Source organism: Solanum verrucosum, unplaced genomic scaffold (genome assembly GCF_900185275.1).
Source record: "Solanum verrucosum unplaced genomic scaffold, falcon-dt-bn FXZP01000008.1, whole genome shotgun sequence".
NCBI classification, from domain to species: Eukaryota; Viridiplantae; Streptophyta; class Magnoliopsida; order Solanales; family Solanaceae; genus Solanum; species Solanum verrucosum.
The window spans coordinates 398,099-470,187 of NW_026020195.1; the positions used below are offsets into that span (position 1 = coordinate 398,099).

A 72,089-nucleotide genomic window follows, 5' to 3' on the forward strand; every position below is an offset into this window, starting at 1 on the left:
AAAATAATTAAAGAATCCAAACACACACCAAATAATATATTTGAAGAAATCGAACAACATAGAGGATAATGTAGTTACAATACTTGTAAATCATAAAGAAAATGTCAGAAACATATTACAACATTCAAGTTATGTCTACCTAATAATAGTGAACTACCAACAACAAAAAGAGAGGAAAAGTTCTTTTTCAAGCAGCATATGCTATAAGAGCCAATGACTTAACACTTTTGTTTCTTTAAGTTCATATAAAATTCTTTAATTAATTGGAGGTCAAGATTCTTGAACCCCCTTTAATTTGTGTTAATATCACTTTTGGTTCATAATTGATTACTCCTAATTTTAATCTTTCTGATATCTGTTAAGTACATTATATGCCTTTGAAACATGCATATATTCTCGATCCATTTGCTTATGAATATTTTATTAATCTATATAGATATCAATTGTCTTATCACTTAATTATTGTTACTTCATAGTTCTAAAAACAATTTTAAAATTTTAATATAACATAGTTTCTACAAAAGAGATCAAAACACATATTTTGGAAGGATTAAAATCAAAATCTATCAATAATAATTAAGAGACCAAAAATACTATTATCCCTTCTTTTTTTTGTGGGAACAAAAACTATAAGCTCCAAATATGGTCATTTTCATGTAAAGACTTGAAAGTAAAGAATTTCAATATTTCATGACTTGACTAATGATAGTAAAAAAAAAGTTTTTTAGTTGGTAGGTGATTTGTACTTATCTTGGCATCATTATAATGGTTAACTTTATAGAGAAGCAATTTTGTACCACCACATAATCTATTAAAAAGATTGAAGATGTATGTTCATTAAAGGGTATTGCATTTTTTGTGAAGTGTCCCATTTACTAGGGATTCTACAAAATCAATCATGACATAAAATCAAATAGCATTGGGGGGATTAATTTGAGTATAAATTATTAGGGTATGTAAAGTATATATTCAACCACAAACCCCACACTAGCAAAAAGAAGGAAAAAAGCAAAGAATTTGCACTATTAGAGGCTAGGGAAAAAATTAATATATAAAACTCCCACCATATATATCAATATCCTTAGACAAAATTAGAATAGAATAAAACAGATGCACAAAACATAAAATAGAAAGAAATTAGTCTCACTCACTTTATATGATGTAGTTTTATCATTTAGACAAAAAGAGGTTTTACATAAAAAAAAATTTAAATATTTTAAGTTGTGAATTATTGTAACTATAATATTTTTTTATATATAATTTCTAAATATGTAAATATTTTAAAATTCGAATTCACACAATTTTTTTTTAGATAATTTGACTCCTATACTTCTAATCAGCTCACATAAAATGAGACGGAGGGAGTAATATATAAACTTCCCACCAAATCAATATCCTTAGACAAAACTAGGAGGGAATAAAATAGATATACATAAAAGTAAAAACAAGGAATAAAGACAGAGATTCTCAAAACTATAGAATATAAACAATTGATTGACAGTAGTTTATCATGAAAAAGAACCATTGGTTACAAAATTTAAAAAGTCATTATAACTCACAAAGTAAGAACCACAAAAGATTTTTTTAAAAAAAAATCAAATAAAGAAAACACAGCTCGCATGCAAAAAAGAAACAAAAGGGAGAACAAAAACAACCAATTAAGATATGACGTAACTATGTGATTTAGCGGTTAATAAAGTGAATAAAATTTACAAGATGTTACCAATCAACTCTCATTAGGAATAGAAATATTAGGCAATTTGTTCTAATTTGACTAAGTCAGATTGGAGATGTCCATTTGATCAAACTTTAATATTTGTACGTATTTAATAGATATCTTTATACAGAATTATTACTAAACCAAACCTAGCTTATATTGTTCATCCTCTCTCGGTGCCCGATATCTATGTTAGTGGGTAGTGAGGAGGCGTAATTTTTACTAAAGGAATACAAAATACAGAAAAGTAAACATACAAAGAAGTTAAAAAGATTCAACATGTTATTATATGTACATTAAAAAAAAAAAACTTATACATACAATACAACTTTTAGTAAAAACATTTCGAATGAATCTCATTGTGTCCCTTTAGCTCCGCCCCTACTTGTAAGACATACTATATAGCTAATACTGTCAAAATAATCGAAGTATGCAAAAATTTACTTACCTATCACTCTAAAATAAAAAAACTAAGAAAAAAATAAATAAGACATGGATATAAAGTAGTAATTAACAACCTTTGACAATGTCAGATAGTTTTCTTGAGCAGTTGAGTCCATTGCAATAAAGAACACAGTGAGTAAATATGTTCAATTGAATTTTTCTTCAGCTTTTTTGAGGACCTTTTTCTCTCTTTATATTTTCTTAGTCATAACTCATAACTCACAAATTTATTATGATGCACTTGTTCCAATGAAGTGTCAAATTCCAGTGTATTGAAAGTTGGTGTATTAAACTCACATACATTAATATTTAATGACAATGTTCGATAACAGAGTCAGAAATTTGACGCAGAATATGCTAGTTTTGTTATAATTTTTCAACAAAGAGTGTTGCATAGGATCATTCTTTGCCTAAGGTGGCTCCGCCCATGACAATGTCATCTACATCTTCTATCCATCTTTACTTGTTCATGTTTAACTTCAACACTCTTTATAAAGTAAAATGATAATTTTATTATATCACCTTTCGAATGAAATTAATAAAAATATTCTTTTTATTTATAATTTTTCAAAAGGCTTGTAAAGAAAAAATTGGGAATAAATTCTACTACCTACACTCTTTACCAAAAAGTATTTTAAAGAAATTAGACACTTTTTAACTTTCAAAAAGCTTAATCAACCATACTATAGTCTATACTAGTAAAATGCAATAATGTTTATTTTGGGAACTTGTGCCTAGAGAAATTAAATTGACCATAAAAGCTGCACTAGATGGACACTTAATTTAGTTGATCATTTTTTATTGTTTTGGGGTATAAGAATCCAACATGTGAGAGGAGTTGTGTTTGTGATTTGTCTTAAGAAGAAAGGTGGGGCATTTACATTCATCATATTCAAAGTTTCCACAAAATAAAGAGAAAACATCTTTTTTCTTGTATTGATTTTGTTCGAAAGGGCCCTCTTATTTTAATGGCCTTATTTAATCAGTACTTTTTTGTCCCAACAAATTTGAATTTGAAGATTTCAAATGGGATAATTATGTGTCTAAAGGCTATTCGATAGATACATCAATCAAAGATCTTACTTATCAGATAATTTTCCTAGTGAAGAAGCAAGTTTGACAAGCTAAGAAAGTCTCGTTGAACGTAGGAATCTAAGCTATCTAATTTACAAAATATGTACATATAATATACATACATGTATTTGTTGTGTATATTTATAAATTAGTTAGCCGAACGATACATTTGTGTAAGAAGCCCAATTAATTCCGTGGAATACCCACCCCTCCCACTAGGTAACTTTGTTCACCAAAGCTAGAACAAATAAGAAGATGCACCAAGTATTTTTTGTCTTTCTTCTTGTTAGGTTGGGGGCACCTTGGATGTCTAGGAAAAATTATGTTTTTTATCTTAAGAATTAAACCTGAGATTTCATGGTGCTCAACCAACGTCATTGACCACTGGATCACACCAGTAGATCCTATGTTATCTAGAGAGAAATCTATGATCTCGAAAAAAGTTGAAAGATAAAAAGGTAAATATAACAAAAATGAAACTTTTGTTTCTTCAACCTGTAAATCCAATAGTTTCAACAGGAATAACTAACAAGCATTCCACAATGTGAGGTTTGGGTTTGGGGATGAAGAACAATAGTCATATTGGGCAAGCCAATTTCTCCAACAGTGCATGAAAAAACAGTTCAAAATTCAATAGCTAAGTAGTAGAAATTTCTGCTGCTTTAGCTTGATGAAAATTTCTGCAATGGCTGGTAGTCAAATTCATTGTTACATTTAATCATCAAAACTCAAAAATTCTAGCCAGTCCTGGTTATCCTAGTCCGCCTCAGTATTGGTTGTGCTGCAGCTGCTGCACTCCGGGAGGTGGTTGTGCTTGCAACTGCTGGTTGGGTATCGTTGGCCTAAACCTCATGTTCTGAAAAAAATCAAACATCCATGAATTTGAGATATCACAAAAAATATAGCTCCATTTAAATGGTCATGTAATCAAAAGATTCAAAGTATGTCAAGGTTTCTTACCTCATTAGATAAGAGCAATCCAATTAAGCGGAAACTTATATCAGTAACATAGACGAACAATGTCTGTGATGGTAGATTAATTACTGCAGACTAAACAAATATAAAGAGAAAAATGTCAGTTGAGATTTCAGACTAAAAAAACTGCATAAGAGCTCCTTATAAAGTATTGCATATACGTAAAAGAGAGAGAGGTTTGTGGATCGCCCACCCTCTCCGCAAAGGAAATAAAAAAGAAATATGGTAAAGGGCAGAGGAGCACAATTTTTTCAGTAGATAGTTCAGAGAACAGTCATTAGACCTAGCAACTTTCAATAGTGACTGAATTCAATTTGTATACATTGTAAATTAGAATTGCCACATGGGAAAAGAAGATCATTTCATCAGATAAATACTACCAGTCAGAATAAAAAAGAGGGAATCGCTAAATCTCAGCGACGCGGTGAAAGATCTAAAAGAGGTGGATGATCCTCAGTCGCCACTCCTTTTGTAGTCAACCTGGCCCGAGAAGGTTTCTCAAGTTCCAGATCAAGTATGGGCTTCGGTGCCGTTGTGCAAGGCCTAACGACTGTATGGAGGATATCGACTGCCACAAATACTACTGGAACCAGATTAAGTTGACAATTTCTGTAGCTTTCTCAAGGAATGAGAAATTGACGACGCAGATGAATGTCTTAATGATCTGACTCACAATTGCCAGTATGCTGATACTAAAACTGCTCTACTTTGTAAGGTGTTAAGCAAGTAAAAATTCAACCACTAATGTGACTTCATTTTATAAACATCTCGAGTTGTCTGCAGATTCTGTATATATAGTGGCAAATATCCATGTGTTTTTTTCTTCTGATACTCGCTGATGCTGTGAAATTTGACCAGTTTCTGCATCAACATGCTCTTAGTACCCCTAAACCCTTATTTTAGAAAGAAAAAGAAAATGAACCTTGTATTCAACTCAACCCGACAGCTAACAATGTGGTGAGAACCTTGTAAAGGGGTGTATCAACTCCAGGTGAATTGGTAGTGTATAAGGTATTATATTCCACTACAGGAGAACAGTATCTACTTTTAAAAGCCTCTTTAAATGGATTATACGTCTACGTTTATGCACATAATTATATTAATTACATGGAAATGCAATACACATCTTCATGATAAATCAATAATGCTTCTGGAAGTTATAATATACACTACTTAGAGTAAGACTACCAACTTCAGATGATACATCATAAACAATAATATCACACCTTGCCATTCTCGGCCTGTATGGGTGCAAATCATATGACCGTGTAACGGAGATGCCATAATTCATAGTAGGATTCTTAAACTTTGTTAAGAATCAAAAACTTATCACTATGGCAAGAGCCTATTCCTTGTAAATCTATGAAATGTGTAAAATCCCTTTAATTGTGTAAATAAGAACAGATTTACTCTTCTTTCCTTTTTGGGATACTTGTAAAAATTATACAAACCCCAACATGCTTGAGGGAATAAGCAAGCAATTCATTCTCAAATCTTTTCTTACTTTGCCTGGTATGAAAGCCTCTAAGATCTTGGTAGAGACTCAAATAGCTTCTGCTATTGGCAGCCGTGCCAGCCAAAGTGTTCGTCCCTATATTATCTTCTTCCTTTTTGCATCTATCATAGTTCTATCTCTCAGGCGATGGTTATAGCACACTATTTCGACAACCGACCATGCTACTTCCTATGCGACTGGTGTCCTCCCATGATCTTGAATTTATATCATAGCCAAGGATTTAGATCCCTACTCTGAAAATTCGTCTATAAGAGCCGAGGGCTTGAGTCCCTACTCTAAAAGTTCTTTCCCCATTTCGCTGAAAGCTCTACTCTAGAAATTTTTTCTCCCTACCCTAAAAATTTCCCTCTCGGCCTCTCCCTCTTCCAATACCTCTTCCTCTAATTCTTTTTCTTCTTAAAAGAAGCTTCTCTCTCGTCCAAAAGTTCCATAATAAAGGACTATTTCCTTTCCCGGGAAAAAAAGGAAATCTTTTTCTTCTTCTTATTCACCAATAAACCAAAATAATTTCTTCTATTTATTCACCAAAAAAGGCGGTTCAGACCAATGGAACTGGAATCCTACCTTCACCGGATGCAAGGGTAGAACACATATTCCATTACCCATTGCTTCGAATCTAGTGTTTCTTGAAAGAACAAAGCATGTCATAGATTGCCATCTTATTTTATTTTGGTGACAAGGGAACCCGCGACCGCTATAGCTCACAAACCACACAGAGGTAAATCGCACTAGGCAAACCCTGTGCAATGAGCTTGACTCAGAAGGTCAACTCCTTGTTGTCGCAAGCAAGGGGTTTCAAACTTGAGACCTCCATTATGGATGTCCCAAGTCAAACCATCTGAGCCACTGATTGAACCGGATTGCAACGTGGCATGTTTCGTCAACTCAAATGATCAACTAGTAAATATTCTTACAAATTACTTTGTGGCTCCAAAATTGAGAATATTTATGGCAACTTAAGAACATACTTGAGGGAATAAGCAAGCAATTCATTCTCGAATCTCTTTTTTTCTTTTTACAACTCTAATATTCTAGCATAATGAATTATAACTGAACTCTGCTCTACTCGCAAAATCTTTAAGACTTGAGAAAACTTACTAAGTTCCTTTCTTGCAGATTGTTAAGAACTCCATGCCTGTCAATTGCCCAAAAAGCTAGAATATCTGCCTTTCCAGTGGTGCACTGTCTAACTCTAGCATAAATGTCACAAAATATCAGGAGCTGTAACTTGTACTTTGCATGACTGAACAGGAATCAATATCTGATAAATGAAGAAGATCCAACAAGATAAGAAGTTTTGTCTCAGAAAATTACTGTTGAAACATATGATCTTTGAGCATAAAGCGGTGAATTTGCAATGTTTGGGGCAAATTTGCAGTAGGCCTGAGAAAAATAAAAAACAGTTCAAAGTATTAACGTAGTCCAACACTTTGAAACTTTTATGGTTGATCAAAGAAGACATCAAGATAAACAAAGAGGAGGAAAGAGGCATCAAGTGATTGTAAAATTAAAGAGCAATGCAGAGGAATGGGACTTTATAGGACTTCTGTAAGTACTTTCAGCAAATGTAATTTTTTGTGAAATACCAAGTTACCAGTTATAGATCTTAATCATTTAGATCCATTAAGAGATTGTAAAATTAAAGAACAAACACTGTTAAAGTTTAATATCTGAATAGATTTAGACCTAAAAAACAAAAGACTTGATGACTAAGATTTGAAATCTAAATAAGAATAAAACCTTCATTGACTGCAAACAAATGAGGTCTTACACTATCTCCTTTTCATTACTAAAAGAGGAAATTGGATGAGCTCTAGTAAAAGAATATTGTTAAGGATCATCAGACTAAAATCACCCATCTCTCCCAAAGTAACAAGTTTTGAAACTTAACAATGAGGTCTTTCGTCTCTTCACCAATTTTTAGTTCGCTGCTGTTGGAAGAACTTGAGGTTAAGTTCACGAGAAATGAAATCTATCTTATTTTTGAGTTGAGTCCTCAACATCAGTTCTTTAGTTTTATGTGATAAATGTTGCCATCTCTGTACCATCTTAACCTTGAAACATAATGATACACTCTCCTACACACGAGGAGAAAGAATTCTGTAGCTTCATTCAACAGAGGGTTACTACCATTGCAATCAACTTGAATTGTAAATGTTGGACAGTTGAAACAAGCATTAATGAAAATGTACTTACGATTCAGAAGCTGAAGATTTCTTGTACCCCTGTCACGAGAGAAAATAAACCACAAGATCTTACTCAATCATCAAAGAATTAAATAGACATTTTAAAACAAGAAAAAGGAATTACACAATAGTTTTTTCAATAATAAAAAAAAACGAGAAATCCCCGAGGGTCACTGGCTCATGATTCGAAACTCGGTAGATAAGGAGTCAGACCCTCTGTCCTTCTCCACTTAAATAACAGGACTTTTTCTAGAGAAAAGATTCGACCCGTGATGTGTGCTTAACCTACACATCATGGATTGTGCTCTTACCATTAGACCAAAGCTCTGGGATCAGAACTACATAATACCTCAACATGCTACTTTATCTATCAAATGAAAATTGGAGCGCCATCCTGTGGGTTTTAGCACCTAACAATGAAAACTATTGAAAGGAACAAAATTCTAAATAAAACTTCCCACACAAGACAAATTTAAACACACCTGTAGTTTCGAAATATGTTCAGGTTGACCCCCCCTCACCATACATAAATTTCCCTGAAACATTTTCATCAAAATGTTAGCAATGCTTCATCAACATCATGTCAAAATGCAGGAGCCTGCACTTAAATCTCTAAGGACGAATATTGGAAAAAAGAATAAAGCATGTGGATGACTAAAAAGTTCACCAAATCTCCATTATAGAAACATACACCGAAAAATACATCTGAAGATATCAGCAATACCAATCCCATTTGCCAACATAGCCAATAACTTGAATTCATGCAATTCATAAGGAAATACCTACACTAAACACATTTTGCTTTTGATAGTAGTGTTATGAGTACTCCAAAGTTCTACTTTGTTGGTCCTTTACCAGGCCTTGTCACAATTTCTTGGCAAAGTCAGTGCACACAAAGGTTTATTTATCTATTGCATCACAAATAACTTTTTTCTCGAGGAATTAAGATCTCTTGGAGACTTAAAAAGAATAGAAGAAAATGGCCTTTCAGATCTCTTATGTGTAAAAGTGAAGATCACTTGTAACTTGTAAGAAAAACATAAAACTAAAAAAAATTGCAAGTGACCTAAAAAGCCAATTCTCCCCTTTTTCTCCATAACAAAGAGGTCACAAGTTAGGTAATTCACAAAAGTTTGGTTATGGTTCAAGTAAATAAAACTGAAGTAACATCATACAAAATAGTACTAGTCGTTTTTTCACAATACATATGAAGCAACTTAGCACTTCTCCGAATTGTCAAGGAAGATTAGGTCACTAGAATAAGCGTAGACGAGTAAACAAAGCACCATATTTTTAATAGAAAAAGTAAGATACCTAGCTGACTTCTTACTATTGCCCTTCTCAGCTAAAAGCATTGTCTATGGCTCAACAACGAAAAAAATATATGGCCCTTTCTGACTGTCAACTTTCTTGATGTGCCAAAAAGGCTGTTAATCATGTTCTGCTCATAGTACTTCCACTTTGACATCTTAAGATGCCATGTTAACTACTTTGGTTTGAGTGTTTTCTTACAAACTAATTAATTCGATACTCATCTTTTATCAGAAAAATTCAGTACTCATCCAGTCGTATCAAGCTTAAGCATCATCTTGCAACTATATGCTAAATGCTCATCTAGTCAGTTCATGTTTTAAGTATTGTTCAATAATTGTTCAGTTAGGATTTTGCATGGCGAACCCCCTCCCTCCCTCTCAATGAGCCATCCTCTGATTTCACAGTTTTATTTTCTGCTATCTTATACTGTTCATAATCCTAACTTAAAACTCTCTGAGACTATGTCACTAAAGAAAGCAACAAAATGACTAAGAACTGGAACACATCACTGAATTTTGTTGAACTAGGACACAATTCACATTAGTTTAATTTCTTTACTGCCTTTTACAAATTTCCGACATCACTGGTCAACATTCTCTTTTGTTAATTACTGGTCAAATAATTATCAATGGAGCAACTTCATTTCAGGGTTGAGTAACTAGAAACTGGATATTAGGGTCAGAGTAAAGCATCAATTCAGACTTTACAAGAACAAATCTCCCAGATATTGATGGATGACACTTGGATGTGATATTTGCACAGTTGGTGTCTAGGAAACGAAGCAAGATATTAGCAGTCAATTGAAACCTTCAAAGTGACTTCAGAAAAAGCCCATTAAAAGAATTCAGAAGTGGTCATCACAGACATGTGCAGTAAACAACAAAACTCTACCACCATACAAATCTTTCAGCTTATAGAACTTAGGCGTTACACTACAATGATCATGAGGTTACACCAAATAACAGATAATTTGTAAAACTTTTGTTCTTTTTCAAAAGTTAAGACATCTTAACCTAATCCATAAGCCTGCCAGATCATAGTGAGAAGAAAAAATAACCACTACATAGCGGTTTGGGAGCATCCAATGTAGAATTGACATCAGAGATAGTAGGGCTAGTCAATTAATGAATCGCAAACTTCTTGACTTTTAAATCAAGGTATCAACTAGCAGCATAAAAACATCAACAAAAACTAAATATACGGCACTCTTTAAAATAGTTCACATTTAAATCATAACTGTCATTTAGACAGTAAAAACTTTATTGGAGGATTTTCTTATGGAGCATAGAGTCTGTCGTCCATCTTCAGCTCTTTCTACTTATTAGTTGGCCTTACCTCCCAGAATTCGACATAACCTGATGGAGCTGATGGTACTGTAGCCAATGTTTGCTGTTGAGATAGAGACATGTTAGCCTCTGCACTGTTATTCCTGCCAAGAGGAATATTTCCAGCTGAAATTGGTTGTTGATTCATAACTGAAAGGTAACAGAAAAGAGTCAGAGCTCCTTCAACAAAACTCAGTGAATCACTAATATAACATAGGATGCTCTACAGGAGATTTATGAACCAACAACTATCGACATTGAAGCAGTTTACATATGTTACAGACGAGATTCATTAATTTTGACTTGCATTAATTTGAAGTTAAAAGTAAGACAGTATTCATGCAGAGATACAACTCAACCCAACATCAGAAAAGGACAATGATAGATGAGGTTAAGAAGAAGAAAGGAAAAGTTCCGACTACTTTTATGCATCAAACAATTGAGACAGGGTGATGGATATATATATTAGACATGTATTAGACTATTAGCAATAGAGGAACTGTATCCATTAAGCAATCAGTCATCTATCTAACAGGTCTAGCCAACACCAGCAGTTGCAGCAAATTAATCAGCAACAGCATAAGGAAGAACAAAAAGGAAAAAATAGAGTGAAAGCATTCACATTAATCCTGAATTGTGTTGGTTCACTATCATCATCGTTCATGATCATCTATTGTTATGCTGCTACTATTGATACTACTGTTATTACTATAACTATTGGTATTATTATTTGGCTTTTTCTTCTGTCTGGATTCGATCAAGAGTAATGAAAAGTTTATGTTAAACCCAAATTATATCCAGCTAATACACTTCTTCCAGCTATGGAAGATGTGCTGTGGTATGTCTAACTTCACTGTGCTGCAGTTGTTGTCAATCGCTCCCTTTCATTCATCATTTAATCATGGACTTCTCCTCTAGAGGGTACTTCTCATTTTATATTCATAAAATAATCTTCTTTCAACAGAAAAAGGACATCTAAAATGAATCAGGCATATCTGTAACACTATCCAGAGAAAACATTCATACCAGGCATGTATGCAAGAGAGAGTTCCAGAATTTGCCTGACCTGATGGATTAGAAGTTGCTGCTGGACCGGAAACTGGAGGTACAGAAGACATATCCATTTCAACCAGGGTCTGGTTTGGCGCCAAACTTTCCATTTCAGTGTGACTGAAAGCAGCACAGGCCTCACTGAAATTTTCCGAAATTAATACAAGAAAATTTGGATTCTTAGACGTATCAACGGGCGGGGCAGCTGCTTGTCGATCACATTTTCCCTAGATCAAGACAAGTTTGCACTTAGTATAGGTAACTAAAATGAAGGGGCAGTATGTTTCCTACTTCAAATCAGCAGCAATAAAATATAACCAGGTTAGCATTTGCATGCCAAGTCAGCAGGATTTAAATTTATTCTTCTGAATGATGAAAGGATTTAAAGACAGAAATCATGACTTTAAGCAAGAACATTAGCATGGGGGATTTCAAGATATCAAAAGAGAAACCAATAACTTATCCAAAATTCCCTAAATGGTGACAACTTTAAATTGGCAACAAAGTTTGCAAGAACCTACTTTTTTGGAGCACTTGGTAAATCTTTACTTATGATAAACAAGCACCATGAGTTCGAAATAATTGTGACTATAAACTTTACCATAGATCACCTTTCTCTATTGAAGACAAAACAATAACAAATGATAACGGCGTGTAGACTAATAAATAATGGTGGAGCAAGTGAGTAATTGAATCCACTCCATTGAAAAAATGTACTATGCGACATTTTATTGTTTAATTGAAACCCCCTAGTATAAATTCCTGGCTTCACCACTGCTATCAAATTTGGATTTACTATCCTAAATCCATAGTTTTGAAAAATTGGGATGCTCCTGATGGCATAACCACCCAAGAAAAAAACTTAAAAGAAGAGTTCCTCTAACAACATTCCATGCAACTTAAGACTATGGAGAAAATGGTCAAAAGCCCCCCCAGCCTATAGCCGGATTTCCAACTACACACTCATACTTTACGGGGGTCCTATTACCCCTGAACATTTTAAAAGTAGAATATATAACCCCTTAATAACTCACCCCCAGATTCGTATTAAGTAGTGCTGGACACGCGCCCGCCACATAATATATATTTTTTTAATGTATAAAAATCAATTATTTTGTTTTCTTTCATCTCCAGGCATGGCATCAGCCACTGGCCAGAGATTTTTCATCCATTTTCATCCAAATTTCTCTCGATTCAACCTTCAAAAATTCCCACTTTTTTTCAATAATCGCCTAATTACCCTTCAAAATCTCAGTTTCTACACCATTTCCTGTTTTTTCTCTCGATATTGATGAAATTTCACTCAAAATCATTAACAATTTAATGCTCCAAAAAGTCGGTCAATTTTGGGGATTAAATTTTTAGATGCAATTAGTTTAGTTTAGTTGGGTAGAAATCTTTAAAATGAAGATATTGTAAGATTTTTGTACTATTCGATATTTATTGTAGATTTGATAGTCAAAGCTTTATCAGATCTGAAATAGGAAGGTAAATGCAATACCTAACTATTTAAATTTTGTGTTTATGCTTGAATCTGCATCTCCTACTTTAAAAATCTTGAAGCTACAAAGGAAGTGGCAATGGTGGTTCACAACGAAATTGATGGTTGATGGGTTTGTTCTCACATAGTGGAAGGCCGATGAAGACGAAGAATTGGTGGTGGATGAGTGAAGTTCACATGGTGCCGCCGCCGATGCAGCCCATGTTGCTGTTGCTGGTATTTCTTGTTAAAGAGAAAGAAGAAAAGGTTGCTGGTGTTTCTTGTTAAAGAGAAAGAAGAAAAAGAACGTTAAAAGTAAAATAAATAAAATAAAAGGAAACATAAAAAAAAATTAATAATGAAATAAAAGAAACACTTATAAAGTTAAAGTTTTATTATTTGTTTTTCCTCTTACTCTCTCAAAGAGAGTGAACTACACATTCCTTGCCACCTCAGCACATAGGGAGCAAATAACTCCATTTTAAAATAGTCTAAGGGGTAATAGGACCACCCTAAAGTATGAGTGTGTAGTTGGGAATCCGACTATAGGTTGGGGGGGCTTTTGATCATTTTCTCTAAGACTATGTGCACTCATTGAAAGGAGAAAAAAAACTATATGGTACCATCACTTTACAGTCCGAATCTTCAACATTGAACTATTATAGATGAGTCCCAAATTTAGCAACTCTTTAATTGAAAGAGGGTGACGCAATTAATCCTACAGGAGTTTGAATGGACATGCAAACAGTAATTACCGTGTATCACTTCAACATATTATCAACAGGTTTTGACCCTAAAAACAAGGGGAAAAGCTCAATGAAAAATTGTCCATAATTACCGCATTATATATTGCTCTTAATTTCGGAAGCTTCCTTGGGCATATAACAGAGAGGGAAACAGAGCACTGCAAGAAAAGAAAACATTCAGCGGAGGAATATGAGGGAAGCACCATGGTTTTGAAGAGAAAAGGGTTATCAACCAGTACCTGAGGAAATGCACTTGCAACTGTCTCAGCATCAGCTAGTCGAAGACTGGTATGTGCTTCATTATCACTCTGCTCCAGATTCAGCATAGCTGGATAATAAACTCGTCTAGGCAATGGATAAGGATTACTTGCAGCAACAAGAATGCAATGTCTTTGCCCATCAGCATTTTTGAGTGAAGAAAACATCTGAACGAAAAATCAGTCAAATGAATATATACATGCAGTATGAGGAAGAAACAAATTTGTTTTGCAGAGAAAGGCTATGTGAGCAAAGTAGGAGCAGTTCAGGTTACATTGTGCTCCAACACAGAAAGAAATTCCATCCACTATATAATCAATTCCTCCTACAGTACGATATAGGTCGATAACAAACTTGGGGCTTTAAGTATTGGCAACCATTTGTCTGGTTTTTATACCAAACAATCACAGTGACTAACTCCAAAAAGAAAACAGCACATTGGCATTTCTGTTTCAATCAGAAGCTTTTGTGACTTGTTGTGCTATACCCCAAACCCACCCCCTCTTCATTCTCCCTTAAACCCATTTCTGTAAACTTCTTTTCTTGGATCTTTCTGGTATTTCTTTAAAAAAAACTTTTGCTTTCCCCAATTCATATCTACTAGTTTATACACAAGAACCTTTAAATAGGAGGTCAAGAGGCTTAGTCACTATTCTGAACAGCAGTAGCATAGCAAAGAGCAACAACTACTACGCCTCAATCCCAAGTTAGCTAGACTGGTGAGTAATGGTACAGAATATACAAAAAATATAATTGATAATCATATGGACCTCACAGAACTCCCAAGAAAGCAAAAGAAAGCACAAAGAGGAAAGCGTGTGATAGAAAATAAAATAGTAAGAGATGCGTATACCAAGCAAAACAAAACTACTGCTCATAATATCAGAAATGCTCATTTTCAAAACATTATAAACAGTAAAACGCACCATCAATGCTTCAGCAAGGCCTTCTGCAGCGGCAACATCATTGAAACCACCGCCTGAGAAAGGTAGAGCGGATAGCCACTGGAAAAACAAATCTATGTCTCTTGTCCAGCCACTTTTTTGTAACATGCAAGCTGTGTAAGAGATGGTGAAACAGAAGATGGAGAAAAATGAAACGTCAACCAGAAAGAAAAAAGAAAAAGCTGTTTGTTCTTACGCAAGGAGAGGTGAAAGAAGCCTCAACATATTAAATTAGGACGCATTACTCCCGTCAAAGTTTTATAAGCCATAAGCTATAAGCCCATTCAACTAGGCTCTTTGTCTACTTTCATGGCTCATGCAAATAACACAAATTTAACAAATTATTCTGGTGCAACAAATATTTGACATACGGAAATCACATACTGAAATATTTCTCTAAACATGGAGCACACGAGGATCAAACAAGAAGATCGTTCTAATAATGGTGGAGTGGCCTACTGTACAAAACAGTCCATAAAATGCCTATTAAGATGATTCACCGACTAAATTTCAGTCATAGAGAGATCCTGTCTATTTAAAAATTGCTCCACATGTTTGTTCCTTTTTCTAGTTGAGATTGAGACAGGGTCTGAAGAAGGCTTTTCTATGTGAATGACACAACTACTGTTCATACTCAAGTTGCAATGGCGTCAGCCAAAATAAAAGGTAATTAAGAACAAAACGGATACAAACCACTGTAGGAATCATGCACATTAAAGACCACCAACGACAGCTCTACATCGCCAGCAGATGGGTTCTGGAATTTCAACAGAAGAAAAGTAAAATTAGCTTTAAAAAAAATAAGAAATTGATTATCGCCTTCAACTCATGCTGTAATGGAATATCATCTCCTCCTATTCAAGTATATAGTATTTGGACATTACAATCACCGTCATGGAATACTAAAAACGAAAAAAAAAGGTTTACAAGATGAACAATATGAATTTACAAACCTGTTCTACTGAATCAGCTTCAGCGAAGGACCTGAAAATTTTACAAAAGCCTATAAGTCAAACGCAACATATATTGACATTTCAAATCAAGATATAGTTTCACGGCATCAAATTAAGATTTAAAGAAAACAGAAAAGGCTATTCCAACAGTATAAAACTCTCAGCTTTCTCTCTTAAGCTATAGAAGCAAGCAATTAAGGATCTAAAACAACCATACTATCGGGGGAAAACGATTTCAAAATGAAAAAGATCTAGGAGAAGCAAATCTTTGAATAGCCAAGAAGCACCACAGTCAATTTAGTGTACAATCATCACAAGGGTATTTTTGAAAAATCTCATTCTCTCAATGGGATAAGCCTATGAAAATGTCTACAACACCTATACTCCCGCAATAACAATGTTCTAGAAGATGGTTTGATTGAAAAACCAAACAGTGGCTTTGAAGAACCCCCAAACCAGCAACATATTCAGTAATCATTCAAGTGAAAGCTAATTAGTTCACTCCTCTAGCTAAAATCACTAAAGTGAAACAGAAAAAACTCCCAGACAGAATGGACGGCAATTATATGCACTGTAGCTGACGAGAGAAAAACTTATGTGAGTTTTAATAACCTAAGATCACCCCTTACAATAACAATTGCATAAAAACAAAGAGAGAAACAAAACAAAATAGGACATAAAACATTTCAAAACAAGGAAAGAAAGTTATAAAGTTATTGGATACTATATGTCATCTAATAATCACCCTTGAAAAGGAGAGAAATAAAAACTAATTTCACTAAAATTAATAGTTGACACGACTCGATTCCAATAGAACAACCACACCAAAAAGGAAATAAGCTTCAGTACATTGATAACAGTAAAATAAATGACAAATCAATTCATTTCATCTTATCTATGTTTGCTTGGATCGTTTCCTCTTGACTGATTAATGAATTTTTCAGTTTCAAAAACTGAAAAATTCATTAACCAGTAAAGAGAAAACAATCATAGCAAACATAGATCAAATGAAATGAGGGGTGTATGTGGATGAGACTGTACCGAATCATTTTCTCGAGGTAATCGGAAATGATTGTTTTCCAAAAAGGTCCCATGGCACAAGTGCCTTCAACGACAACGATTAGTTGTTTTTTCATCATTTCTGCTTTGCTAATGATTCTACAGATTGATTGTTGTTCGCCGCCTATGATTCTATTTATTAGATGGTATACAAGTTCAGGGATAGGGTTTAAACTGAAAATGTATGTATAGACATCGAAATTTTGTTGGATTTAAGATGGGACTCTATAAGACTTAGCCCAATCCATGTTCTCGTTAGAGGTTGTTGGAGATTTGGATGGGCCTCTACAAAAATCATAAATACGTTTTTGTAGGGGTCAAATGAAACCTGTTTATAATTCTTATAGAGGCCCATCCAAATCTACAAGAATCATAAACACCTGTTTGTAGAGATCCTCAACGTATATAATTTGGGTTTGAAGAACATGGATTGGGCTAAATCTTGAAAAGGCCCATCTTAAAGCCAACAAAATTTCGATGTCTACACATACATTTTCAGTTTAAACCCTATCCCTGAACATGTATACCATCTAATAAATAGAATTTTTAGGCAGCGAACAACAATCAATCTGCAGAATCATTAGCAAAGCACACATGATGAGAAAAAAGCTAATCGTTGTCGTTGAAGGCACTTGTGCCATGGGACCTTTCTGGAAAACAATCATTTCCGATTACCTTGAGAAAATGATTCGGTACAATCTCATCCACATACACCCATTCATTTCATTTGATCTATGTTTGCTATGATTGTTTTCTCTTTACTGGTTAATGAATTTTTCTGAAATTGAAAAATCCATTAACCAGTCAAGAGAAAAACGATCCAAGCAAACATAAATAAGATGAAATAATTGATTTGTCATTTATTTTATTGTTATCAATGTAGTGAAGCTTATTTCCTTTTTGGTTTGGTTGTTCTATTGGAATTGAGTCGCGTTGACGATTAATTTTAGTGAAATTATTTTTTATTGCTCTCCTTTTCAAGGGTGGTTATTAGATGACATACAATATCCAATAGCTTTATAACTTTCTTTCCTTGTTTTGAAATGTTTTATGTCCTATTCTGTTTTTTAATTCTTTTTTTTTTTTTGCAATTGTTCTTGTAAGGGGTGATCTAAGGTTCTTAAAACTCACATCAATTTTTCTCTCCTCCGCTACAAAGCAAACAATTACTGTCCATCTGGCTCCAGGGTTCTTTTTGTTTCACTTTAGTGATTTTAGCTAGAAGAGTCAACTGAGTAGCTTTCGCTTGAATCGCTATTGAATGTGTTGTTGGTTTGGGTTTTTCAAAGCCATTGTTTGCTTTTATTTTTCAATCAAACCAATTTCTAGAACATTCTTATTGCTGAAGTATAGGTGTTGTAGACATTTTCATAGGCTTATCCTATTGAGAGAATGGGATTTTTCCAAAATACTCTTATGATTTCCCCAAACCTCTTTAAGAGGCCCTCTTGTACTAAATGATGGACAAAGCGGTTTAAGGAGTATATAAAGTCGTTCAAAGTTGCAATTAGTGAAGTCGGGTACCATGGTGGTTTCTCCTCTCTTGTTTGGAGATGATGCTTTGGTGTTCTCTGATGCAAATGAGATCCAGCTAGACTTCCTTGGGCAAGTCTTGAATTGGTTCTAGGCGGTGTTAGGGCTTAAAATTAACCTCAGAAAATGTAAGATCATACCCATTGGTGCAATGAGTAATATTCACATGCTTGCCGGAGTTTTACAAGGTAGGGCAGGGTTCTCACTACTACCTACCTTGGTTTACCTTAGGTGATTCGAACAAGGATCTTGGTGTTTGGAATCTGATTATTTGGAGGGTAAAGAAGAGGTTAGCAAGTTGGCAGAAAAGATACTTGTCCAAATAAGGCACATAAGTGCTTATTAAAAGCACATTATCGAGTATCCCTACTTATTGTATGTCACTGTTCAAGGCACCTGTCACGGTGATTGGTAAACTAGAAATATTGCAAAGAAATTTCCTTTCAGATGCAGTGGATTGGACAAAGGTGAGACCATGACATCTCCTAAGCAGTAGGGAGGGCTTGGGGCCAAGACTTGAAGGTTTTTAACAAAGTACTTTGGGTAAATAATTGTGGAGATTTCTGGTGGAGGAAGAATCTTTATGGAGGGAGTTGATTATGGCTAAATATGGTGTAACCGAAGGATGATGGAGAACAAATGGGATCACAATGTCTTTCGGGTGTGGTGTATTGGAGGAATATAATGAAAGGGCGGGTTGCATTCTTTGATAACATTGTTTTTAAGGCTGGAGATGGGAGTAGAGTTAGATTCCGCGGGAAAATATGGTGTGGAGGAGTGGTGCTTAAGGATGAATTTTTGGTGTTGTATAGAGTCTCTTGCCAGAGGGAATGTTCTATTTAGCAATTAGGGAACACAAGGAGATGGTAGTTTTTGGGATATGAAGTTTAGGAGGAATTTCAAGGATTGAGAGGTGACTGAGTTTCGAAGATTCCAAATTTACTCCAAAAGCAAGGTGAGCCAATTGACAAGTGTGACCCTTGAGTTGGGATCTCAGGAATAACAACTCATTCTTAGACCTTAGTTTAGTTCTTTTATGAGAACTAGAAGCTCCTAGTTAGGACAGAGGTTAGTTTTCCACGTACTTCGGTCTGGATTCCTAAGGTGTCGAGGAAGGTGTGTTGCTTCACGTGGCTAGGCTACTAGAAGGGTGATTTTGACGGCGGAGAATCTTAGAACACGAAAGGTGGTTTGCATGAGTTGGTGTTGGGTAATGCAACATACTGCCTGTTGCGAGGCCCAAGTGATGAGTGGGGCCTGTGTCACTCATGGACAGACATAGAGAATACATGATGAGTTTGGTTAAGAAATCAAATTGTGCCCTTTTTATCTTTTGACATACAATAAGCACTTGATGTTCTCTTGACAGAACAACAGCGAAAAATATTGTGGATTAAGTACCAAAATTTGTCAAAAAGCTACCTTTTTCAAAAGTCCTATGTTTGCAGCAAACTCCTTCAAATATCCCAAGTCCAAACCTAGAAAACCCCCACTTAACCCTCTTCAAGAAGCTCCAGTCAAGGTCTCTGTTGAGCCAGAAAAAAGCTCAAGGTCAACATCCAACTTTGTTCTTGTTTCTTAATGTATTTCTGTATTCGATGAGCTCATACGAGCATAGTACGATATAGCTTTGTCAAATATAAACTAATTAAATCAAATCACACAAAATGCAATACATATAATCCTATACATTGCAAGCATAATTAAGAAATTAAACATTATCCTTGGATCTCCCCTCGCTACCATCTTAAGCTTTTGGATGAGATCGTCATACAAATTAGCACTATAGCATATGAATATTACTAAAATTGACTGTCAACCCGAACTCAATTCCAATTAAAAAAAAAACACACAGAACCAAAATAGTATAGTAACATGTTGCTGATATGAGTGAAATTGCATCGCCTAAATGAGTACCGTATGGTTTTAAGCCGGCGTAATTCGAATCGACTCTTCGCCGGAAAGTTCCGATAATTGCACCGCCGCACAAATGAACAACGATGAACTGTTTGTCCGCCATGTTTGCTTTGTAGAAGATTCTAGAAACTGAATACAAATTCCTTCGCTGGTTGGTTCTATCAAACTCCATAGCAATATCCATGAGCGATTAGCGAAGATTTAGAGCTTTTTCAGGTTTTTATACCTTTTCTGATGAAGAAGTATAGCAAACACCAAATGAAAAACTAAGGAAATAAAACTATTCAATCATAAGGTTAACAGCATTTTTTGCCACTCAATTATGGTTTTTTTTTTTAATTTTATTTTAATCTTGATAATATCATATTAAGTTTTTAATTGTTTACTTTTAATCATGTTTATTTGTATGCTTGTACGTAAATATTCATAAGTTTACATAGTTCTTAATCGTTTTATCCCTTAATTACTTATGTAACATGTTAAATTTGTATTAGGGAAAGGGGGAGGGAGAAGTAAAGCTCGAAAAACGAATCAATTTGTATAAGGACATTGTGATATATCGAGTAAGCAGCTAAGGCAAAGTTCACCTTTTAAGATCGATTATAACAAACTCGCGATTACATGAACAGACTGGCATTATATATTTTAAATATATTAAGTTATTATTTTGAAAATAAAATGCATGATTTACTTGTAAACAATTTAGGGACCAAAATGTTATTTCAATGTGTATGCTCCATAAACAAAAGACAAATTAGTGTCAAAAAAAAAAATATGAACCCACAAAAAAACTTACTTTTTTTCTGAGAAATTAACCAAATACTTTAACTTTTTAAAATAAACATTTTTCAAGAAAAGAAAAGGAAGACACCTTTAGCTTCCTATAAATTTGGCCCAATATGCTAGCATTGAACATTAGGGCCCATTCAATTTGCCTCAAATCTTTAATTTTTTGTAAAAATTAGGTAAATGACATAGTATAAGAAAGAAATTATTTTCTTTCCCTACTCTTTCATTAATTACCAAAAATCTCTTTTTTTAGTGTTTTTCAGATACATAATATAGTAGTGCTGATACTTAAATTATTAAGTTGTTGTTATCAGTTTAATGCGTTAAATAAGGGATTAAAAAATGAAATTATAATTAAAACATAAATTATAATGGACTCCCACAAATCACACTTATGTTTCTTCCTTCAACCAATCAATCGTTCATAATCCTCTAACTAAATTATATTTTTTTTATTTCAAATTATGAAACGTTCTCCCTATTCTTCGAAAAAACAGTAAAAGTTTTATTCAAACAATCAAAATATACTTTGTATCTGATAATAAAATATTGTTGTTTTTTATGATTTAAATCAATGTTACGATATTCAACATGTTAAAGAATACTACATATATAGAACCTTAATTGTTTTGTACCAATTGTAACATATACACAAATTTGTTATTTGATACTAAAATGTGTATCATATAAATAATAATTAGTTGGATATTTTGTATCTGATACACAATAAGATATTACCATTAGGTGTGATTTTAACTTTATATAAAAATTTGTTGATTTTTTTTTATTTAAAGCAATGTTACAAGATTCAACATGTTAAATGATACTAACTATATTGAAACTTACTTGTTTTGTACCAATTGTAACATATTATTTGATAGTAAATGTGTAACATATACATAATAATTGAATGGATATTGTGTATCTGAAAAAAATATGTTATCATAATTTGTGATTTTCATCAAGGTTACCACATGTTTTAATAGATACTAAATAAATTGAAAATTAGTTGTGGACTCAATTATGGAATATATAGTATCAGATAAGAATATCTGATAGTTATATTGTAGTGGCAGTATTGGTGTATAAGATACATAAATTGGAAAAATAATTAAAATAGGAATACAATTATTGAAAAAAACAGTCTTCAAATTAATAATTACTTAGAAAAACAATGTTGGAAAGGGAAGGAATATTACAAAATACTAATTAATCATATCTTCAACGCAATACTAAAACATAACTATATATTCTATATATATTAATCAGTCCACCTTCTGCTGGTATAGTGTAGAAACTCTTCGGCCTTGTAGGATCATCGTTATCGCTAACATATCCCGCCTTGAACTTGTCCATACCATACTTCCATAACAGTGTTGCATATCTATTGCGAAGATAGTCACTCCGAAAACTTATAGATGGAATGTTGATTTCGTCGCTCAAATATTCAGCAAAAGCATCTACATACATTCCACAATCACTGCAAACAAAAAGTAGATACATTTTTAAAAGTATATGATACTAAATAACAAGAAGACATAATATGTACACAAAATCAATTATATTGTATAATTCAATGTGATACAAATATAGGTTCTTTTAGGTATCATTTGGAGAGGTATCATTAACTATGATTCACAGTACAAAAACCAAACTAGATGCACATTTGTTGAATTAAGCAATTTTCTTATATACAATAATATTTTTCATTTGATACTAAATAACAACTACTTCATAAGAAAACATAAATGTACACAAATTGAATTGTTCCTTATATACAGTGACCAAAATCTAACCTACAAAATAAATGTGATTTAAGTACTTAACTTAGATACAGTTCTCTTAACTTTTTATACAATAACAGTTAACAAACAAAATCACGAAAAAATATTGTATCTGAGAAACAACTACATATTTCACAGATGATACTTAATAAAAAAATAAAAAAATTATTTATCATCAGATTTAAAAAAAAAAACAATAGGGGTAAGATATATGATAAAAAATGGGAAAAATTGATGCTTACATTTGGTAATGTTGGTCGAACAATGGGAGGGGCAACCTTTCTACCCCTTTTTTTTGGAGGGTTTTCGGATCTTTTGAAGTAGTTGCATGTACTTTCTTCTTCGATTCTTTCTTGCTAGAACTTGAATTTGTCATGGTTATCGGAATAGACAAACTTTTAGAACTGAAATATTTGCTGTTCGGATCTTCTGAATAAAAAATTAGAGATTAGTTAGATGTTAGATGCATAATGCAAGATAAAACGATTGATACAAAATAAAAGAAAAAGAATGGCGAAAATTACAATGAAGACGATGAGAAACCCTATTTGAACTCTGAATCCGATTTAAAAGTGATAGGATTCATTTCAAATTCAAAATTATTTGAGTTTAATAACTAAAATTGTAATGGGAGAGATTGGGGGCGAAATTTAGGGAATGGGAAAGATCTGATTTTGCTTCAAACTAATAATGTATCCGGTTAAGTTGAATTGGGGGAAAATAAGGGATTTTTGTATTTTAGTAAAAGAGTAGGAAAATATTGAGAATAGGTAAAGAAGCGTTGTGTATTTAAGTAATTTGTCCTAATTTTTATCCATCTTTGAGTCTTGTGGCCTTTATTTCAAAAAGATGGTGAAAAAACATTTGCTGGTTAGTTTTTGAAACAAATGCAGCCTAGATTTTCACTCAATAATAACATAATATATACATATATATATATATATTATTTTATTTTTTTTAAAAATATTATTATTATTATTATTATTATTTTAATGATAAAGAAAATACCATGAGTTGGGTTAGCTCAACAGTATGTATTTCGTAGTTTTGTCATATTTCTACTAGGTACTAGCTTATATGTTGGGGACGGAACTTGGGAACGTAAAGGGTTCATCAGAATCCTCTTTTATATACCTATCACCTCGTATAATATTAATATCTGATGACTAGAACTAGTTGGTAAATGTTGTGACTATCTCATCGGATATTTATTATCTCGTGAAGTTTTTACTATATAGGTATCTTTTTTTGTGAAAATTGTATAGCAAACGGCCATCTTTTAATTTCTTTGTCAACTTATATATAGAACTTTAGAATCAACTACACATCATTTTTAAGTAAGCTAGAAATTTTGTGAGAAAATGTTAAACCACAGTGCAATTTTGTAAATTATTGTCAACGTTAGACGATAGTTAAATGTTTTATTTATAAGATTAAGCAATATAGAGCAAAACATTAAGTCATAGTCTAACATTGTCTGAAATAATTAATATTTTTTCAAAGATTATTTTTGCACAACATATAAAATCGAGACACGTCTAAATAATGGCTTATAAAAAGGAACATTTACATTAGACGACCCATCACCTCAACAACACTTATATATCAATCACCCAACACGATTACTGAATAATTTTATCCATCAAAATTAAATAAACAAAAAGGAAACCACCTATTTTATTTTATTTTATTTTTATTTATATTAACTTCAAATTTTGATTATTAATAACTTCTACTCATTTTATTAATCGCTAGGTGCATGAATAACTCACATACTTTTTTAAAGATAAACCCTAAAAATTCATCATGAGATAAGGAATTAAGGATGCCAACTACTCACAAGTTTTAAGATCCAACCCCATATTCATATGAAAGGCCATTCATCATATTGATCTTTTTTTTGGGGTGGAGGTGATGGGTTTGTGGGTTGCAATGTGACTTTTGCACTATAGTATATATTATAAAAAATATTACTTAATAAAATATTTTGTGCATGCAAGAAACAAATTAAAGTGCCTTCTTATGAAATGTCTTTCCATAATTGTGTTTCTTTTTGGCTCTTAAAGGACCTAAGGTCATTTCCTAAAATGGTGTCCCTATTTATTTTATTAAAAAATTCCATTTTATTACTTCTGGAGAAAATAAATCAGACAGATCAAAGATTCATTATTGGATATGATGCCACTATTTTAATATAGCACACCTTTTTGTGTGCTAGCTTCATTAGTACTTAGCAAAAATTCTTTTGTATTTTATTTTAATTTTTTTTGTTTAGGGATAATATTGTTTTTTTTGTATCTTGTTATTTAAAAGAAATATGGTTCTATCTAGGGTATTAGATCGGGTGTAGATTTTCAAGAACTCGGTAATTTCGCGTAGATCGTGAATTTATATTCAGAAAGTTAATAAATATAAAAAAATAATTGTTATAAATTCCATAGCAAAGTAAGCTTTTCGTCCAATGATAGAAACTAAACTACTTAAAGCTTTGTTACACTCTTCATCCCTGCGCACTTATAATAAAAAAAATTGAGATCATTAAAAATCTACAAAATTTGAATTTTGAATTTATCTCTGTACGAAATCCTATGATCTTGTGTGTTCGTGACAAAAATAATAGAGAATTAAGTAGAAAGAAAAAACAGATAGAATTAATAGTCTAATAGAGGTCCATTAACTATAAGCTAGATAAACTTATATTTAGATTAAATATTTTTAAAGAATTATAGTTCTATGGAAACCCCATTGCTGTCCACATAACAAGAAGGCATTTTGAAAGAATATGCCATTTCATATATCATTAATACCTTGACAAAGGCCGGCGGAGCAACAACCGGTGAAGGTTGGTTAAGTGATTAAACACGCTTTATCGAAAAATTAATTAAATTGTATCGATAAATTATAATTGTTGTATGCATATATTATATATATAATAGTCATTGGATATATTTCGTTCCCTTTTTTTGAGTTTAACTAGTATTATTTTTTCTTCCTTTATATTTAGATTCATATTACTACATGTTGTTTTCAGTGGCGAAGCCAGAAATTTCACAAAGGATGTTCAATTGCTAAAATGAACCTTCTCTTCTTAAAAAGTGAAAAAAAAAATTGCTACAACACACGATCACTTTAAGTTTGTGTGTCTTTACTCTTTCAAGGCTCCCGAAACCACTAGGCTACATCATATTATTGTGTCAAGGGTGTCCAAAACATGTTATTTATTAGCCACTTTATTTATCATTTTACTTGTATATACGGTATAATTTTCCGAAGAAGGACACCCTGACATAAGGGTGGCTACGCCACTGGTTGTTTCGCTTTGATATATATTATCTTATTATTGTTTCAGACAATGGTCATTCAAAATCCACTTTTGTTCTTTCTTAGAAGATAAAGTTTGTCTACATTCTGCTCCCTCTTCAAACCTCAACTATGGAATTACATTAAATTTTTTGTTATTATTGTTCTTAACGAAATTTCTAATTTTAGTACTCGCTGAGCATTTTCACTCTCTTATTATATCTCCTGTTTACTTATTGATCATGAAGGATACTATATGTTTCTATAGAACTATATCAATATATCAATGGTCTAACATACATAACAGGGAATACGATTATTTTATCTTGTTTTCAACCATTTGTATCAATCTTTTTTTTTTTTATAATAGCCATCGTTGAATTAGCAAAAAATTAGCTATGGATTATCAGGAAAATTGCTAGTTGCAAGCTATTTAGTGGTAAATTGTAACTAGTTCCATTTTTTTTTTCTCTTGGTAGTGTATATATTTAGGGGTACTACGGAGTATATAAGACTTTCAACAATTAACTAATTTCACCTTTAGAATATATAAGGGGTGGGGGTGGGGGTGGGGGTGGGGGGGGGGGTTGCTTTGCCGGTTTATTAGTCTGTTCTCTATTTTTCTTTCTGTTGTATTCTATCTCATCGTATCACATGTTATTCTGTAAAATTAAAAAAATCATTATCAATACCTCGATCTAGGTTCCGAATAATCTTTTGTTTCATAACCATTATTGGTCTTGTAAGTGCATGCAAAGTTAGCTAATGCCTAATGGTCTAGATATCTTCATCGACTAAGATGTTAATTAAGTTACGTTGCTAATAAAAGACTTCTTGCTAGTCAATAACAATGATATTTTGGTGAGAGGTAGCTGTCAAAATGCCATTAATTCGTACATTTATTTACTATATAGTAAAGTAAATTAGAAAACTAATTAAATATAAAATATTATCCCAATCTTATTGGTAACTTGTTATCTAATCATGTATCTTTCAACTAACTATCAATTAGAAATATTAAATTAATAAAAATATTTCCCTTACCTAGCGTTAGCGTTAGAAATGTGTAGATTTAGCCCAGATTTTAATCTTATTTTACGTTTGATAGATTTCACTAAACGAGGGGGGAGGGGGGTGAATTTTATGAAATGAAACCATTATTTTAATCTGAAATACTAGCTCTTATAACTAATTTTTCAACTTTAAATTAGGTTGAAGTACAATTAAATAATCATATAAGATAACCATGATAGAGAGATTGCACTATTAAAAAACAATGAATGAATTAGCAATAGGCAAAATTTCATATTAATCCTACTTAACGATAAATAAAAAATGGGAAAAATTCATTTACCTAGGAGTTATTGCTTAGCTATGGATCGTTTAGAATTATTGACATATTATTATGGAGTTAATTTCATATTTTCTAGTAATGTCGATATTTTAAGGAGGAGCTTAACCCTAATATAATGCAGTAAATTAAGTTGTTTCTCTTTTAATTAGAGTCTCTGATTATAATTTTGAAAATGAAGAAATTCTTAGCAGAGAGTGCTTGCTTTCGAATGTAGCCTTACATGACATGAATTCAAAATAATCGCATTCCAATGTAAGTATCGAATACCCAAATTCCGAATTGAAAATATTTTTTTTTAAAAAAGTAGTCCATATATAGTAAAAAGAATATTCCGACACAACCTACTACGGTCCCCAATGTAATGGGACCCAATCAACGACAACTGTGTCAGATCAACAATAGTGCGTTCTCATCACGCATTATGCCATGCGTCTTGGACACACAACACACGATTCTGTTTTGCCCCTTTGAGACACCAAAAGCCAACATTATTTAAACGAAATTTTAATAGCTCGATTAGTTAGTTATTGAAATTTTAATTTATTAATGAGTATTTGGTTCTTCATCTCGTAATTCCGTCTTATTTCTCTTTTCCTATTCTCAATTTTTTTTTAAAAAAAAATAGTAGTCGAGGTGGATGGCGCGTGTAGGCACGCGCGTTGGAAAGATTCGTTGGAAGTTTTTGTTGTCGTGATTATTCTGAGCCAAAGAAACGGAGTATATTCCAAGCAAAAAAGAAAGTTCTAGAGTGGCTTTTGGTAAATTACATTTTGACCCTTCATATTTGTACATTTGAATTTTTGACTTATAGTTTTTTTTTTTTTTAGTTTGTTAGTGTTAGTGAAGCCCCTCAATTTTTGTTTCATCTCTACATTTACCCAATTTGTATATTTTGTTATTGAATCAATGTAGCAAACTTAGTTTGTTCATCAATAGAAATGAACTTGAGAGTCCACGAGGTTAAGGTATTGTTAGTTGTACAAATGTGTAGTGTATATTGTTATTAAGATGTTCAAATGGTGACGAGTTATCAAATTGTATCCTAATATTACCTTGTTATGTGTGTCTTGAAACTCTATTAATATTTTCTTAAGTAAATTTACTATCGCATGTGATAGCTGTAAAAAAACACACGTTCCTCATATAATTGACTCCATAATTACCTGGTGTGTTATAATTTGTGCTAGTTAACATTAGAAAAGAAGTGATAAAATAATACGTCCTCCGTTCATTTTTACTTGTCATATTTTGACTTGGCACAATCATTAAGAAAATAATTACTGATGTAGGTATTTTACCAAAATGTTTAGCATTAAGTCTTGAAAAACGATATGAAGAAAGGATATCTAATGTTGAAGGTAAACATGGAAAAATATAATTATTTTTTCTTAATATGTCAAAAATAAAAATTTATTTTAGAAAAAAGTAACAAGCAAAAGTGAATAAAGAGAGTACAATAATACCAATTCTAAAAATCTAAGTAGTTCTTTAATTTATTAATTATCTGAATTTCTACCTTGTTGATGAAAGTTCGATTCTACGTGTTGTAATTCAATTCCCCAACACTAATTCTAGTGGGGAAAATGAGAAATAGTAGTAGGTATGTTAAATGTGACTTTCATAATTTAGAAGGACAAAAGAGTAAAAAAGGTTTGATCTTATCTTGATAATGTAATATGTAACGTCAATGCCAGCACACGCTATTTTTTTTTATTTTATCGTATAATATAATAAAAATATAAGAATCACTCTTTCGAATATTCACAACTCTCTAAAAAGCATGAAACCTAACCCATCAAAGATTCGTTTCGTACGCGACGCCCCGACCTCGACCCTTCTCCCCCACGCACCGCCTTTCCAAAAACATTAAAATATCATATATTTCTTCCGTCCCATTTTATATGTCATTCCTTTTTATAAATAGCTGAACCACAATACTTGTCATTTTATAAAATTTATGCATAAATTACCATATTTTGCCTATCATACTCTTGATAGAATAGTTAATTAATTTTGTCATTTATTAATAAAGTTGACTTAAGAAAACATTAAATAATGGTAGAAGGGGAAAGTTACATCATTTCTTAATGCAAGTGCAAAGTAAAGCATGACATATAAAATGAGACAGAGGGAGTATATTTTTTTGAGTTGTTCAGTATTTGAAATTTATTATCTCGACTAATTGGAATTATGTTTAATAAGTCCATTATCAAGGCAAACATTTTATATTCAGAAGTTTTTTTTTTTTGAGATATGAATTTGAAATTTTTGGTTAAGGACAAAGGAATGAATAACCTGATCCATATCACTTGATATTACATTACTATTAAAAAAAATACGAATTAATGATGAATAAATTATGCAGCTAAACAATAAAATTCATTAATAATCTTATTTAGAGATGAAATAGTGATTTAGTAACGAATTAGTGATGAAGCTCTTGGATAATTAATTTTAGACTTTTGTAGTGCATATTTTTGTTTCGATTAATTCAATTCAAGAAAAAAAAAACGCTCCTTATCAAAAGTTTATTTCTTTTGAAGGTTCAAACTTGAAACTGTGAATAAACTTTATTCATCAACCCCACTTCTTATAGTTTATGATATTGATTAGAGTAATCCATATTCATATTGCCCATGACTCATAATAGGAAAAATGCTATCCTTCCTACTAAATATTTCTCTATCTTCATATTTAAATTTGAAATCTCATTCATACTATCACACTTTTTCCTTATAATATAATTTAGTGATACAAGTTATATTAATTCAGATTCGTAAGATTGAATTCTTATCGAAAAAACATTGCATATTCAAAATATTTTTTATTTTCAGAACTCAAACTCGGACTTGAAATGTTAAGACTGAGTAAAGGGCTTGATGGTCTAGGTAGATTTTTCTACATGTACCAAAGATTAAAATCTTTTTTTATTTCTTATATACCAAGTTTATTCCCTTTTATGATTCTTCTTAGATCCCTTTATTCTTTAAATTTCCCATTCCGGATCTCTCTATGTTTATAACAAAACAAATCAACTCTCTCATTTAAAATCCTCCTTCTTGGTCCCCTCATTTCTCTCATTGTAGCATTTGCATAATAATATTAAATAATTAACAATTATTTTTCTTTCATACTTTCCTTCTTAGGTCAATTAAATCATCTCACAAAAGCTGGAAAATTTCAAAGAAAAAACCCTTTTTCTTTACAAAGAAGATGATGAACAACAACAATTTTTCAGAGAAAATGGAGAGATGTCAACAATATATTGATGCTCTTGAACAAGAAAGAACAAAAATTCAAGTTTTCTCTAGAGAACTTCCACTTTGTCTTGAACTTGTTACTCAAGGTAATTTTATTTTTTTTCAATACCTCACTTTTTTTTAGATTTTTATCCTAATCCATACAATATAACAAAACCCCATTTCTTCATTTTTGTAAATTTTTTTTGTTTCATGATTTGTATTATTCAAAAAAAAAAAATGAAACCCCATTTCTTCATTTTTTGTGAATTTTTTTCTTCAAGATTCTATGCTATTCAAACAAAATAATAAAACCCCATTTGTTTGATTTCTTCATTTTTTGTGATTTTTCTTTTTGTTTAATGTGGTAAAGATAAAATTTAGTGTTCCAAAGGATTTATTCATCAAGATTCTATACTATTTATCAAAATAACAAAACCCCATTTCTTAATTTTCTTCATTTTTTGTGATTTTATTGAAAATTTTATTCTACTCATCCTCTAGCATGACTCGAATACTCAATTACTAATTAACAATAAAGGTGTTCAACCACTCGAGCAAGCGTTACTAGTGATTCAAACAAAAATAATGAAACCCTATTTATTAATTTTCCTTTTTTATGCCTTTCAAACAAATAACAAAACAACATTTCTAAAATTTGTTAATTTTTTTTTATCTTATATTAATTTTATTTTTTGTTTGTTTTTAATGTGCAGCTATTGAATCTCACAAGCAACAATTATCTGGTACAACAACAGAATACAACCTTAATGCACAATCTACTGAATGTTCTGATGATGAACATACATCTAGTGATGTTCCTGTTTTGGAAGAATTTATTCCATTAAAAAGCACATTTTCTCATGAAGATGAAGATGAAGATGATGAAGAAAATCAATCTCATAAATCAAAATCTTTTATTATTAATAATAATAATAATACTAGTAATTCTACTAGTTCTAAGGATACAAAAAATAAAAAATCTGATTGGCTTAGATCTGTTCAGCTTTGGAATCAAACTTCAGATCCCACCCCAAAAGAGGTAACTAATTTTAGAATTTTTTTTTTTAAACACTTCTGTTAATTATTTTTTTTGTTGTCTAATTTTTATTTTTGTGGGGGTATTTTAGGAATTAATACCTAAAAAGGTGTCGGTTGTAGAAGTGAAGAAAAATGGAAGTGGAGGAGCATTTCATCCTTTCAAGAAAGAGAAAAAAGCCGTCGCCGTCGTAGAAACAACGCCAACTAGTGGCGTTGTTTTGACGGCGACAGATAGTTCCACCGTCGAGAATGGCGGTGGAAGTAAAAAAGAAGATAAAGATGGTCAAAGAAAACAAAGAAGGTGTTGGTCTCCAGAGTTACATAGAAGATTCTTACATGCCTTACAACAACTAGGTGGCTCTCATGGTAATAATTTTAAAGAAAAATAAGTAATATTTTTTAATTTGAAACGAATTTTACTGTTTAGCTATATAATAATTATCAGTCGTAATCCTTTGTATTTAATTTTGTTTTGCAGTGGCTACACCAAAACAAATTAGGGAGTTAATGAAGGTGGATGGACTCACTAATGATGAAGTTAAAAGTCATTTGCAGGTTTGTTTAAATGATTAATGAATATTCCAGATTTTGTCTTTATATTTATTTATTTATTTTTGTGCTCCTTTCTTTTTCAAAAAAGTATTTATTTATCTTTGGCAAATGTGAAACATGATAAACTTTGATGTATATCAAAATTTGGAAAATGGATATTTTATATTTTTTGTTTGGTAGTGCAAAATTGATTAGGGGTCCATCAACAAATTCTAGTACAAACTTGGATTATTTTGTATAGATAGACTCAAGAATTTTGGATAACTACACCTTTACTTCCTATATACATTATATTTTTCTTTTAAATTCATATGAATTCAAATCGTTTTTCTATATTCTTAGAATTGAAGTAAGATTATAAATTATACTGTTGTTGTTATTATTGCCGTTACGCAACTAAATAACAATATATTTTTTTTGTTATAGAAAATCTACTACTTTTGAGATTTGGTTTAGCTAAATTTGGTAAATGTAGCTGTATATATATCTTTATATGAGCTAAAAATCAAAAGGTCTTTGAATTTAGACTATAGTAAGCTTTCTAAAATTCTTTGTACAAATCTACTTTTATATGGATACCAAATCAAGCAACATATATGATGTACAACTTTCCAAGTTATTTACCACTAATTACAAATTAAAATGTACAATTTTTATTTTTTTTACGTGACTTGATATTGTAAAATTTCTTTTTTACATGAATATATATATATATACATGCATGACCTAAATATCGTTTGTTGTCTTTTCATATAGAAATATCGATTACACACGAGAAGACCTAGTCCTTCATCAATTCACAATAACAACCAACAACCACCACAATTCGTGGTCGTCGGAGGAATATGGGTCCCACCACCAGAATATGCCGCGATGGCCGCTGCAGCACCAGCGGCCTCGGGCGAAGCATCGGGAGTTGCCAACTCAAATGGAATTTATGCACCTATTGCCACTCATCCAAAGGGTCCACTCCATGATCATGCATCGGGTGGAACCCTAAGACAACATAACAACAAGTCGTCGCGCTCAGAGGAGCGCGACGGGAGCCACAGCCACTCTGACTGTGGCGGTGTGCATTCGAATTCTCCGGCGACGTCCTCTTCTACTCATACAACTACTGCTTCACCAGCTTACTAAAAAAATGTGTAGAAATTTTTTTTGTAATATATTTTTGTTTTTCCTATTTTCTACTATAAATGTAGAAAGTAATATAGAGTTGATTTTTCGGTCTTTTTAGAAAAAAAAAAACTTATCGTATTTATTTGTTTCTTTTTTAGTTTATATTTTAAGAAAATATTATATATCTTTTGTGATATCTTTTGAGGATCTTTTAGACGCATTTTGACAATGACAGTAATTAAGATTGAATAATATGGTGGGTTCCCATTGTTTTGGTTTACTGAAATGACACGTAGATTTTAAAAAATAAAATAATCTTGCATAGCGTTTAATTTAAGCAGAATTATTCTTTACTTTATAGCAAAATTATTTTCACTAGCTACATGAACCCTAGGTTATTTTTAGCCCTTTTTTATTGAAGCATAGGAAATTTTAATGTACGCGGTAGGGTCTAGTCAAGCCCCTAAGCCATTCCAAGGCAACGATGATGATAACAATAATAAATTCAACGTAATTTTACAAGTCAATTTGAGAGGATGAAATATACATAGTTTTGTCTTTATGGGTAGAAGGAACTTAAAATCGACGTCTTTATGGGTAGAAGGAACTTAAAATCGACGAGGTGAACAAGATCATACAGGCGGAATATAATTTTTGAAAATGAGAAATTTTAATGTAATTACAATGTTAATTTTATATGTTGAATCCTTGAAGGAAAAAAACTACTATTAAGAAAACATGAATTACCGATAAACAAAAATTATTTTTGAGAGTGAAATAATGTGAATTTTGATTAATATTTTAAGATGTTTTTTTAAAAAAATATTATTTTGATATGAGAAAATATACAATTTATAGTATTTTTCGTATAATTTTTAATATTCAAAATTTAATTTTAAAATATTGCATAATTTAATCTAATTTAACTCTAAAAATCAATCAAATTAATTTTTGAAAAATAAAACGTGATAAATATATTGAGACGGATGGAATATTTCTTAATAAACTTGGTGTGAAGTTCAATCTTTGATGTATCACAACTGTAAAAAGGAGAGTGAATCCAGCATAATTTTTGAAAAAGCAATTAATGGAGATAATGTTTGGTAAGTTATCAAAAGTCAATACATATCTTAAAAAATTATTCCATAGTTTTGGAATAATCCACTGTTTTTTTCCCCACAATAATTAGTTTCTTATTAATTACTCTAGCTGTGGTGCAACTGTACCAACTTAATTGACTCAAAATAAATAAATTATTGAAATTAATACTCTCTATCCAATAATAATTGTTCATTAGTATTACTTTGATACAGAAATTAAGAAGCAGTAAATAGTAGAGATAATTTTATCAAATTACCCTTATTAAATATAAGTGATTTAAATATTGAAAAAGAAATAGGATTTAATAGTAAAGATAAAATTGATACAATATGATAAATTATTTATTAATTTTATAAGCTGAACATATTATTACACCTTTTAAAATAATATAATGGACAAATAAAATTGAAAAGAGTTTGTAACACCTTTTTTTTTTGGTGTTTAGATTTAAACCCCACAAACTAAAGAATACAAATATAAAAATAATTTAATAGACTTGACTTTTGAGCAATATTTTACATCATAGTATATAATCAATTAAATTGAAAGATAATTAGATGTGATGGAAATTTAATTGCGTAGAAGTTACTCGTCCTCTTTGTATGACTCATCACTTATCATATACTTTTCTCAATGTCGAAAAGCTGCATTTTTTCAACAGGAAATATTTGCACTAATGTCCAATTAAAGGGAGATTGCGATACCAATCAAAAAGACAATCGTTGTTATTAAATAACAAAATAAATTTTGAAATTTATTAAATTTTTTTTAGAAAAGGCATTTTTTACATTTTATTAAGATGATTATAATCATCACACAATGACAAAATTAAGAATTTTTGGTTGTTTTTATATCATTTTAAATATTTTTTACCTCATGAATTATCTTTTGCAGTTAAGTTATATGCGAAATTTATATTTTACGACGGTGTCAGAGTCGGGCCTATCATAATTTATCATTTACTCAATGTTCAATCTTCCTTATATAATTCTTACCTTACAAGCTTGTAGCATTGCTCGATATTCAAGCCAAATAAATCAAATCTTGATGACTCGATAGAAAAATTTAGGCAAAAATGTTAAAAAGCTCATGATAAATTCATTAGAATTTCCTGTCAAAATCCTAACCAACGTCATAACTTATTTGTTAAGATAATCTCTTGACTAAAATCCTAACAATTCATCATAACTTATTATTAAGACAATTCTCGCGACTAAAATCCTAACAATTCACATTATCTGTGGTCAAAATTTTGATATTAATCACCATAGCTTGTTGTTAAGACAAATTTTATTCAATATTAAATAAAGAAATCTTGATGACCGACTAGAATTTTGCTTTAGATTTTAGAGAAACGTTTATTTTGGTATCTTTTTTTTTTCTTCTTAATTAGGTTTTTTTTTAAGTAGCTAGTAACATAAAAAATAAATATCTTATTCATACAAATCATCAATTAATTCAGAGTCACATTATATATGACTATAACCTATTAAGAAAGATACGTCACCCATTATAATTTTTCATATACAATACTCGAACCTGATTAAATAGTGAAACCCATCAATTGGCTAATTAAAAAGAAAAAAAAGTTTTATTTTGAGTGTAAAGGTTCGATAAGGATGGTTCCAATCGGAATATTCCTAGGAATAAGAAGGATATGCAACTTTGGATACTAATATTCTATTTAGTGCTAAGTTGGATTTATATTAAAATATATATAACAGGTCAAGAAAAATTATATTGTATTTTTTTAATAAAAAGTGTATTGCCCCTCATGCATGTTAGGTATTATTTCTATTTCGTTGGTCAAGTATATTCTCTTGTTTTTTTTTTTAACTTATCTTATTTTGTCAATGGAAATTTTTTTAAAGATATTCTGATTCTTGAGAATCTTAAATTGTCCAAGATTCTATTGCCTTTTTTTTTCTTCCCTCCACTAACAAAGATTATATATTCTGTTATATTTCTCTTTCACATGTCCTTTAAAAATATAAAAAAAATTATTTATAAATTTAATTTAATTTTGTAAAAATATTATTAATATTATTACTTCAGAAAACAACTAATTTCAAGAGTAAAATTAAGAAAAAACATTAATTTTAATTTTATTTGTAATTTGATAAAAGTTTTGGAATGATTTTGTTTTAATCAGTAATATTAACGACTAATATCGATGTAGTATTTTGGCTATTCACATTTCATACAGTTCAAATATGAGTTTTATTGGCACCCAATCACAAGTGATTTTGACTTTTGGAAAAATCAAATTTAATAGGGCTGTTTGAATAATTTTAAAAGTATATCCTTTTGTTCAACTTTATTTTTTAAACTAGGTAATTTGGCTGCGCTACGCGCGGTGATAAAATATTATATCAAAGGTATAAATTAATCGTTTCATATTTTTTGAATATAAAAGAATTTTTAGTTCAAATTCTTCTTTTTAGTTCAAATTCAATTAAATAGATCAAAATTCATATTTGAATTCATCTTATTATTCACACTGAACTAATTTCTAACAAATAAAATATACTATTACATGAAGGAAAGAAAAGTACTTTAAAAATAATGAAAAACAAAGTTGATCATTTTGTGTAATTTACACACAATACATATGTGGAACATCGTAGATTGAAGATAGAGAACTATTTTTAAAATTTTATATTTTAAATTTGTTTTTCTTCAATTATACTTAAAAAGATACTTAATAACATAACGTTTATAATGTGAAACTAATAATACTAAAAAAGAACGAAATTCAACCGATAATAACATGAATAGCTCAAATAGATCGTAAGAAGTGTAAAAATTATTTGATAAATATGGAAATTATAATGTCTAAAACGTAAAAATGAGCATATGTAAGTTATGCTAAATTTAAATTGATAAAAATTTTAATTGAAGTAAAAATATGTTGTAGTGTAGATTTAGTACTTAATACTCTTTGTCAATGTCCGTTATTTAACTTGAAATAAGAAACGTTTAGGTGCCTCATTGGCTCTCTTTAACTTATGTCTTAGCAGTTATGTGAGAAAGACTTTAAGAAGAATTAAGAAAAACACTATTTCAAATATGAAATAAAAAGAATAATCTCGAGCAAGAGTTTTATGAAATAAAAAAATTATGGATTTATATAGACAAAAATGAAGGAATCTTTAAAGAAAATATAAATATTTCTTTGTGCAATAGTATTTTTAAACTTTTGTTAGTAGTTTGTATTATTACACACAAAGTAACAATAACTAATTGCATCTAAACAAAAATACAGACTTGCAATAATAAAATATTATAAAGATTCAAACTAAGGAAGTTACATAGAGAAAACACAAACAAACACATCTTCATTGGGACCTTATCATAAGAAAATAGATAAAAATAAGAATACAGAATCAGTGCCCACTTTTTTGAGCTCTTGTTCGGCACCCTCTTTGACAAACTAATCAACATTCAAGAGTCATCTTCACCATGTAAAGTTAAAACATGAATTTTATAATATTATAATAATATTACAAAGAACAATGAAATATAAAAAATAACTTTGAGTTGGGATTTCATGAAACAAAAAACTTGTGAATTTATATTGATAAAAATGGAGAGAAATCATAAAGTATCTTTAATTTTATAATTTAATAGTTGGAGGTTATAAATATGAAAACTTAAAAGTCATGAAATTAATGATATTATTAAGAATAGATGTTTAATAGATTAAAGTTATGGAGGTGAAACTTAAAAATTAAATAAAGAAGATTAAGAAATCTATATTATATAAAGATATAAAATTCTTGAATTGAATAAATAATAAAAAGAAGTAAAATAAAGAACAAAAAAAAAGGAAAAGACTATAAAATAAATAGATAAAACCCATAAAATTTAACTTTCGTGAATAATTTGTTGGAATTCTTTTTAAATCAAATGAAAAGGGTTGTAATAATTGATGAGAAATTAATAAATATTATAGGAAAAGAGAATAATAACATTCATGACAAAATAAATTAAATATGGCCATTGATGAAGATATAATTAAATATGATTATCTTTAATGTTAATTAAATTTGTAGGTGTATTTTTTTGTATTTTAAAATTAAAAAAAGGCCAAAAAACCCCCAAAAAAGATAAATAGGATTGACGCTCTTAGAGAGCATCACCTCACCGTTTTCATATTCAGCTTTATTATTATACTAGTGAAAGTATCCACGCTTCGCGCGATTATATGAAATATTTATAAGATAATAATATGTAATATTTATATTTAGGTTAATATCGAATATATAAATAATATTAATATTTCTCTTCATCTGCAATATCATACGTTTTTTTCATTTTTTTTAAACATATAAAATATAATGTATTTTTTTGTATATGTATATAGTAGAACAAAATATTCATCGTGGTGAAGTAAATGAAAAAGAGGTAATATGTTGAAATAACAATATATTGTATTACGTTGTAAATATTTTATATGTTTTAATTTCCTCTATCTTTTATAAGAGTACTAATTTTCTATACAAACTCTGATTTCGTAAAAACAAAATTGAAATTTTTATTATGTCTTTATTATTACATTTATTTATTATAATATTTTAAACATTAATTAAATATTATTAAGAATTATGAAAAATGAAACATACAATAGTTATGAATAATATTTAATATTAGAAGTTACAAGTAAGATGAAGAGACATGAGTTATAAATAATTTAAATGTATAATTTTATTAGACATTAAATGTATTACTAATTACGCATTGATTTTATTTGTAAAATAAATAAATAAAAATAAGGGGTGAAAATACAAAAAATGAACAAAGAAAATATAATAAGCGGTGACTGCATAAAAATTATAATTACATTTCAAACCAAAAAGGATGATGACAAAAACAGATTGTTACATACGCAAAAATAAAATAAAATGGCATCATGAAACTAATATTTTATTTTTCAATTACTTTTTTTGCAAGTATAATAAAATTGAAACTCCTAATCATCCTAGTTTTTTGTTGCTGAAATATGATAATTATATTAATTTTGCTTCATAACAAAGAAAAAGTAGAATAGTAAAGAATCAAATGATTAGCGTTGACAATACATTTAGCTAAATGATTTATACAAACCAAAATTTAAAAAATTCTATCAAAAGTAACTAAGTTACTAATACAAGTCAAAGTGAAAAAAAAAAATCTAGCAAAATAATCTCTAATTATGCTTCATTTTTTTTCCTTCTACCATCTTCCTTTGCAAGTAGATTCGCCACCATATTTTACTCCATATGTCAAACTCTTCATTATGCGACCAACTGAGTGAAAAAATATCATATGCCAATTAAAAATAATTATATCAAAAGAAAGAAAGAAATTTAAACTATATGTAATATATTTATATTTTTTAAAAATAGTACTAACAATACTAAATAATAATCGTTTCTTGAAATCAAACAAATATTATAATCAAACTATATTATATCCGAAAAATTAACTATTAGAAAGAGCAATTGCACAGACAACACATTGTTAAGAATTACAGAGGCATTTTTTTTAATCATACTTGCTTAATGAATGATAATACAAACATAAATAAAATATTAAGAAAGCATGTCTAACTACATAAAAATAAAGAGAAAGACTTGAGAATAAAATATATCTTACCTTCATGTACTTCTTTTTTGTTACTTGTTAGTTAATTCACAAACAAATGTGATGAAGAAGAGAAATTATAATTTTGTATGTGAATCTTCATGAAAATAAATATGAATTTATATATACAAAATAGAGGAAATGAAAAAAAATAAAGATTTGCAATGAAATATTTCTTACCTTCATGTACTTATATTTCGTTACAAACCAAACAAATATGATAAAGAAGAGAAAAGATAATTTTGAATGTGAATCTTCATGAAACTAATATGAATTTATAGGCACAATAGAGGAATACCATAAGACATCATAAACTTACAAATTTAAGTTTGGAGGTTATGGACATAAAAATTATGGGAGTTATGAATATTATTAAGAGTAAAAATTAAAGAAGGGCAAGTCATGGGTAATAACTCCTTGTGAATAAATTTAAAAAATAAAGAGAAAAATACTTTAAAAATATATTATCATTTCATGATTAGAAGTGAGACAAACAAATAGAAAAAAGAATGTGGAGAATTTTTTTTATGTTAATGTTCCTACATTAATAAATATTTATTTATAATAAATTAAGTAATTTACTTTTACAATACAATAATTAATATATATATATATATATATATATAATAATAATTATTATTAATAATTTATTATTATTAACTCATGAGATATAATAAGATGCAACAAATATATATATATATATATATATATATATATTTTATAATTAAACAAATTAATATGAAAATAATGAAAGGAATTTAAAAAAAAAAGAAAGGGAAGACTAAAGATAAATAATATTCTAGGCCATAAAGAGGTGCCATAATAAATTAATATGGTTGTTATAAAATTTAATGAAACTTAATAAATAGGATAGAATGTGATTAGTTCTTTGATTAAAAAATAAGAAAAAATAGAGAAAAATGTCAAAAAAATGAGAAAAAAGATAAATAGCAATGGTGGCCTTAGAGAGGTGCCACATCATCCTTGCCTACATTTGGCTTTATATTATATATAGATTTAATAATGATAATCTAAAGACATTGCGTAAGAAAATATCTTTTAACTTTAATTTACCCCAAAAATAAGGATTTGATAATTTCTGATATTTTCTTTGTATGCTCAACTCTTTTGATCAAATGGCAAACAAATTGTAAGAGGTATTTCACAATTTTGATTTAATTGATTTTTTTTTATTTTTTTTTAAATTTATAATCCTCAACCAAATTTTGTTCAAATGCCTACTAATTCTTTCACTAAGAGGTTCGATACGATTCATACATGCAATTATCTTTGAACATATTTAGTTTACATTAGAGGTCATAGATATAGGTCTTTGCGACTCTGCCGTGGGTCCTCATGAACTTGCTTTCAATTAGGGGTGTGCATTCGATTTTTCGATTTGGTTTTACACTATTCGGTTTGGATTTTCGGTTTTTGGTTTTGTAAAAGTGTAACCCAATCCGATCTAAAATAAATTTGGTTTGGTTTGGGTTTCCTCTATTTGGTTCAATTTTTTTCGATTTGGTTATTCGATTATGTCAATAATTAATAACATATATAACCAAAGTAATAATATTTAATCCCTTAAATATACTTTCTAATATAAATCATAAGTAAACTTAAAATACAATACTTATAAGTATACCTATTATAAATGTAATTCAACATAAAATATAAACGTAATCTTCATGAAAGACAATAACCAAAAAGGGACAAAAGTGGTTAACTCCAACTTAATTCTAAGCCTAAACATTATATATATATATAAATAAAATTCGGTTTTTTTCGGTTTTTATTTTTTAAAATCCGAAACCAAACCAAAAAACCAAACAAAGTAATTTATTAATCCAAAATCAATCCGAAAAACCAAAAAACCAATCCAAATAAAAATTCAATTTGATTTGGTTTAGTTATTCAGTTTAATCATAATGCACACCCCTACTTTCAATGCATAGGATATAGATACATGTAAAAAAACATTCTATTTTCAATAGCTATTAGATTTGAACCTGTGATTCAAGAGTACAACAAGTTAAAAGGCTTATTGTTGAGTCACACATCGATCTGTAAGGACATTTGTTCTTCTTATAATTTTAGTGTTTCTGGGTAATTCTTTCCTATTGAGCTAGTTTTTGGATTGGATTAGAATCAAAATTTATTTTTTATCATGTTATCAATATATGCCCATTCCAATTTATTTTTATCCGATAGTGTCCTTAACTAAATTATTCAAACTCCAGATATTCAATCTTGATTATGAAGGGGCTTGTTGTTTACCCACATTAGTGGATTTAGTGGCATTTAATCTCTTTATACGATCTTTAAAAAATATTTTTCTCTTGAGTTAACTTTTATGATTGGATTAGATCTGATATCCATTTCTTTATCACTAATAATCTTAAAAAATTGAACTCATAGGAGCCATATTGGCATGTGATATTTCAAAATTTTCTTAGACCTAGCTAGTAGTTGTAGAGACACACCATATGTCCTAAGCTTGCAATAATGTAATAACCCTAACTATAAATGGAATCAATTATTATTTAATTATTCCATGTATGTACACAATACTTAAATTTTGGACAAACAAAGACTATATAGTAGTAGTATAATAAATATTGTGCCATTTATTTACCACCTAGATTGTACATTTGTACAATTGTACTACAAAAAGATAGACTTGGAATTAGGTGGGAGTTGCTAATTATACATATGGCCTTTCGATAAATGCAAAAGCCAAATGTCCTTTGCAATACCTTTAGAACTACATAAAACACAATTCATTTTTTATTTTTATTTTTTGAAAATATTGTCTCATTTTGGACCTATTTGGCATCTAATGTTTTGTTTAATTCATATATTTAATAAACTATGTTATCCTTTCATTCGTTTTGTACGTATTTTCTCTTTTACTTTTCTATATGATTATCTGTTATCACACGTCTTCTGACTTTAACTTTAGACGCTTTAATTATATCGCAAAAATAATGAAAGGTTAGCCAAAATTTTAGGACCTGTATTATACTTAGGAGTGATAGAGTTGTGACTCAACAAGGGACGACTTATTTGACGTCTAATGTTTTGTTTAATTGATATTGTTGTTATAAAATATGTTATCATTGTACTTTTTATACGATTATTTATTATCTATCATACGTCTTCTGACCTTAACTTCAGGCGCGTTGACTTTATCGCCCTAAAGAAGTGAAATATTAAAACGAATATTCTCAACCAATGTCTAATTTACAAGTTGCTATTACATATTTTATCTTAATAATATATATTTCGTCAAGGGCTTAAGGTCACTCAAAAAATTAAAATACATCTATTTTATTTACAATCTATTTCCCGTCAAATTTTAAAGGAGATCTACATAGGGGCAGTGGCCAGCATGCTTAGCTAGACCAGCTGGAGTTTTGTTAAAAAAATATTTTTGGTTTTTTATTACATCCGTTTTGAGTTTCGACTAAATTCAAATTTGTCTCGAGACATTCACATTTGGGGTAAAGAACTATCTAATAACAAAGCCGAATCCATATTTAGGAGGACTTGAATCCGAAAACTCTAGTATATTGAAAAAGTACTTAATTACCAGTTACCGATTAAAAAATTATAATTAATTCTTTTTGGTTTAAATAACTTTTGATTTGTTAAAGTAGACAAGTAAAAGGTTTCAGTTTCAATAGTCACTGTGAAATTGATTACAAGCACAAGGAGAGGAAAATTCAAGAAAACCATAATATGCTATATTATTTATTTAATTTGAAGATTTAACCTACAAAAATTAATTCCAGTATGTGCTGTATTAATTTGCCAATGCATACAAAATATAATGATTTTAGTAGTGAGCAAAAATGAGTATTTAGATAGTGTGAAAGTTAGTGTGCACACTGTCTAAATACTAATTTTCATGTTTCATTTCTCGAGAGTTAAATTATGTAAATTTTGATTAGTATTTTAGAATATATATTTTCTCATCAAATTAACGTGAGAAAAAGTAGCACTTCTAACACTTATTTTATAATTTTTTGATATATAAATTTTAAATATAAAGTATTAAGTAATCTAATCCAATTTAACTGTAACTTCAAAAATGAGTCAAATTAACTTTTGAAAAGAAAATTTGCCAATAAATTTGAAATGGAAGGAGTATTATAGAGACGAGGATGAGCTAGAGGAGGATGCAGTGTTACAACATCGTCTGGTTTGTTTGATTCAAATATTGTGCGTAGGCTATAAATTTATATGTAAAAATTAATCTACAATCTACAATAAATAGTAAATCTGAATTAATAATTTTAAAAATCCTATAAGTGGAACAATAAGAATCTTAATTCATATAAAGCTTAAATTTTGAATTAACGGATAACATTTCTCTCTTTAATAAGCCCAATATATCGTGAAATTCAATTAATCGACATAATGAATTTTGAACACCACATAGTTAAACCAAAAAAAAAAAACAATTAAGTAGCTGAATTAATTTACTTTAATTTAATTAAGAATGCAATGGCATTATATTGTGATATATTTTGAGGACCTCAATAATTGCATTTGACAATGACAGAAAAAATGAATAATTTATCTGGTAGGTTCCCATTATTTTGGATTATTGAAATATGACACGTGGAATAATAGATCAATAATTAATAACGCGTTTAACTTGAGCAGAATTATATATTCTTCTTTATAACGATATCTTTTTCAATTGTATGTAGCTTAGTTTTGCCAGCATTCTTATAGTTTGACAAATTTTCAAAAATGACGATAGTTTATATTAGGTATGCACACAATTTTGGATCGAAAGTTGAGATATCTCTTTTTCTTAACACTGATTTATATATCTTCTAATTCGTCGATACGAGAAGTGAATTATTATGTGAATAATTCAATACTTGTACATAAGCCAATAGGCAAATCTCTTGTGCCATTTGGTGATCATCGCTTAAATAATTAATCTACATTATGGAATCCAAAGTTTTTCGTTACAATAAGTTTCTTATTAATTACTATTACTATAGAAACTGCACCAGTTTAATAATTGACAAAATAGTAATAATAATTATTCCACCCTTTATAAAATGATTTATAATCACATAAATATAAAATATTTGTTTTTAATCAAAATTTTTAAAGTATTTCTTTCTTTTCAAGACTCTATGAGCAGTCAAATAAATAATACAACTCTCTTCATTCTAATTTAAGTGACATCTTTCAGATTTCGAGATTCAAACAAATTTTTCTATGACTATTTTTTTTTTATATCTTTAAAGTATTTTAAATTATCAATCATTGTGACCTATAGCACTTTACGTAATTTTCAAATATTTAAATTTTCTTTCAAAGTTTAAAGATTTCACGTTCGAATTCACAATCAAAATTATATTGTTTAACTCTCGATATCCAAACTCCTAAGTGTGCCCTACATAAATTAGGATCGAAGGAGTACAAATTCATATTATACTCTTCACGTAGATGAAGTCATTGTGTGTGATCCAATGAATTTTATCATCTAAAAGAGGGATTGAACCAAATTTTGTGTGTGTGTTTTTTTAAAAAAAAAAATATTTATCATCTAATTCTTAATTCTTGGAATATTCAATATTATTCCTTTGACACAAAGGATTTTTAAATAATTAACATTTTATTGAAGAATTTTCTCAAGCATATTTTGCAGGCACTTTGTTCATGATGAATACAAAGGTTATAATATGTACGATTTACTTGTTCTAGTCGATATGTATAGATTATACACATGCCTACGCTTCCCTTCTGCTATCCCCCCCCCACCCCACCCCACAAGCTATATATATGCCCGTCAGCTATTTTTAATTTAAAGGATCGAGCAACAAATATAATTGAGTTAATTTTTCCAATAACGATCATATTGGACTTCAAAAATTTTAAATAATGATGACCCAAATTGATCAATATTTACAATTATTAAACTCTAGTAGATTCAGTAATACTAGCAACATATAAAACACTTATTTAACAAGTATTTGGAGAAAAATAATATAGTACTTACTATTTTACTTCAATTTTTTTTTTCAAGTTAATTTAATATCCAAAAAGAAATTTAAATTTCGAATATTCTTTTTAATAACATCGACAAAATATTGTCCAGTGGTTTACCAAGAAGCCAAAATAAATGACACCCATTTTGTGGAAGAAATTAAAATAAAATAAATTACGTAATTGATTTCTAATAACTATGGCCCCTACCCGAATATTCCTTGGAAAAAGAAGAATATGCATAATTGATAGTAATATTTTATTTAGTGCAAAGTTGTATTATTATTAATTATTAAAACTAGGTCAAGAAAAAAATGTATTTTTTACAAAGGTATTGTCCCTCATGCATGTTAGGTGTCATTTCAATTCATTAATTAACACGTTGTGATGGATGATTGGAACTTGGGATTTCACCATTCTTAATCAGAAGTTTCGAGTTTGACTCTTTGATACATACAATTTTTTATAGAAAAAGTTGTCCCATAAATGAGTAACTGATCGATTAGTTAGTCTTTAATATAGATATCGTTTTGTAATACATAAGTACTGATTAGTCGAATTTTAATGTAGATATTACTAGTCAAGCTTCAATATCGATATTAGATACCAAGTGCGAAACCCAAAAAAGTATTTTAAATTTCATTGGTCAAGTATATTCTTGATATTATTTTAACTTATCTTTCCATAAAAAAAGATATTCATATGATCCTTGAGAATCTTAGATTGTCCAAAAGATTCTATTGGCCTTTTCCTCTCTACAAGGAGTATTTATTAATTTTTGGCTATTCATAGTTCATACAGTCCAATTAGGAATTTTTATTTGGCTTTTTCTTGGTGCATGTATCAATCAACAACACAATTTGTGGATTTTGAATATTTTAATAATAGTCATTAATTTTAAAAGTATCCTTTTATTTGTATATTTATTTTCTAGAGTATATTTTTGATAATTTTATAACTTCTCAGTTCTCCTCCTCATAATTCTTACCAAATAAATACTTGAATTTTTTAAAAAAATTTACAAAATAAGTTTTAAAATACAGTCAATAGTAATGGCACACAATTTTGAACCTTTTTCCAAAAATATTTTAATACGCAAAATTTATTGTATTAAAATTTTCGATAAGGGGAAGCTTCTAATCAGTCTATGCTAGAGCTCCACTATGGACTATGGCTAAGGACTAAGGACTAAGGCAGGGCAAGGAAAAAAAGCTACTATGAATTTGACAAAATTTAATTAGAATATTGAATTTATAAGCTCACAATTTTGATTCCGTCTATGACTAGAAAATATATCAAAAAGTAACTTTAAAATACTTTTAATCATATAGAAGTAAATTTCAACTTTTTTTATCGTATAAAATCTTATTAAGATCATGGCCAATATGGGCGTACAATGTCGAATCATAATTAACCATATGTGATGTTTCCAAATTTTCTAACACCTTGGAGTTTTAGAAATATCATAGATACAATGTACTAATCCTAACTAAAAATTGCACCAATTATATTTAGGCAGAATACATTGCTAATATTTTAAACTTAATGGTAAATTTTATTTAGACATTTGAATAATGACTTGTTTTACTTGAGAACTTGAGTATGTACATGAAAAAGTGCTTCTGTTAAACATTTTCAATTTAGATTCTTGAAAGAAATTTTGCGCTTGATTTCAAGCGTCCATTAAATGATAGATTAATCACATAAAATGTGTTGTTTTTTAATTTTTGTGAGAAATTTATAGTCTAAAGCGGAATGAGCTTTTGAGAACACACATAAACTTTTTCAAAAATTGAGTAAAAAATGTCTTAAATACTATGTTTTATTATAAGTTCAGATGTTCATTCAAGCCAACCAGTATCTAAACTTTAAATGAAATTTATCACTCCCTCCATTTATTTTACTTGCCATTATATTATACTAAATATAAATTTTCACTTGTCACTTTTAATATTAAGAGTAAAAAACCATATTTTTTTTTTCACATTTTACCCTTAACATTAAAACCTATTTCTCATATCTCAAAATGTAGGAATATATATATATTATAAAATGAAATGAACAAGTAAAAATAAATCGAGTACAATAATTTATTCATGTAGTACACATGAATACTTAAATTTTAGATAAGGCACAAGTATTGTGTCATTTATTACCTAGACTAGATAGAATTTTGGAAGGTGAGAAGGTGGTGGCTATTATTAATTATAATATATAAATATGGCCTTTCTATGAATGCAAAAGCCAAATGTCCTTTTGCAATTTCCTTAGAATTACAGAATTGTCCTTTTCTTTTTGGTATATGTTTGGAGTATGTCATTGTTAATTTTAGGACTTTTCTAGTAGTTAGGAATGATAAGAGTTGTGACCCTAACATGTACTAATGTTTTGTTTAATTGATATGGTTATAAAATATGTTATCTTTCTCCATTTCATACTTTTAAAAATGTTAATTTTAATATGATTATCTGTTATCACACGTTTTTTAACCTTAACTTCAGACGCGCTGACTAAGCGTGAGAAAGACAAAAGATTAACTATTATTCACCGAATTTTAGGAATATTCTAAACTGATGCAACCCTTCTTGAATCATGCTAACACAAGATATTTTATGCCCCATTTTTAATAGCTAAATTTTATGTAACAATAGTCAATATGTTATGAAAACTTCACCCATTTCCTCATTCAAACAACATTCATTTTTCAAGTTTACATAAAAATTGAAATGCGCTTTGTTGAAAAACTAATTGTATATATTTAGGATAAAGAAATTTGAAATTAGCAAGTGTTTTGGACTTCTTGACCCAAAAAATAAAATTATGTGACTGATTACTTCCATAATTTGTGAATTTTAGCTGGAAGAGATTAATCAATTCATTTAGATACCAAAAAAAGTGGCATAAGGAAAGCCAATTAGGTAGAAAAATAAGTCGATAATAACAATAACAATAACAATAATAACAAACAATAATAAATCAATAGCTTGGGAATCGTAGAATTTCTTTTCATTTTTTTTCGGTTGAGATAAGGGCCAACAATGCCTACTAATTATGAAAAATAGAATAAGTTTGTCTTCCATTTGAATTTTGGTCTCAAATTTATTCTTATCGTTCTTTTTCCGAAGAGTATTTAAGAAGAAAATCTTTTTTTGTTCTTCATATATATTGTCGCTTTAAAGAAGAGTATTTTGTTCTTGAGGGGCATTTTTTTTTTTTGTAAATGATAGATTGAATTGTTTTATTTAAACATGCTAAAATTTTGTGTTTCATATCAAGATGGAAATATATTTAGTTGCAAAAAGGAGGAAAAAAAACACCTTATCTTCTTGTGTGTTTCATACAAATTACAATGATATTAGTGGCGCAATAAGAATTTTCACTAACACCTTCTTTGGATGGTTGTTATTCGTTGTATTGTATTGTATTGTTAGTTAAAATATAATTATTTCTTTCCGCTAAAAAAGTTAAAATATAATGTTTGTTTTGATTGTTACATAAATTTTATTGTAATATTATTTAAAATTGTCGTTATGTGGTGACGAAATATCTGTAACATCTGATTTGGTATGATCGCATTGTTATCTTAATACTTTTTTCTCATTTGTCTTTATTTATTATTTAATAATCATATTTTATCCTTTACACTACTTTTTGCATAGTAGTTCTACCTCGTACCCTACTTTTCTTGTAGGTTTATCATTCAAATTCTTGATGTGTGACCTTATGTAACGATGGATAACACTACAATCCAACCAAACATTGTATTCATTACGAAATAGCATAGGATACAATACAATATAATACAACATATTATGAAACAATACTAAACAACCATCCAAACAAGGTGTAAGGGGCCAAAAAATGAAGAAACAAAAACACGTACAATGAAGAATGAAGCAAGAATAAGTTTCTATTCAGCCTCCTCTAATTCCAGGCTTCTCTTCTCTTAGGAATCCTACCTTGGTATGCAAGCTCAAGAAAATGATTTATATTACGGCCGTTCACCAAGACCTCTTTCCTCCTCCCTTTTATGCTCACTCGTAGGGGTCGGGACCCCCACAAAGGGGGAGGGAGTCGACTGAACATCTCAGCCATTGGCGGGACTGACAACATGGAATAAACAATCAAAACCTGGGCCCAACGAGAAAGGCCTTGACACTGCCAATAGTCCAATACAATCAACCCAAACATTGCAATCATTAGAATAATACAATACAATACGACACATTATGAAACAATATTGAACAACCATCCAAACAAGGTCTAAGGGGCCAAATATGAAGAAATAACAACACATACAATGTAAAATGTAATTCTGCGTCGAAGGAATGTAGCTGACAATAATGAAATCACTTACCATCTTTAGAAGTTCTTGGGGATATGAAGTTGGAGTCTCTCATATCCTTGAGTATTTTCTACCTCTTCTTTAATGCTTTGAGCTGAATCGCGAACTGACTCACTACAATTGATCAGTTTAATCAATCGTAGTGTTGGAATATCCGCAAAGCTAGAAGGAATCTCCTCAAGTTGTTCACAATCTTTTATGACGAGTTTCTCAAGCATGGGAAATGATGTATCCAAGGACTCCCATTGATTCATATCGACTAGCTCTAGTTTCAAATATTTCAGGACTTTGAACTCTCGATCAGTAACATCCCATCGCGGATTGTTGTTGGGGAAATGTATAAAAAATAACTTGAGAGTCTCAAGTTTTTGCAATGCTGCAATACTTGTAACAACTTCTTCTGTCAATGAGATGCCAGCAAGTGATAAAAACCTCACATTCATAGGGAAAACTGATTTGAACCATCCAATTGACGTTGAGAATCCAATGGGGAAACTTATTTCAAGAGATTGAAGGCGGTTATGAATTTCCGGTGTAGGAAACAGAGAATGATTAGGCATACCATGAAAATTAACAACGGAGAGGCTGAGTTCTTCAAGATTCGGAAACCTCCACCAGAACTTACGATTCATATCAGCAAGAGATACACGACATTTGCCAAAAGTCTTTAAGTTGTCTAACACATGTTCTTCTTGCTCATCGTCTTCCCATATAAAGGAGAATTCAGTAATATCAACATGCCTTAGCTTCTTCATTTTCCAAATGTCCGGTGATGTCTTTATACGTTGATGTGAATGAACACGTAAAGTTTGTAGATCGATCATGTGTGACACCCACTTGAAGTCAAATTTTTTGGCATAAATCGCGAGGTATTTCAAGTGAGTGAGTGATTCAAGTGTGGAAGCAGGAGAATTTTGAAATTCCCAAGTACTATCCATATTGATATCCAACAAATGCAACACCCTAATAAGCCTCAAGTTAATAAGTAGAGAGACAAGATCCATACATTTTGATGAATAGAATCGCGGATGAGCAATGAATTCAAGAGACTCCTTTTCTTCGGAGTCCACCATTGAAATCTCATTCAGTGAATATCCGTGCAACTCCAATTGATTAACAAAGTTGTCATGGATATACATGCATAACCGAGCTGGATCCTTGGGAGACGAAGGTACTTCAGATGATGAGTTGTATGACGCAATGCGCTGTTTAAAATCTTCTTCTTCAAGTTTACTTGAGCAAAACTCGCGAATTAGATCATGAACCATGCAGTATTTTATATCACCATTTGATCGCCTTTTAGAAACCATTAAAAGGCTTCTATTGACTAGATCACTCAAGCAATCTTTAGATGATTTTTCTAGGTTCTCCGTGTCGTTGATGTTGGGTACTAACTCTTCAGCTATCCATAACTTTAGCAAATCGGAGACTGGAATGTTATAGTCTTCAGGAAAGTATCCAATGTATAGAAGACAATGCTTTAGATGATCGCATAAATAGTCATAACTTGATTGAATTGCCTTCCTACTCTGCTCTTCTAAACCAAGGGAACTTAAATCCTTTGCAAACTCTTCCCACACAGAGACTCGCCTTTCCTTTTGTGCGATAATACCAGCATTCAACACAATCACAAGAGGCAGTCCCTTACAGTTTCGAGCAACTTCAAATCCTGCTTCTTCTAGCTCTAAGGGAACCCCCTCGCGTTTAAATACCTTCTTTTGCAATAATTCCCAACTTTCATCCTCTGTTAGGAATCGAAGAAAATAAGGATCACTCATCTTAATAGCAACCTCTTGAACGCGAGTTGTTACCATAATTCTACTACCTCTTTCCACACAAGGGAAACATGATTGCAAATCTTCCCATGCCTCATAGTTCCACATATCATCTAAAACAATGAGGTATCTCTTACAAAATAGTGCCTTCCTCAACGTATCTGCAACGTCCTCATCCTCTTTGATCATGTCACGTTTTTCACCCGTGACTTGTTTAAGAATCTCAAACAATAGCTTTCTGATGCTATATGTTTGTGAAACAATACAAAATGCGCGAACATCAAAGTGATCAGCAATATAATGATTGTTGTACACCTTTTTAGCCAAAGATGTTTTGCCTAGTCCTGCCATTCCAACAATCGATATAACTTCGCGTTCTTTTGTTCCTCTAGTCAATTTCTGAATGATCTGTTCTACATCCTCCTCAAACCCCACAAATTCCTCATCATTCGATGAAAAACAGCATTGAGAGGTAGTTAACTCGATCTTCTCCATGTCAATTTGCGATTGTTAGAGGTAAAATCAAACTGCATTACAGTTAATATTTGTGTCAGCCTCCATAAAACCAATTACATAGTTTTGCAACAAGCATATTTTGAACATTTTACATGTCCGTCAAACACTAGGTGGACAAAGTTACCTGATACGTACGTGTAATTGAACATTTTGCCTCAATATCCATGTTCTAAAAAGAGGGAATATATATCTATGGAAGTTACAAATTACTACTTATAAAATTTATAATAAGATTAATAACACTGGAAACATTATGAAAGATTTGTTAATTAGAAGTTGGTTCCTCAAATCACTCTGTCCCAAATTTAGTGGCATTTTTCATTTTTCAAGATTCAAACTAGCTTTCCCCAAGATCACAAAACTCTATTCTAACTCGTATCCCATTCTCTCTGACCAAGGCGCTAGATCTTCTATCTACTCGATTGACCCAAACCAAGATTTTGAGATACATTTTTCATCATATTGATATGAGAAGAATCGCAACTACTTATATTGCTTCGCGTATAGAGTTGATCTAATCTAATTTATTTTCAAAGATTAGTCAAATTAATTCCCGAAAAAATAACAACAAAGCCTCACATAAATTGGTTGACTCATCAGAAAGTAAAATAAAAGGAAAAAAAATAGAAAGCTAAAAAAAGAATCTCACCTTAGAGTGCAAATAGAGAGATTAATAATTGCTATATGATTGTGTTAACTCTATTGTTTTCCTCTTGGGAAAAATTGGAAAAGAAGTTTTGTGGACTTTGAATCTTGAAGAATGAAAACTGATGGTATAGGAGAAAGATAGATCTAGTAATTGACTAGGTTGACTTTTTAAAATTACATGTGGCACTCCTTCATTGGACCATGTTAAAAGATTATTTTTAATTATAGTGTTTTCACCAAATCATCGTGATGGCGTAAAATTATGAGAGTATTATTTCACATTGAAGGTGGAATAATATTTCTAAAATAACTAATTTCGAAATAATTAATCTCAAGGTAACTTATTTCCCAACTAAACTGAACCTCCCTAGGATGAGTCTGGCTCCAAAACGGACATTTTTTGGATGTTATAGACCAAAAGAGACCCTCCCTAAAAACAAAACCAAAATGGACACTTCACCTATTTGATAATACCTTAATATTTTCAAATTGTTTGGGTGAAGTGTCTGTTTTGATCTGTAGCGTCCAAAAAGTGTCCGTTTTGAGCTTGGACTTGGGAGTCTAACATTTGGATCGAACCAGTATAAAAGAAATTAGGGGTGTACAAGTCAAACTGTAAAGTCAAACCGAACCGACGAACCAAATCAAACAAACAAAAAAAAAACGATTTGTGGTTTGGTTTGGTTGGTTTGGCAGTTGAAAAAAAAATCGACCACTCTTGGTTTGGTTTGGTATTAAAAGAAAAAAAGTCAAACCGAACTCAAACCAAACCGACATAATATATATATATATATATATATATATAATTTTATTTTATTTATAGATAAAAAATACTATTTATAATATACTTTGTTAATATATTTTTAGTTAGTTTATAGTTTTGAATGTTTATATATTTTATTTCAAATTTGGGCTTGTAAAATTTTATAAATATTATATATATAATTTTATTTTATTTATAGATAAAAAATATTATTTATAATCTACTTTGTTAATATATTTTCAGTTAGTTTATAGTTTTCAATGTTTATATATTTTATTTCAAATTTGGGCTTGTAAGATTTTGTAAATATTATATATATAATTTTATTTTATTTATAGCTAAAAAAATATTATTTATAATCTACTTTGTTAATATATTTTTAGTTAGTTTATAGTTTTCAATGTTTATATATTTTATTTCAAATTTGGGCTTGTAAAATTTATAAATATTTTATTTTGTATTAAGATCCGAAGTTACAATTATATTGTTATAGTGTTTCAAATTCAATGTTAACAATTTACTTTGTAAATATTTCGTTTTGTATTTAGTTTGACAGTATCCTTTAATCTTATTAATTTAACATAATAAACGTTGATATTTTTAAAAAAGATTGTACTCATGCGAATTTTACCGTGTTTACGAAAATTTCTATTCATTTAACATTTCTTAAGTTAAATATATATTTGACCTCTTTTTTAAATATCGTATAGTTGTAAAAACCGAAAAAAACCAAAAGAACTGACTAAAATCGAAATAAAAAAACCCGACTTTGCAGGGTTTGATTTGGTTTTTAAATTTAATAAACCGACATAATTGGTTTAGGTTTTTTTTAATGAAAAACCAAACCAAATCGACCTATGTACCCCCCTAAAAGAAATGATGTTGCCTTTTTAACTCTTTACTTGCTTACATTGATATTTCTGCAGTTATCTGTTCAATACTGCACTTAGAGCCTTGATTTTTTTTTAAACCATATAACACTTGATAAAATTCTTCAATAGTCTACTTGATAAAATTCCTCAAGATTCTTGACACTTATAACTTCCTCCGTTCTAATTTAAGTGTCTTACTTTCTCTTTTTGTCCGTTTAAAAAAAAGCACTTCCTCCGTTTCACAAAGAGTGACCTAGTTTGACTTGATACAAAGTTTTAGAAAATAAAGAAAACTTTTGAATCTTGTGGTCCTAAATTAAAGTTATGTCAAATGTATTAAATTGCCCTTCAATCTTGTGGCTTTAAACATGCCACATGGAAAGCTGAAATTAAAATGTTACCAAAAAAGGAAATAGGTCATTCTTTTTTAAACAGACTAAAAAAGAAAGGAAGTCATTCTTTTTTAAACGGAGGGATTATCTTTTTATATTTAGTAAAATTTTCAACTCCAACACTCAACCTGACAAGTTTAAGACCACATGAGATTGAAAAGATAACATACATCTTTAATTTAAGACCACAAGATTCGAAAAAATCTCACTTTATTTCTTATACCCATCTCCAATCAAACTAAGACACTTGAATTGAGACGGAAATAGTAGTAAATTGTGATAGGAAATTACCACAGATACTTTCATAATATACAATACACACATATAGTTTCCATCAACAAATAACAACAGTGAACATGACAATTAATAGTTCAGATCACAAGTGAAAAAAATTTAGAATTCATAAGATTCAAATTCTGGCTCCGTCTCTGACAATACATATCAGAACGTAGCGTTACAAAAGCACAAAGTAGATAGACATTGATATCCTCCGGACAATAGCAGCTTGCTGGTATGCAAATCAATCCACAAACCAGAACCTTTCATCTGATGTATCCTCTGACCAGAAGTTCACAAGTCCGATGAATAGTTCTGCTGCTTGGAGATCACATCTAGGTGGATGGTATATAAAGATGAAGTTAAAAATATGAAAAAGATGAAGAATGTCAGGAAAATGAATGAAGTACACTGCGAAAGGAAGTTGCTAGAGAGAACTCAAAAACAATAACGTTATATAAAAATGACATTGTTGGTTAAATTATTTCTTGACAAGTATGTTGTCGATGCAAAATGTAGCACAATTGGCATAGCTTAAAAGTTATGTTATCGATCAATATCCCCCCCAGAAAAGTAGGAGTAAGGTGTGCGTACATCCTATCTTTTCCAGACCTTAATTACTTGTGGGATTACATAGAGAGGGGGGGTCACGAAAATCGTTTATTCTGCACACCTGAACTTTAATATGCAAGGAAGAACTGTTTTTTTAATATGCAAAAACATGACAATAATGAATGAAATCACTTACCATCATCATTTTGTCTTTCTTTGAGATATGAACTTGGATCGGCCTCCCATAGTTGTCCATTACTCCCCTAATCTTCACAGCTGAATTGCCAACAGAATCGCTACAATCGATAACTTTAACCAATCGCAATGGTATAATTTCTGCAAAGGTATCCGGGATCTCTTCAAGCTTGGAACAATTATTTACAACTAGACATTCAAGGAGAGGAAATGAATCATCTGAGCAACACCACTTGGTCATAAAAACACGATGTAATTGCAAAAACTTGAGTTGTACAAACGTGTTATCACTGAGATCCCAATGTTTTTCCCCTGTAAAGTATATCTCGGATAATTCAAGAGTCTCAAGGCATCGCAACTTTGCAATACTTGAAACTAATTCATCCGTTAGGAAAATTTCACTGAGGGACAAACACTTGAGACGCGAGGGGAAAATAATATCCAAATTCATCAATGCAGAGCTTGAATAATCAGAATTATGATCTCCAAATTCATTAATGTGGAGCCTGAGTTCTTCAAGATTTGGAAACTTGTCCCAAAACTTTCGAGTCATGTCAGCCACGGACATAGAACACATTCCAAGAGTCTTCAAGTTATGTAACACAATATAATCTTCACATATTGTAACAGGAAATTCGTTTATGTCCACATGCCTCAACTTTGACATTTTCCATATAGCAGGGGATATCATTATATAAGATGAACGTACCCGCAAAGTTTGTAGATGAAGTAGGTGTGACACCCATTTGAAATCAAATGCTTTAACAAAAATTGAAAGGTACCTCAAGTGAGCTAGTGACTGAAATGCAGTAGGCAAAGAATTGTCCAAGTAGATATCCAATAAATGTAAAACCCGAACAAGTTTTAAGTTATTAAGCAAACGGAAAGGATTCTTATGGTCCAATATACTGAATTTCGGATGAACAATGAACTCCTGATCACTTTCCTTGAAATCACTTGTCATAGTACGGTCTTGTATGTACATGCATAACCTTTGTTCTTCGGGTTGATCTGGATAACTATACGGCACTATGAGCTGCATGAACTTTTCTTCTGTAATTTTTCTCAAGCAAAACTCACGAACTTGATCAAGAACGATGCAACGTCTCATTTTACCATTCAATCTTGTTTTAGAAACCACTACAAGGTTACTTCTAACAAGATCACACAAGCAATTCTCTGATAATTCTTCTAGCTTCAACGTGTCAATGTTCTGCACAAACTCCTCAGCTATCCACCACTTGAGTAGATCAGAAACTGGAATTTCGTAATTTTTAGGAAACAATCCCATGTAGAGAAGGCAAGGCTTTAAATGGTCCGGTAAATGATCATAACTTGATTGTACCGTCTTCATGCTTATCTCCTTGTCGGAAACATAAGAACTTACATCATATGCAACCTTAAGCCACGAAGAAGCTTCTCTTTTTCTTGAAAGAATTTCAGCAATCATGATAATCAAAGAAGGTATTCCTTTACATTTTTTGGCAACTAGTTGTCCTAACTTGACTAGCTCCAAAGGACACGAGTTCCCTCGTTGAAATACTCTCTTCTGCAATAATTCCCAACTCTTTTCATCTTTTAGAAATGAAAGCGAATAAGGATCACAATACCTCTTAGCATAGCTAGCCATCCCTTTATCTCTAGTTGTTAACATTATTCTACTTCCACAATCAGAATCAGGGAAACATGATTGAAAATCATCCCATGCCTTGCCATCCCATATGTTGTCTAATACAACAAAATATCTTTTTCCGTATAGACACTTTCGCAATATGTCTTCAGGATAATCCAAGTTAACATAGTTAGAATGATGATCACCTGTAATTTGTTTTAGAATCTGAAGCACCAACTCTCTCCTATTATATGTTTGTGAAACAGAACACCAAGCTCGAACACCAAAATGAGCAATAATAATACGATTATTGTATATCTTTCTAGCCAGAGCTGTTTTCCCTATTCCGGCCATTCCAACAATCGAGACAACGTCCAGGTCCTTTACTCCACTTATCAAATACTTAAATATATTTTGTGCATGATTATCAAACCCCACTAGTTCTTCGTCTATTGATGAATAAAGTTCGATGCAAGACTCTTCAAAATTCTCCATATAATTAGCTTGGCCTCTTTAACGATTGTTGGAAACAAAATCTACATTAACAAGAACATACTCTAATGATTAACAATGCCACATCTAAAGTCTAATGAATATGAGTATATATGTTCCATTATTATAGTAAAACAAGACATGAAAATTGTGACAAAACAATCAAATTAGAAATAACAAAACTCTTACCACTACTTCGTGGAGGTAGAGAGATCGTTTCCAAAAGATCACCCTCGGCTCAAGTGCATCAAATCTAAGTAAAGGAAAAGGAATCTTACTAATACGAGTATATATGTTCCATTACTACAGTAAAACAAGTCATGAAAATTGTGATAAACAATCAAATTAGAAATAACAAAACAACATCATACCAGAGTAGAGTGTATGCAGATCTTATCACTACTTCGTGGAGTTAGAGAGACTATTTTCTAAAAGACCTTCTTCTCAAGTGCATCAAATCTAAATAAAGATAAAGGAATCTTTCAAATACAAGTATATATGTTCCATTACTATAGTAAAACAAGACATGAAAATTGCGACAAACAATCAAATTAGAAATAACAAAACAATAACATAGCCAAAGAAGAGTTGACACAAATCTCATCACTACTTCGCGGAGGTATAGAGACGGTTTCCAAAAGACCCTCAGCTCAAGTGCATAAGTCTAACTAAAGGTAAAGGAATCTTTCAAATACAAGTATATATGTTCCATTACTATAGTAAAACAAGACATGAAAATTGTGACAAACAATCAATTAGAAATAACAAAACACAACAACATATCCAATGTAATTTCACCAAATAAAGAGTAGAGTGTACGACAGATCTTAGATTGACCGTTTTCGAAAAATCACATGCTCAAGTGCATCAAATTCGAGTAAAGCAAAAGGAGTCTCACCTTAGAGATCAATATTTGCTTGAAAGGATCTATGGGTTCTGTCTTGCACAAAATTGAACGAATGGTAGCAAAAAGATAGAACTAGGAGTTGACTTTAAAAGTATATGAAGAGATTAGATCCAACCCAAATTTATCATAGTTTTGACTATATTGTAAAACTAGACATAAAAAAATGTGACAAATAATCAAATGATAAATAGCAAAAAATGAAAAATAAACTACAGAGCTAACAAGGAATATATCTCACCTTAGAGTTGATTGCTCCAGAGTTATGTTCATTATTAGAGATTTTTTAATTGAACGGACCATTAAGTCTTGATTTAACAATATCAATTAAATATTTCCATTTGATTTCGAACGCTCATTAGGTAGATAACTTAATCACATTAAATACATCTACTTATTAAGATTAAAACATTTGAATTAGCATACACATCTGAATCTGAATATTAAGATGTTGCATTAAGATTCAAGGGTCGGAATTTGAATATTAAGATGATGCGTTAAGATTCAGACTTCGAAATCTGAATACACATCTGATTATCAATAACATCTGAATATTAAGAATATTTGTTTTCAAGTTTGGGATGAATATTATATTGTATTTTAACTATTCGGGCCGCCAATTTTGGGCCTGTATGCCCCTAACAACCAAAAACTAAATGGGCTTCAATTGGGCTTAAAACACAGACTGGCCTTTTTACTAATTTTCCTGTTCTTCTATTTGCATTTGTCTAGCTTTGGGCCAAATCCACTTTGATAATAAACATGAGGTAGGAAATTTCATAAAACACGATATTATAGATGCTAATTACTTAATGAAATGATAGTTTACATAATTACATAATGTGTCGGATATACTGGATTTCATGTATCTTAAATACATATGCGTTAAATTTGCACTATTTTTGGCAGTTTAAGATCTTATGTGACTGAATCCCATTAAATAGGGAAAAAATGTGTGTTCTTGGAATTTTGATCATAGTTCAAGAAGGTATTCACGTCTTTTCCTCATTTTAATCAAGTCAAACTAAGGTTACCCTTTTTTTTTGGAGTATAAAATTTATAGTTTTTAGCATATGGATTAGAATAATTCAAACAGTAAAATAGAACGTACAACAAAAATAGAAGTTAATTTTCATTACCTTAAATCCAAATTCCAACAAATTTCTGCATAGACATCTGAAAAAAAATCTCTGTAAATAACTACGGATATGACTAACCACTGGCCTAAAACATCTTTATATACCGGTGCGGAGCTAGAGTATCGATTACGCCTTAGGTCAAATATAGTAATTTAGTTTAAATCTTATTTTTTATCTTAAAAATCTATCGAAGATGTACAAATTATTATTTCTTTTGTCTCAATTTATGTGACGTCTTTTCTTTTTTAGTTTGTTCAGAAAATGAATGTCACGTTTCTATAATTAAATCCTTTATCATGACTGGAATAATTTATAACCACACAAATATCTAAAATTTATTTTAGGCCACATATTTAAACGGAGAAAATAATCTTGAATTTAATAGTAACTTAAAAAACTTTTAAATTAAAAATTAAAAATTTCAAATTCTAATTCCGTAGGTAGAAGTAGCATTTTGTGGTTTCGTCAAGTCCCCATGCATATTGTACGTACTAAGAGAAGTTAAAAAGTTTTGGGATAAGTGAAGTGAAGTGAAATGAGAGAGCTTTATGGTGCAAAATTTTATTCAGAGTTTTTTAAATTTAACTTACAAAGCCATCAAATCAACTTGTGTTTTTTCATGAAAGGCCTATCAACTAGTTCAATAAAGGCTTCTTGTTGCTGTTTAGATGACTTCACCTTTTGCACTATTACATCTTTCTTCGAACTTATTATCTGACGTTCGATATTTGTACTGATGTTTCCGTTAATTTGAATTTGTATCACATAAGGTATTACAGAACTCAAACTCCAAAATACCTATACTTAAGAATGAAGGAATATTAATTCAATTCCTATCCATCCCACGACAATCTAATAATATAAAATTTAATTGACATTGTTAGTGTACAAAAAGTTAAACTCATACAATATACCTTAGATTTTTAAAACAAAATGGGAAACTTAAAAATTAACAATATTCATATTCATATTCAATCGAGAGTTGTAGTGAAATGGATAGAATTTTTCTACCTTTAATCAGAGACCTCAGCTAGTTCAAGATCTTGAGTATATAAAAGATCATGTTAGGGAGAACTTCTCCCCTTAAATATGTCCTACGCGACAGAAATCTGAATTAGTTGAAACCTCAATATAGATACCGAACAAATAAAAAAGAACAATCCATGTTAAAAGATATACTATTGGTTTTGCCCTTAGGCATAGAGACAAGAAGTAGAAGGACATTGGGCCGCGGGGGGGGGGGGGGGGGGGGTTGAGTGTAGGACATGCAGAATGTACAGTATTTGCCAATGTAACCTTTCATAGGAGAACACATAAAAATGGAGAGAGAAATGAAAGGAGGAAACAACTATGAGACATATGAAGTGACAAGGCCTTAAAAATACAAATGGGAATCTAGCATCTTATTTGGTTCACTATTCAATTGTCTTTTCCCATTTTTTTTTTATCGTCATTAGTAATTGTTCTCAAAGACTATAGTATCTTAGTTAATGAAAAGATAGAGATTATACTTTAAGATATAAATGCGGGTAAAATAATTAAAACCTCTCCTAATTAATATCATCTCCGTCCCAAAGTAAGTATCACCTTTTAAAAATTCAAGACAAAAATTAGTATGTTCTTCCAATTTTACCTTTAACCTTTATACTTCATCTTCTTAATAATGTTCAATTTTGAAGAGACATTTATTAAACAAAACTACTCTAGTTTAGAAAACTACACATCATATTTTCTAGTTTCTTAATCAACGTGAGTTATGCTAAAACGACACCTTTTGGCATGATAGCTATACTTTCTTAGGGAACATGTTAAAAAAAGAAAACACGATAGATAATTTGAGACAGATATACCGTGTAAATTGTGTATTATTCAAAATGGTGTGTACCAAAAAAGTATAAATAGTAGTATGTATAGTAGAGTATAGACAGACAAGAAAACCTAGCATCTTTGCCCCCTCCCCCACACCCCCACCCACCCCTCTACTCCCCTTAGCTAAAAAGAAACAAAATCCTAGCATAAAGTCCCCAACCCAAGATCACCTATTGTTACTATTACCCTTTAGTCATAAACTCTTTAAAAAAAAAACTTTAGTTTAATTTATATAGCCTTTGTCTCCTCCTCCTCCATAAAATTTCATAGATCACTAGATTTCTAACCATGCAAAATAGTCATAATAATTCTATCACATATTCATCTTCCAGTGATCAATTAGTTGAAGATGAACTTTCTACTGTCCTCTCTCTTGGTCCTCCTGGCCAAAATAGTACAATTTTTCATGACTATTTTTCTTCTTCTAGTTGTCATGAATTTCAAAGTTATAATAATCAAGAAAGTGTCACTGTGGCTCTTCATATTGATTCATCAAGTACAATAAGTTCAAACAACAACAATAATCCTAGTAGAAACAAAGGGGATCACAATAGTAAAAATAATAATATTTCACTAGTAAATGGACAATATTGGATTCCAACTCCTGCCCAAATTCTTGTTGGACCTACTCAATTCTCTTGTGCTGTTTGCAACAAAACTTTCAACAGATTCAACAACATGCAGGTTTAGTTTATTTTCTCTCTCTCTATATATATATATACATACACATTTTTAGTCATGTTGAAGATCTTGTATATGCAATTTTAGTTACATGTGACTATATATTAGGGTTGTCACTTGTATATAATGTGTTTGTGCTAATAGGGTAGAGCTAGAGTATAGTTTATGAGTTCAGCTGAACTCAGTAGTTTCTTTTCAAATTTTGTACTTGTCTCAAATTCTGGCTCTACCTCTGTGTGCTAATTGTTCATATATAACTATGCACACTCTTCTCTTACATGCGGAGGCAGATTCAGAATTTTCAAGATTTCTACACTTATTGAAAAATGTAGGTTCATAACTTAATATTTATACTATTTTCTTGAATTTAATTTCCACGTATATAAGATTTCGACATTTGTAGGTTCATGGCATTGAACTTCTTGAATTTTGTCTTTTTATTGTCTCATATCTATGTACTTTTAGTCAAGTTTCAAGTGACCTAAATTTCCAACTTACCAAAAATAGGCAAGTTTAATTTTGCTTGGTCCAACTTGTTATATGTTACATTTTTTTCCTTTAATTAATTAACTAGTGAACTTTTTTTTTTTTTTGTATTATTAGATGCATATGTGGGGGCATGGATCACAATATAGAAAGGGACCAGATTCATTAAAAGGGACAAAACAAGCTTCATCAATGTTAAGGTTGCCTTGTTATTGTTGTGCTGAAGGTTGTAAGAACAACATAGACCATCCAAGATCAAAGCCATTGAAAGATTTTAGGACTCTTCAAACACATTATAAAAGAAAACATGGGGCTAAACCATTTAATTGTAGAAAATGTCGGAAGAATTTTGCTGTAAGAGGAGATTGGAGGACTCATGAGAAAAATTGTGGAAAACTTTGGTTTTGTATTTGTGGTTCTGATTTTAAGCACAAGAGGTCACTTAAAGATCATGTTAAAGCTTTTGGTGATGGACATTTACCACATAGTGAGAATTCTTATTATCATGTTGAAGGAGATGAGGACGAGGAAGAAGAAGAAGATGATAATGATGAAGTCATGGAAATGGAACTTTAGATTTATAAAAAGGTATGCAGTTCAGTGCAAGAAGTATCTTGCGCTCATGCAGAGCTATAGATAGTTTCGCATCCCAAGGAGTGTAATGCAGACAAATAGCTAGAATGGGAGTGACTAATTAAAGAAAATTTGAGATTTGACTAGGATCTTCTTCTTTTTTTTGACTTCTTTTGCAAGTATGTATTTGTGTGCATATGTTCTCTAGAGGGGCAAAGGGATGATGAACAAATTAAGAATGTAGCTAGACCATGTTGCATAATTTGATTGAAGATTTGTGTAACTCTATTAGCTTGTCATTTCATGTGTTTGGTATAGTTAATCTATATCAAGTATTCAATCAAGAGAATGGTCAAAGTTATACCATTCGAAGAAGGTCCAATTAAATTCCTTTCGTCAAAAAATTACATTCAGAAAATAGCAAAACATAAAAAATTAGAGTTTTTGGAGATGGACATGCACCACATAATGGAAATTATTATTATTATTATTATCATGTTGTAGGAGAATTAAAGAAACAGTTCACTGTATAAAGTATCTCACTTTCACATAGAGTTTTAGAAAAAAATAAATCACATCCCAAAATTAAAGGTGTAACATTAACAGTTTTTTTTTTTTTTATCCTTTTGTGATGAGAGCAAAAAATTGGGATTTGACTAGAGACTTTTTGTCTTCTTTTGCATGTATGTTTATGTGTGCATATGTTCTCTAGGTGGGGCAATTTGATGATGAAGACAAAAAGTGTTAGTAAAACCAGGTTGTCTCTGAGAATCATTAATGTTAAAATTTGATTGAACTAACACTTGTGTTTGGCAAATTAATTCCAAGTAAGGATTTTAAGTATGTAACTCATTGTTGTTTATTATCTAGGTCAAGTTTCTATTATAATAAATACAAATTATTGAATTCTCTTGACATAACAAAAATTTTTATTAGTAGCAAAAAGTTAACATTTTTTTTTGGGGGGGGGTCAAAACTTATATCGGTCAAGACTAGGGTTCAATTGAATACACTTCGTTGGAGAATTACACTAAGCAGTAAAATTGCTTCATCACCTCGGAAGTTTTTGAATCTCAAATGTTACCTTCTATTGTTTTTAATTTTTTTTATGAGCATTTTTTGCTCTGTCATATATAAAAGACTTGTTTAATGAACAAGATTTTAGATTCGAGATTCAAATATGACAAAGGTAGGGTAATCATTTGTGTCTTTATCAACAAATTAAACTTATAACAAACCTTCGCATCGCGACTCTCTCCTCATTCCACAACATAATGTGGAATCTAAGATACTTTCATTGCCCTTTCTAGTTAAGGAGGCCGTATTAAATCCACTATGTACCACACCATTAAGGTGACTCACCTGAATATCGAATATTTCTCAAAATTAATTAAAAACACACTAAATATATTAGAAATTAAATTTAAAAAGTAGGATTATACAACTTAACTTTATCTCATATTATCTTTTATTAAAAAATAAATAAATATACCAAGCATAGAGTTGTCTCTTTTGTCATTCAGAAGCAGTATTAGTTGTAGTTATAGTAGTAGAATCTAAAAGTGAATTGAGCAAGATATAAAGCTGTAAACAAAGAGGAGTAGACATACAGACATAATAGTCAGAAATGTGTTCAGAAAAAATGCACTGTTGATTAGCTATGCATTGCATTTGCCACAGCCCTCACTCTCTCAGTCTATCTTATAGTATTCCTTTCATATCGATTGATGTGATGTATTTTGACTGAACACCGAGATTTCAATAAATAAAAGAAATTTTATAGTAACTTGTACATCACACATATTTCATCTGTGATGTATTTTGACTGAACATCAAGGTTTTGGTAAATAAAAGAATTTTTATATTAACTTGTAATGTATCACGCATATTTCATCTCTATCAATCAAATTTTAAGAGTTAAATAATTTTTCCTTTGATCGAATTTATTTTTTATGTCTTGTAAATTTTAATCACTTCATTTTGTTTTTGGAGCCCGGATGATGGAAGAGTCAGAGGAAGCCGAGTCATTTGGCATAGTTCTACCCAAAAAAAAAGTTATGTATACGTTTTATTGTAACATCTGTTGATACGCTCGACTATCAACTTTTCTCGAAATTAGGTTATTGGAGCAAACAGTCTTTCCATTCGAGTCATCTCTAAGTCGTCCTCGCGTGGAAGAATTTCAATTGTTAATTATTGTAATTTACAATGATTTTTACATAGTTTCTAAATAGCATGTCTATTTTATTTTTATTTTAAAAAAAAAAAAAAACTTAAGATCGCATGTTAGAATTCACAATTAAAAGTAAGAAATCCAAAATATGATACACAAATTGAGACAAAGAAAGTAATAGATATTTGTGTAATTATAATTATCTGATCAATTGTAAAATGATTTTTTTTTAATTTCTAAATATAGAAAATCATTATGTTTTTTAGGACAAACCTAAAAGGAAAGTGCATCACATCATTTTTTTTTCCGATTTCCACCCAATGTCATCATATACTCTCATTGAGCTAGACCTCGATTAATCTGAATTCGCACCGTATAATCAGACTAACTCATTTTTTTTCTTTCTTTGTTTGTGAGTGTGTCTGAAAGAGTACTGATAGTGAGTCTTTTTCTAAGGTGTACTGAATAGAGAGTCAGTGAGGTTTCTACTAACACTTTGATAGAGAACTTTTGTCAGTATGGTAAAACAATGGACCACTGGAAGTTGCTGTTTTTGGGGTTTCACCCAAAGTATTACCTTCTTTCTCTTTCAGTATGGTAAAACAACAAACACATACATACACTATTTTTATTTTTAGTATTTCTATCTCTTGAGTACTCTCACTTTTCTCTTAGCAATGACGGAATCAAAAATTCTAATATTGATATCAATATACATCACAAGTTACATTCAACAGAACTCAATAGTTTTGACATAGTTAAATTTTGAAAATATTCACGTAATATGTACTATAAATTATCAATTACGAACGGATATGATCTAATCATTATATTGTTCAATCCTAAAATTCAGAAATCAAATTTAAAGTCTTGAATAGTGAACATGTGAACTAAAATAATTTTTGAACCACCTTTGGTACTACATTGGAAGTTTCATTTATATATCGGTCTTTTTTAGGAGTCTGGTCCAAAACGGACACTTTTTGAGCATCACATATCAAAAGGGACACTTCACCCACAAATGAGCGAACTGTCCACTCCTATCGTTAACTTTGTCTTCCACCCCAAATTACATCACAAATATTTTAAGGTAGTTCGCCCACAAGTGAGTGAACTACATTTCTTTTTATTACATTTCTTAACTTTCACGTGAAGGCAGTGGCGGATCCAGAAATTTTATTTCATGGGTGCTCAATTATTTTTAATTTGAGAATTGCTATATAAAGTGGGTGCTTAGTTAATACATTTGAATGAATTATTAGATATTACAAACAAATATTAGTGTTGATTGCAAAAAGCAATGGGTGCTTAAGCACCCATAATTCATAACATACATCCGCCACTGCGTGAAGGATATCTCTTCCTCTAACAATAAATATGTGTTATTATTCACTTTACCTTTTCTCATTCATCTTTTATCTTCTTCTACTAATATTATATTTTGGTATTTAAAAATTGATAATCATGACTCAACAATTTGAAAAATTTGTATATTCAATTAAATCAGATATACATAAATGCAGAGAATATTGAAAAATGAATTTGAAGAGTATGTAAGTTCATCTTCAAAGAGTAAGCTAAATTAATGAATGAGAATGTGAAGCTAAATTGATAGCATGGTCTTTTAATTTTCTTCATATATCATTCGATATTTATATTAAAATTCGATCAAATTTGAATTCATGCATTACAAGACTCATTTCTAGAAAACAACACTCCCAACAGACTTGAGTTCAGGACCTCTGATTAATTATAAAAAGATCTCAATTGATGGTCTTGCTTACTTTTGTAACAGTTATACCATCCCATCATGACATTTTTAGCTTTGATTTTTGAAACTCATTTTAGTGATTTTGATCACTCATTCTTTTCTTTTGACAGCCATCTTTATATATATTCATTCATTTTTGCATGCATGCACCCACACAAAGCTTTAATTTCTTGCCTTTTTCTTTCCCCATGTTTGATCATCAATCCCATCATCATGACATTTTTCCCCATCTGTTCCCTTCACATGCTTCTTCTATATATAATAAAGTGAAAAAGCTATTGGAAACTGTTCCTTTGTACTTCTACTGAAAGAGTATAAATTAGTGATGGATAAAATTTATAGCTAAACAGAAAAGTTGTTGCTAATCTCCTTGGTGTTGCACAACAACATACCCAGAGTAATTCCATAAGTGGTATCTGAAGAGAATACCAGTGTAAGTAGACTAACCCTTACCTCATGGAGGTAGAGGCTGTTTCCGAAAGACTCTTGGCTCAAGTACAATAAATCAAAGTATATCATTGGTATTGTAAAAGACAATATCTCCTAAAGATTACATGTATTGAATCTTACCTAATATGGAGCAACAATGACAAGAATTATGATATGAAGTTATGAACATGACTAACTAGAATCATAATAATTAACTTTATAGTAGACTATAATTAATATGTTGTCAAAATTTCTGCACCAGTTTTTGTAATCAAAACAGTATGTTCAAACTGAGCAGCAGGGCTACCATCAGCAGTCAGAGTTGTCCAGTTATCTTCCCATGTTACACATTCTGTGCTTCCCAATGTGAGAATTGGTTCTGTAATAAATACAAACAAAGTGATGCAAATTTATAGTACTGACTTTGCTTAAACAGAAAATTGAAAAAGGACTACTGATAAAAAGGTATAGAAAGTTAGTCTAGAAAGGAAGTATAGTAACCAATCAAGTTCAGCTTTCACAAATGATTTGTCTATTTTTAACTATGAACGATTCGAAGGAACCTGAAAAATAGATATGAAAAAAACAGTAGGTGATTTAGTCATGTCGGTATAAGTCTTGGTGGACAAAGTTATCAGGAGGTATGATGAGGGCTACCCTATAGAATAGTCAAGGTGCCCAGAAGCTAATGAGAAGGGGATTCATTAGCATGTTATTAAGTATGAATCGGTGAAACTGATAGAATCCACTTGACAAAAAATTGAGGCAAATCTAGCTCACGGACTAGCTAGATTGCATCTTGTAAATTATAGTACTCACTTGCTGAAACCGAAAAGATAAAAAGACTACTGATAAAGGGTATAGGAAGTCTAGAAAGGAAGTATTGTAACCAATCAAGTTCAGCTTTCATAACTGATTTGTCTATTTTACCTGATTAAAACTTACATGTAATCTTATGAACATTTTGCAGAAGCTGGAAAAATAGATGTACAAAACGACAGGTGATTTCTTCGTATCTGCCTAAGCCTTGGTGGATAAGAGTTATCAAGTATTTGTACTGATGGAGGGAAGCAGGTACTCATAGAATAGTCAAGGTTTGCTGAGGCGGCCTTTTTGTTTAAGAGCTGCTCGCCTTTTGAATAGAAGGAAGTGGGAGAGCAGAGGTTATTTCGGTAAAAAAATGCATGAGCTGAGACTCTCATGTCCCGCCGACCCTTCGAAAAAAGTAAGGGCTCATAGGGAGTGAGAAGCAAGCAGAGTAAAAGGCGGGTAAAACTCACATAACCAGAGGGGGAGACACATACATGAAAAGCGAGAAGCCCTGCCGTGGGGGACTGACCAAGCTCGGACACCCGTTATCCAAAGGGAATTGAAAAAATAGATTTAGGTGATTTCTTCCTACCTATCTAAGCGTTGATGGACAAAGTTATCAAGTACATATACTGATGGGGGCAGACAGGTACCTAATGGAATAGTCGAGATGTGCAGAAGCTAGCTCAAACACCCAGTTGTCCAAAGAGAATTGGAAAAAATAGATATAGGTATCCGATAGAATAGTCGAGGTGTGCAGAAGCTAGCTCAAACACCCAGTTGTCCAAAGAGAATTGGAAAAATAGATATAGGTACCCGATAGAATAGTCGAGGTGCTGCAGAAACTGGCCCCGCTTCCCGTTATCCAAAGAGAAGAGGAAAAATAGAGTGACTGAGAAATAGAGTGGAGTACATAAAAGAAATTGTACAATCATTCTCTTGTGGATAAATTTAGAGTCACTTTTAAGTCTCAAGCACCACCAGTATGGTCACTTAGCACCCAAAGCAAACGTTGAAGGACAATTACTACACAGTAGCAAGATTAATATTTTCCCTAAATTCAGCTTCGAAGAATTATATATCTACGTCAAGGCTGTTGACATCCATATTTACATAAAACTTTCTAAACCTGTCAAAAATGAGTTAATAAATGTTGGCATCCCCACCCAAATCATAAGAGGTAGACAAGTTTGTCTAAATAACAAACATATAACAAATCAATAAAAGCTATGCATAAATTAGTGAGTTTTCTCCCAGATAGAAGTGGTTTTTGATCACTCTCTTAAGTCAAATATATGATATAAACATTATCCTAATGCACTTACCGATGGTAAATGTTTGCCCTTCAACCATGGAGCCGGATTTGTCATTACCTGCCGAAAAGGATTACATTAGGAAAACCAGTACCAATTATACAGATTGAATATCTTATATCACATTCAGCAGTATGATAAAACATGATCAATTCTAGCTACCTAGAGAACTCGAGACCTAAAGTTCACTCTGTAGTATAAAGTTTAACACTAAATTCTTCTCAATTGGCAATAAGCGGAAGACCAAGGATTGTCCATGTTCTAAGCAAGATAACCTTATGAAAAGGAACAATTCAAAATCAGACTTGAACGAGGCCCGATAAGCATAGAACAATCCAAATTGATCATATATATATCTGAAAGGACTTAAGAACTCATGAGCCGTGAGAACATAAAATGATCCATCTAGTACAGTTTCTCGCGTCCAATGGGTCATGATCACTATGACCCAATAAATACAGCTAGTGATCTAAGTTTATAAGTCAAGGAAACACTTAGAGATAGCAACTTCAAAATCATGGCATCCATTCTTTGAAAAAGGGGACTAAAATGGTGATGAAACAATCATATCACTGTGAAGGTGACATTCAATTTAAATAGCAAATATCATGATGCTAAGAGAGGTCAGTGACTACTCCTTTTGGAGTTTACACATTTTATATTAGTTGCAAATAAGAAATGAAAGGAGGAGATTCAGTTAACCATGAAATATCATATTAGTAACTAAGAAGATCGTGGAAATAGAATAAGGCAACTAGTGGTTTCTGCATGTTAATATGTATGTTTCTTTTCTCAAAAAAAAAAAAAGAAAATAACTAATTTTTGAACATGTTCTGATATCATTTAAAATTAACTATAATCTATCTTGTTATTTTTTTATATTGTTAACACAAGATGGTGAAGTTGTTTCGTGTGACATGTAGGTCACGAGTTCGAGCTGTGAAAGCAACCACTAATGCTTGCATTGGGTTAGGCTGTCTATATCACACCCCTAGAGTGCGACCCTTCCCAGAGCCTGCGTAAATGCGGGATGCTTTGTACACAGGACTGCCCTGTTTTTTTTAATTTTAACATAAGACGGTGATATCTTTGG

At 30.8% G+C, this 72,089-nt stretch overlaps 6 protein-coding genes across 6 annotated transcripts in view; 2 read left to right on the top strand and 4 right to left on the bottom strand.

Moving 5' to 3' along the window:
* Positions 1-3,726: 3,726 nt before the first annotated feature.
* On the bottom strand, positions 3,727-20,734 carry LOC125829888 (mediator of RNA polymerase II transcription subunit 25). The gene is given in 15 exon segments (XM_049509109.1): positions 3,727-4,091; positions 4,196-4,285; positions 6,825-6,918; positions 7,041-7,109; positions 7,923-7,951; positions 8,395-8,448; positions 10,562-10,701; positions 11,578-11,596; positions 11,598-11,828; positions 13,920-13,985; positions 14,067-14,252; positions 15,012-15,142; positions 15,723-15,786; positions 15,983-16,013; positions 20,492-20,734. Coding segments are annotated over 12 exon segments (1,194 nt in total). The 5' UTR covers positions 15,138-15,142; positions 15,723-15,786; positions 15,983-16,013; positions 20,492-20,734; the 3' UTR covers positions 3,727-4,001.
* Positions 20,735-30,730: 9,996 nt separating this feature from the next.
* Positions 30,731-33,695, top strand: LOC125829866 (transcription factor HHO2). Its single transcript, XM_049509079.1, has 5 exons — positions 30,731-31,064; positions 31,674-31,999; positions 32,088-32,364; positions 32,477-32,553; positions 33,307-33,695. The coding sequence occupies exons 1-5, from the start codon at positions 30,932-30,934 to the stop codon at positions 33,685-33,687; spliced, it is 1,194 nt and encodes a 397-aa protein (XP_049365036.1). The 5' UTR covers positions 30,731-30,931; the 3' UTR covers positions 33,688-33,695.
* Positions 33,696-50,719: 17,024 nt separating this feature from the next.
* LOC125829844 (putative late blight resistance protein homolog R1B-12) lies at positions 50,720-53,025 on the bottom strand. The gene has a single exon (XM_049509049.1). The coding sequence runs from the start codon at positions 53,023-53,025 to the stop codon at positions 50,773-50,775; it is 2,253 nt and encodes a 750-aa protein (XP_049365006.1). The 3' UTR covers positions 50,720-50,772.
* A 3,216-nt stretch (positions 53,026-56,241) lies between these two features.
* On the bottom strand, positions 56,242-59,000 carry LOC125829638 (putative late blight resistance protein homolog R1B-17). Its single transcript, XM_049508831.1, has 2 exons — positions 56,746-59,000; positions 56,242-56,424 (listed from the first exon to the last, which is right to left on the bottom strand). Exons 1-2 carry the CDS (start codon positions 58,849-58,851, stop codon positions 56,242-56,244), a joined length of 2,289 nt encoding a protein of 762 aa, XP_049364788.1. The 5' UTR covers positions 58,852-59,000.
* A 4,045-nt stretch (positions 59,001-63,045) lies between these two features.
* LOC125829639 (zinc finger protein WIP6) lies at positions 63,046-64,503 on the top strand. The gene is made up of 2 exons (XM_049508832.1): positions 63,046-63,444; positions 64,045-64,503. Exons 1-2 carry the CDS (start codon positions 63,049-63,051, stop codon positions 64,501-64,503), a joined length of 855 nt encoding a protein of 284 aa, XP_049364789.1. The 5' UTR covers positions 63,046-63,048.
* Positions 64,504-68,955: 4,452 nt separating this feature from the next.
* The window catches only part of LOC125829867 (methionine aminopeptidase 1B, chloroplastic), an 8,298-nt gene continuing 5,164 nt past the window's right edge, over positions 68,956-72,089 (bottom strand). Inside the window, exons 9-10 of the mRNA XM_049509080.1 lie at positions 71,009-71,056; positions 68,956-69,252 (exon numbers count right to left, since the gene is read on the bottom strand). Coding sequence (XP_049365037.1) covers positions 69,107-69,252; positions 71,009-71,056 — 194 coding nt within the window. The 3' untranslated portion in view covers positions 68,956-69,106. The remainder of the gene's footprint in view (positions 69,253-71,008; positions 71,057-72,089) is intronic.

What these genes read in the sequence shown, in the direction of transcription:
- LOC125829866 (XM_049509079.1), top strand. Translation starts at nt 30,932, where the DNA reads ATGATGAACAACAACAATTTTTCAGAGAAAATGGAGAGATGTCAACAA. An exon ending in CAGATCCCACCCCAAAAGAG is followed by an intron (nt 32,000 to 32,087) that starts GTAACTAATTTT and finishes GGGGTATTTTAG; the next exon opens with GAATTAATACCTAAAAAGGT. An exon ending in ACAACTAGGTGGCTCTCATG is followed by an intron (nt 32,365 to 32,476) that starts GTAATAATTTTA and finishes TTTGTTTTGCAG; the next exon opens with TGGCTACACCAAAACAAATT.
- LOC125829844 (XM_049509049.1), bottom strand. Translation starts at nt 53,025, where the DNA reads ATGGAGAAGATCGAGTTAACTACCTCTCAATGCTGTTTTTCATCGAAT.
- LOC125829638 (XM_049508831.1), bottom strand. Translation starts at nt 58,851, where the DNA reads ATGGAGAATTTTGAAGAGTCTTGCATCGAACTTTATTCATCAATAGAC. An exon ending in AGAAAGACAAAATGATGATG is followed by an intron (nt 56,425 to 56,745) that starts GTAAGTGATTTC and finishes AGTTCTCTCTAG; the next exon opens with CAACTTCCTTTCGCAGTGTA.
- LOC125829639 (XM_049508832.1), top strand. Translation starts at nt 63,049, where the DNA reads ATGCAAAATAGTCATAATAATTCTATCACATATTCATCTTCCAGTGAT. An exon ending in ACAGATTCAACAACATGCAG is followed by an intron (nt 63,445 to 64,044) that starts GTTTAGTTTATT and finishes TTGTATTATTAG; the next exon opens with ATGCATATGTGGGGGCATGG.